The sequence below is a fragment of the Diplotaxodon limnothrissa genome, linkage group LG14 (assembly GCF_057381915.1).
Source record: "Diplotaxodon limnothrissa isolate DT_005_m linkage group LG14, D_limnothrissa_male_GT1.1, whole genome shotgun sequence".
Lineage (NCBI taxonomy): Eukaryota > Metazoa > Chordata > Actinopteri > Cichliformes > Cichlidae > Diplotaxodon > Diplotaxodon limnothrissa.
Genome location: NC_140609.1, coordinates 3,283,508 through 3,355,596, shown reverse-complemented (window position 1 = coordinate 3,355,596; position 72,089 = coordinate 3,283,508). Strand labels below are relative to the sequence as shown.

The 72,089-nt window shown below is 40.5% G+C and overlaps 3 protein-coding genes across 3 annotated transcripts; 1 reads left to right on the top strand and 2 right to left on the bottom strand.

Moving 5' to 3' along the window:
* Positions 1–23,689: 23,689 nt before the first annotated feature.
* On the top strand, positions 23,690–29,256 carry LOC146618239 (uncharacterized). Its single transcript, XM_085370598.1, has 4 exons — positions 23,690–26,202; positions 26,285–26,440; positions 27,464–27,556; positions 28,565–29,256. The coding sequence occupies exons 1-4, from the start codon at positions 25,171–25,173 to the stop codon at positions 28,880–28,882; spliced, it is 1,599 nt and encodes a 532-aa protein (XP_085226724.1). The 5' UTR covers positions 23,690–25,170; the 3' UTR covers positions 28,883–29,256.
* Positions 29,257–32,398: 3,142 nt separating this feature from the next.
* On the bottom strand, positions 32,399–34,751 carry LOC146618238 (E3 SUMO-protein ligase ZBED1-like). Its single transcript, XM_085370893.1, has 3 exons — positions 33,412–34,751; positions 32,983–33,235; positions 32,399–32,815 (listed from the first exon to the last, which is right to left on the bottom strand). Exons 1-3 carry the CDS (start codon positions 34,527–34,529, stop codon positions 32,399–32,401), a joined length of 1,788 nt encoding a protein of 595 aa, XP_085227019.1. The 5' UTR covers positions 34,530–34,751.
* Positions 34,752–35,717: 966 nt separating this feature from the next.
* On the bottom strand, positions 35,718–41,909 carry LOC146618237 (uncharacterized). The gene is made up of 5 exons (XM_085371471.1): positions 41,780–41,909; positions 41,387–41,638; positions 40,729–40,818; positions 40,382–40,557; positions 35,718–36,062 (listed from the first exon to the last, which is right to left on the bottom strand). Exons 1-5 carry the CDS (start codon positions 41,907–41,909, stop codon positions 35,718–35,720), a joined length of 993 nt encoding a protein of 330 aa, XP_085227597.1.
* Between the last annotated feature and the right edge of the window lie 30,180 nt (positions 41,910–72,089).

Here is a 72,089-nt window from a genome sequence, read left to right as displayed (position 1 = left end):
GGGATAGTAGGTGTGTGGGATTATGGAGTTTTCTTTGGATGATTTTGTTACTTCGCCTTCATGGGATAAAATAGTGAAGTGCAGGAAAGCGGATTTGCTTATTATTGCTAGTTGTTATGATATTCAAGTGTCCTATGGTGCCCACAAAGCGGAGGTTAAGGGCGCCTTGTGTGCAGGGCTGGTGGAGCGAGGCATCCTTCCTGCCCCGAAGGCAGCTGTAGAGCAGCCTGGCGGCGGGGGTGTGAAGGTGGCTCCGGAGGCTGAGCCAGAGCCGGATGCCAAAGGGCCTGTTGACGTGCTACCGGCTGAGGTGGAGTCTGATGCAGCTGAGGTGGACTCTGATGCTGCTGAGGCAGAGTCTTAAGCAGCTGGGTCTGGTACGGCCGGGGAACCCCTGGCGGGGCGGTCTACGGAGGATCTCCGTTTGACCCTCCGTATAAGGGAGGTGGAAACCCGTGCTAAAGAGCTTGAGGTACAAGCAATGCACCTCCGTGTCAGAGCTTGCAGAGCTTTGGACCTGGAGCGAAAGCCCTCCACATCTGCCTCTAGTCATCCTAGTACGTCCACCGCTGTCCCAACAGGTTTTGACATCACTAAGCACGTTAAACTGGTTCCCCCGTTTCGTGAGGCCGAAGTGGACTCCTATTTTAACGCTTTTGAGCGTATAGCGGCCGCGTTAAGCTGGCCGAAGGAATTTTGGCCACTGCTGTTGCAATGCAAACTGGTTGGCAAAGCCCAGGAGGTGTGTACCAGTTTATCAATTGAAGATAGCCTGGACTATGACATCATGAAGAAGACTGTGTTGCAGGCATATGAGCTTGTCCCAGAAGCCTACCGTCAAAAATTTAGGAAGTGTGAAAAAACTGCCAATCAGACATTTGTGGAGTTTGCTCGTGAAAAGAGTCGCCTGTTTGTCAGACTGCTTTCGAGTCTGCGAAAGCATTACTGTGCAGTTCCCCTGTTCTTACGGCACCAAATTTCATGTCCCCTTTCAAGCTTGAGGTTGACGCTAGTGCGGCTGGTGCAGGAGCTGTCCTTATGCAGGAAGTATATTGGATCCAGCTCTATCCCTGTTCAAGTGTTCACTGACCACAATCCATTGGTGTTTCTGTCCCAGATGCAAAACTCAAATCAGAAACTTATGCGTTGGTCCCTTTATTTGCAAGATTTCAACCTGCAAATCAAACATAAGAAAGGGATGGAAAATGACATCGCTGACGCCCTGTCGAGAGCAATTTCATAGTTTGGGAATTAAACAATAGGAGGGTTGTTTAATTCTTATGGAAGGGGGTGTTACGAACTTGCATGTCCATGTGTTTGTTTGTGCTTGTGTTGTGTCTTTTTATGTTAATTTAGCTGTGCCAGGGCCCTACTCCGATTGGTGCGTGGATACACTGCCCCGACGTGACTGGTTCCAGCTGGAGGACCCGCCCATTAAAAGGAGGCTGGAATGCTACAGCGGGAGAGATCCTCGCGTTTCTCCTCATGACCCAGCAGTATTCCTGTGGCAGCCGCTGGCTGCAGTGCGCTTAAAAGTTGTGGAAGTGGAGTGGGAAGGGGTGAGCTGCCGTTTCTTTTGATCACCCGTTTTCTCCTGTTTTGAGTTAGTTAAGGAGGTCAGACTCTGTCTTTATTTTTGACTTTGTTTTGGTAAGGTCAGGGGTGCGGGATTTGTGTAGATTTGTTTTGTTTATTGTTTTGGCCTTGGCTCACCCTGAAGTGTTGACACTCCCGTTTTGGTTCCTTTATTTCACATTGTAAAAAAATCACCTTGTATCTAACGGATTTGTTTCTTGTGGCTGCTTGGGTCTTGGGGGGGAAGCGAGTGCCTCACTCATGTTATGGCCTGGCCCTAGACGGGTCGTAACAATAAATACACACAAAGAAATTACAAAAAATGACACACAGCTGAACCTAATAGGCATGAAGAGACACAGACCTTCAAAGTAAAACAGGAAATGCACAACTGTTTTACAACACAAACAGACACGAACAGAGCACAGGGGGAGAACACAGGTAGGAATAATAAAGCACTAAACACAAGAACCAAAACCCTAAGAACTAACAAAGACACATCAAGAAATTAAAGATTATTGATACCAAACAGAAAACACTGGGTCACCAACCCAGGACCTTGACAATTTTTCCCTCAGTAGGTGTATCGGCTCCCAGGGAAAATCAATTTGAAATGTGCAGAGGTTGTTGGTGTATCTGGGTTACTGTTTGGGGCTATGTTTCCTCCTCAAAGACACAAGGCTGGCCTTATTTCCCAATTGCTCTGGACAATCTGCTGTTGAACAGCCAATGGTGGGTAACCTAACTTCACGTGCACCAACTACAGGGGTCTGGCTAGCTATAGGATTTTCAAAGCTGGTTAGGCAAATAGGATATATTTATCATTATTACTAAAGTATATGAAGTGTCATTGTTATTAAAGAAGGCCAAGGAATAGCTAAATATTTGACACACTAAGTATAAAAGTGCACGATGGACAGATGAAGAAGCCATGTTGCCAAGCAATTCAACTAAGAGCTAAGCTAATAGCAACGCAAGCTAGCAAGTTTCTAAAGATACAATAAGTGAATAAAATTTGCAGGTGATTCAACGGAAAGTGTACTTGATTCAGATAAAGCACATAAAGGTTACACTTTGAAATATGTGATTATATAAAGTTTTGTGATTAAACAACATTCACAGTACCTGCCGTACTGTAGTAATCCAAAAGCAAGTCATCACCAGAGGAGTTTCTGTTTTAGAATTAATTTTTTCTTTCTAAGAAATAAAATTTAGAATGAAAATTTATACGGGATAAAATTATTTTATAGTTGATAATACAAAAGTTGTGTATGCTACAAATAGGAGTATTACATTAAACAAATGCAGAATAAAAAATGAGTTTTTATTTGTTTGTTTTTCAATGTATCTAAAACAAAAACATCGTTATCTGGCGGTATCCACCTGAATGTCAGTATGTGACAAGTTAGAAGTGACAGTGTTTTGACCACAGACATTGTCCCTGTGAGGATAAATTCTGACTAAATGGAATGAACTGCAATCTAAAACCTTAGCTGACAGTGATGACCATGGTGATGCTCCATGAAATATCAAATTCAAACTTTAAATCCAAAGCTGACAAAATTCAGATAATGCCCAGTAGAAACATTTTTGTATTTTTTATTAATATTTTAGCATGCATGGGTAACCTAATCACATACTAAGTTTCACTTTCTGTATATACACCTGTAGTGCACTGATTCAGTATATTATGCAAATCCAGAGGTAACGAAGACTGCAGCAACATTAGCTTTGTGATGTTAAGCTTGGGGAGGTACGGCTCCCAGGCAACATCTGTGACTGCTCATCCCTCCTTCCAGTCTGTATCTCCGCCTCTCCAAACTTCAGATGATCCTCAGAAGTGTGGTGAGAAAGTCGGCTTTGCTTGGGTGGGGTGGGGTGGATAAGAAGTGGGACAGTGAGAGTGCGTATACAGCAAATTGGGAGCGCCATCAAATTATACTGGCATTAAGGGGGTTTCACAGGGTGTAATCCACACACCAAAGCCTGCCTGCCACTCCCTCTGTACAACACTAAACTTTTGTCAATGTAAACGCAGCATTTCATGCTCTGCCATTAATCTGTCGGATTAAAGGATGCAAGCCATTTGAGTAGGGTTTGGGTGGGGGTATAGGAAATAGGGTGAAGGGTGGATAAGTAATGAATTCTCCTGATATTAGCTTAATACTTGGTGTCAGGTGGCAGAAATAGGTGGTAGAAGGAGGTACCTGGTTATAGTCATGCATCTTTGTCACTGTCCTCTTTCTACAAACCCACAACTACTTAGACTTCAGTGAAAAAAGTCTGAAATGTTGCTCTATCTCTTTCTCTGTTCCCTGTGATGGAATGGAGGGGGAAGGGTGATGTGCAGTTTATTTCAAGAGGGTACCCCACCTGGGGACAGCACTGGAGAACAAGCTTGTCACACTGAGGGAGATTTGCCCTCTCTCATCTGGACATGGAGGAGCTCACAGTGGGAGCTGAGGAGAATCCAGGCATGGTTTCCAATAGTTGGAGTGTTCTAGGAATACGTTGACACACACAGTGGTGTATCTTTCATTCTGGGCATAAGAATAAATGTTGGGGAGGCAGGTAAGAGGCCTTTGTGTTTTTAAGAATTAAGAGATGCTTTGCTTGTTATTTTGGCCACGTTCACATTAAGTTTAATTACCTGAAAATATTATATAAAACTGTTTGGACTCTAATTACTGCTGTGGAACTGACCATGCCAAAAGTGGGGGGGGGGTCACTAGACTGGGGCATAACACCAAATGTCATATTTTACACCAATACTAACTAGGGTTCAAAAAGTAAAAGACACTAGAAAAAACATATTAATGAAAGTAATAAAGATTTGTTTTATCTTTTATAGTGTTTTTCTGTAATGAGCTGTGGTCATTGTCACAATGCTGTAGAATCATTCAACCCTGGAAAAAGAACACTTCAAAGAAATAAGAGATGTATGTAATTTTTTTCATAATTGTAACTGTAACTTCTTGTTACAATTACTTGTAGTAACTTGTAGTTCAGAAAAAAACATACATAAAAGAAAAAATAAAATGTTTCCTCCTGATGAGCTGTTGAACTACAAAAAATGAAAGTTAGAAATAAAAAACAACTGTAGAGAAGAAAATGTTAAGAGAAATAACAACATACTACACGTGTCTCATCATGTACAGTCTTATATAAAAATATTTCCCCCTTCCTAATTTCTTATTTTCTGCACATTTGCCACAAAGTATGTTGCTGAAATAACTGACTGTGTAATTGAAATAAAAATTTTAAAAGGTGCTCAGGGGATCACAAGGCAGTCCCACTTCCAAATCAACAGCAGTAAAAAGAAAAACATAATTTAGCAACTGTAAATGCAATAACCGAACGATTAGTCTCTAATCAAAGCATCATTTGCAGCCTCAGGTTTAGGAGTCAAGTCACCACTGCCTCTTGTTGGGCTCGAGCTGAGAGCCCTCTCATTCTTCAGATTCTGTAGTTACCAATCAGGTCAAGTGGAGTAACCAACCTATGACAGGTGTATAATCAGGTAAGTGGTAATTGCCATGTTTAATTTTATGAAACTCTTTTGGTCATTGTATGTAGAGATGAAAAATATTGTGTGTGTGTGTGTGTGTGTGTGTGTGTGTGTGTGTGTGTGTGTGTGTGTGTGTGTGTGTGTGTGTGTGTGTGTGTGTGTGCAGAAGGGCACTCATGCTCATACACCACCACATGCGCTGCTCTACCTTCTGGAATAAATTGAATGTCTGTCCTCACACTACACTATACATCAAGACAAATAATGATTTACCTACTGCCTTCTTCCCTCTTCCAGCCGGGTGCTGGCTCTGTGGATATGCATTGTGCTGGCTCCCCCTCTAAACATTCTGATGTCTCTATCAGCCTTTTCACTTGTCTCTGTTGTTCACTATCTGTGTTTCTGTTGGAGGCTCAGCCATCACGCTCTCCGTTGTCCTGCCAACTTGTACTGTAGAGCCTTGTGTTCAAGGAGAGGCAGTAAAGATATGTAGTCTTCTGCCAGCTCTTGTTTCTATTGCAGACATCTTAGACATTGTTTGTATACTTGCAGATAAGCAATTATCAGTTTGAACAGTTCTGACTGCCTTATTAAATGGACAAGGAAACTAGAATATCATAATAAGAAAAAAGGCAGTGTCATCACCATCTGGGGCAAAGCTTGTGTTATGACATGTGGTAGATGTTCAAAAGACATTATCTGACACAGGTCCTAAGAGATACATCTGACCCTTCAACTGATCCAGCTTCTGTTTGCCAAAGCTTCATCAGAAAACAGAAAAACAGGGACAAAATTGGCAACATTGGCAAGAAGGAACATGTGAAGCTCATGAAATACCAAAGGCTTAGAGAGGAGCTAGAGAAAATGTGGAGAGTGAAGGCAACAGTGGTCCTCCGTGGTAATCAGAGCACTTGCTGCAGTGACCCACAAACTGGGCGATTCACAGAATGACATCCTCTGTCTAGAAGAGTGGAGTCCAAGAAACAATGAAGATACTGTACAGAATCTTTGAGCTCCCATAGAGGAGCTGAGCTTGTAGGATAAAGACAGCAGGGTGAGTGGGAGAGAGTGAGAGAGTGAGACATTTAACTTGGTAGAGACATTGTTAGACTCAGAAACAGAAATTTTGGCAATCACACAGTCTCTATATTTGCCAGCTCAGTCTAAAGAATAAGAGACATGAATTTCCTTCGTAATTACAGGCTCAGCAACAGAAAACACATGCTCAATATTGTCAGGCTTAGGAATGTAAAACTCAGTCCTTTTAAAAACAGAGGTCTTAAGGTTAAAATTTGCTGGCTCAAAGAAAAAGAACAGGAGAGTAGGTCAATGTGACTCATGATAGAAGCTGGCCCATGAAGCCCACCCTTGGCAGACGCATAGTGGACAACAGCGTCCAGCTGAGGTGTGGAGCAACAATGGCAGGAGCCCAGCTTTCTTCTTGAGGGGGAGATTTCAGAGCTATTGGCTTCCAGTATACCAGCCAAGGAAGAGACTGCATCCAAAGTGGGGCTAGTTAATTCCCCTGGCAGCATTACCTCCAGTGGGCAGGACTGTGGTTGCATCAAGGCTAGAGTGCTTGGTGGTGGCCATGTCGAGGGTGGCAGGCTGAGCAGCAGTGCCTGTGAGCCCCAGAGCCCAGTCCAAAGGGGCAGATTACAGCTCCTCAGAGGTTATCTCCAGCTGGTGACCCCATGACAATAAAAACATAGGAAATAATGGTTAAAGCCTTCAACACAGTTTATAGTGGCTAGTTAGACACATTTGACAGAAATGGTGCCAAATCTCAGCAACAGTCACCTCAAGGTGCTTTATATTGCAAGGTAAAGATTCTACAATATTATAGGTAAGATCTTCACAACAGTGGGAAGGAAAAACTCCCTTTTAACAGGAGAAAACTCCTGGCAGAACCAGGCTCAGGGAGGAGCAGCTGTATATGTATAAATATCGAGACAAACAAGGTGAGTGAAGAAGAAAAATTCAGTGGATCATAGGACGCCTAGCAATCTAGGCCTATTGTAGTATCACAAAGGGACAATTCAGGGTGCCCTGATCCAGCCCTGACTATAAGCTTTATCAAAAAGTAAAGTTTTATGACTAATCTTTAAAGCAGATAGAGTGTCTGTCTCTCAAATCCAAACTGGAAGCTTGTTCCATTCCTCTCCTCTGTGGGTTTGAAAGCCAAAAACGTTGCATCCCATTCTACAGGGTGGGCCATTTATATGGATACACCGTAATAAAATGGGAATGGTTGGGATATTAAAGTCCTGTTTGTGGCACACTAGTATATGTGAGGGGGCAAACTCCTCAAGATGGGTGGCCATGAATGACCATGGTGGCCATTTAGAAGTCGGCCATCTTGGATACAACTTTTGTTTTTTCAATAGGAAGAGGGTCATGTGACACATCAAACTTATTGGTAATGTCACAAGAACAACAATGGTGTGCTTGGTTTCAATGTAACTTTATTCTTTCATGAGTTATTTACAAGTTTCTCTTTGTTCACAGCCATTGACATGTCGAAGAGGTTAACACGTGAGGAGCGGATTGAAATTGTGTTGATATCTGGTGAACACAGTAACCGGGTCATTGCAGCAGATTTCAATGCAAGACACCCTACGAGACCACCCATCTCCCATGCTACAGTTAGCAAACTGCTTGCTAAGTTTCATGAAACTGGTTCAGTGTTGGATTTGCCAAAATGTGGACGCAAGAAAACTGTCACTAATGAAGAAACATCAGTGGCTGTCCTAGCTTCATTCAGCAAGAGCCCACAGCGTAGCACTCGCCGCACGTCACTGGAGAGTGGCATTAGTCGAACATCCCTTCGGCGGATATTAGCTACTCACAAATGGCACCCTTGCAAACTCCAGCTACTGCAGCATCTCAACGAGGATGACCCAGATCGGCGCACAGAATTTGCAGAATGGGCAAAACAAAAATTGGAACAGGACCCTCAGCTCACGCAGAATATTTTGTTCAGTGATGAGGCAAACTTTTATGTGAATGGTGAAGTTAACGAACAAAACCACCTCTATTGGTCTGACACTAACCCACACTGGATGGATCCCTCCAAGACTGTTGGACCAACAAAAGTGATGGTTTGGTGTGGTATATGGGGCACAATGATAGTGGGTCCATTCTTCATCAATGGAAACCTCAAGGCCACTGGATATTTGAAATTGCTACATGATGATGTGTTTCCCTCTTTATGCACTGAAGCTGGCACATTCCCTGAGTTTTTCCAGCAAGATGGTGCACCACCACATTATGGGTGCCAGGTCCGAGCATTCCTAGATGAACAGTTTCCTGGAAAGTGGATTGGTCGTCGTGGGCCAGTTGAATGGCCCCCAAGGTCTCCTGATCTGACCCCCTTAGACTTTTATCTTTGGGGTCATCTGAAGGCAATTGTCTATTGTGTGAAGATACGAGATGTGCAGCACCTGAAACTACAGATACTGGATGCCTGTGCTGGCATTTCTCCTGCGGTGTTGCTATCGGTGTGTGAAGAGTGGGAGAAGAGGGTTGCATTGACAATCCAACACAATGGGCAGCACATTGAACACATTTTATAAGTGGTCAGAAACTTGTAAATAACTCATGAAAGAATAAAGTTACGTTGAAACCAAGCACACCATTGTTGTTCTTGTGACATTACCAATAAGTTTGATGTGTCACATGACCCTCTTCCTATTGAAAAAACAAAAGTTGTATCCAAGATGGCCGACTTCTAAATGGCCACCATGGTCATTCACCACCCATCTTGAGGAGTTTGCCCCCTCACATATACTAATGTGCCACAAACAGGACTTTAATATCACCAACCATTCCCATTTCATCACGGTGTATCCATATAAATGGCCCACCCTGTACTTTTAAATACTTTAGGAACAGCAAGTAAGCCAGCAGTCTGGGAGTGACGTGCTTTACTGCAGTGATATTGGAGTGAACTCTTTAGAAACAAATATTCAAGGATATTGAAATTTCAGTAGATGAGGTTTTGCACATAAGACAGTTCTTTGTATTTATTGAGCATAACTAAAAGTGAAGAAACTTTTGAGTATGTTTAAAAGCTTCCATTCAACAACCTTTTTTTTTTTTCCAAATTATCCATGCTTCATGTGTGATAACAGGTTAGCTTAGTCTGTGTGGTCAGCAAGTAACAGATTTAGTGCCTTAAGACAAGCCATGATTAAGATGTGGCCACAATTTAGGGTGCATTACTATCTTGTGACCTTGATTTCCCTCATTGCTGCCCAACTATTACAAATGAATTGCCACAGTATAATACCTTGGGAGAAGCAGTGTTGAAGTTGCATGTCTTATGAAACAAAACGTAAAAAAGAACAAATCTTAGAAGGGAAATGAGTGTATAGTTCCTATAAAAACATATCTGGTAAAAACGAAACAATCTTAAAACGCAGACCACTATTCATCAACTAATCCTTTCAGTTGTACACACAAACAAACCCATTTAAATGTATTTCCCCACACTGTGACAAGCAACCTCCACAAAATTCCCAGTGTTGGAGAGCATTGCTGCTCCTTAGGAACACCGGGGTTTCTGTCAAATTCTCCCGTGACTCAATTCCAGAGCTTCGTCACACCTCCAAACTGATCTTAACACAGAGAGGAAAGTATAGCTACAGGGTCGAAACTGCTGGTTGGAATTGCACGGAAGAAGTCTTGACTACTTAAATCCGCTTTGATCTGAGTTTCCTGGAGAGGGGATTGCCTGCTTGGTCTTGTGGTAACACTTTTGTACCACCACTGCTTTTTGCATCATCTCATCCTGTGTGAAGAAGTCATACTTTGCCTTTCTCTCCCCCCTTTCTCTGTCTCATGCAGACAACTGCACACAAATGCATGCAAACACACATCCACAAATCCACAGGCACATTTTCTGTCAAACATATTCTATTCCTGTCTTTCTCTCACCCTTACTCTTTTTTCTCTCTCTCCATTTTTTCTTTGACTTCCACAGACACTAATTCCCTTTCTTCAAGGGCAAGCATCTCACGGCACATCATCTGAATAAGACTTTGAGTCGCCGTGCCCTCCCAGGGCTTAAGTCCGCAGAGCCCTTCTTCCCGATCCCCTTTTTAATGTTCTAACACCAGCCTAGTGCCATCAATAAATATTAACATCCAGAGGGATGAGATATGCTGCGGTTAGGCCGTCTGTTCACTGCATGGGTCTCAGGGTGCCTGTCTCTCAGCTGATACTGAGGAAGAATTGTTGAGCCAGTGACCCAGACAAAAAAAAAAAAAAAAGCACTGGGACTGTGCAGCTCTTGTAGCTGCTATTCAGGAAATGTCTCAACCAATCATGCCATTAAATCATCTGTCAAAACTGTTGTTTCACCAAAGCAGGGTGGGGGATTTTTCATTTTTAATAGGTCTTCCAAGACAAAGACATTCTTTGGTCCTCATATCTGACATCCATGTGATTAGCTTTGCACAGTGTTACTCACAGTTATAGTAGACTTAAATCAAAAGTCTTGAACTGATGTGAAATGTTGCTGTCTTTATTTTTTATTTTAACAAAAATATTAATTTGCTCCCAGATATCTAGCTAGATAGATGTTCTTCCTTTTAAATGGTTATGCTCTTAGTCTGGCATTGATAGGGACAGTGAGGTCTGTGATGGGAGACAGCAAAGCCAATTTCTTTAATATTTTGGCTTTACTACAGCGAAGTTGTCACAATGTGTACATATACCCTGATTCTAAATCCCCAAGTTTCACATCCTCAATTCCTCTCCTCATTTTATTCCCCAGCCCTTGTTTCCCACCACCATTTTAAAGCGATATCAGATATGATGTTTGATGCAACTGCATTATAAATAGTTTTCTTGTCACCCAATTACAGCTGTAATTTCTGACCTCAGGTGCAACAATGACAATATACCAGCTGTCCAGCTGCGTATCCCGCCTCTTTTATACATCAAAGGTAAAGATACCTACGTAGATGTAGCTCCCTTAGTGAGCTTCAACTCTCCTTGGTCCTCTAGTGCAGCAGTCCCCAACCTTTTTTGCGCCAGTTTATGTCTGACAATATTTTCATGGACTGGCCTTTAAGGTGTCACGGATTAATACAACAAAATAAAAACAGTACCGGTACCAAAAAAAAGAAGATTTATTCATAACACACGGGAAAAGACCAAGGGAAACCGAGTCAAAAAAATAACGATAAAAATCGATAAAAAACCCTGAAAAACATAAATTTCACACCCGAGCCTCTCTCTGGCTAAAATCTCCAGGAAAATCTCTGGCTCTCACAGACCTGTAACGTCTTCTGTAAGAAGCTTTTCTGTCCCCCACTCGTTACCTGTATGAATGGCACCTGTTTGAACTCATCATCTGTACAAAAGACACCTGTCCACAGCCTCAAACAGTCAGACTCCAAACGCCGCCATGGCCAAGACCAAAGAGCTTTCGAAGGACACCAGGAAAAGTATTGTAGACCTGCACCAGACTGGGAAGAGTGAATCTACAATAGGCAAGCAGCTTGGTGTGAAAAAATCAACTGTGGGAGCAATCATCAGAAAATGGAAGACATACAAGACCACTGATAATCTCCCTCGATCTGGGGCTCCACGCAAGATCTCATCCCGTGGGGTCAAAATGATCATGAGAACGGTGAGCAAAGATCCCAGAACCACACGGGGGGACCTGGTGAATGACCTGCAGAGAGCTGGGACCAAAGTAACAAAGGTCACCATCAGTAACACACTACAACGGCAGGGAATCAAATCCCGCAGTGCCAGACGTGTTCCGCTGCTGAAGCCAGTGCATGTCCAGGCCCGTCTGAAGTTTGCCAGAGAGCACATGGATGATACAGCAGAGGATTGGGAGAATGTCATGTGGTCAGATGAAACCAAAGTAGAACTTTTTGGTATAAACTCAACTCGTCGTGTTTGGAGGAAGAAGAATACTGAGTTGCATCCCAAGAACACCATACCTACTGTGAAGCATGGGGGTGGAAACATCATGCTATGGGGCTGTTTTTCTGCCAAGGGGACAGGACGACTGATCCGTGTTAAGGACAGAATGAATGGGGCCATGTATCGTGAGATTTTGAGCCAAAGCCTCCTTCCATCAGTGAGAACTTTGAAGATGAAACTAGGCTGGGTCTTCCAACATGACAATGATCCAAAACACACCGCCCGGGCAACAAAGGAGTGGCTCCGTAAAAAGCATTTGAAAGTCCTGGAGTGGCCTAGCCAGTCTCCAGACCTCAACCCCATAGAAAATCTGTGGCGGGAGTTGAAAGTCCGTGTTGCTCGGCGACAGCCCCAAAACATCACTGCTCTCGAGAAGATCTGCATGGAGGAATGGGCCAAAATACCAGCTACTGTGTGTGCAAACCTGGTAAAGACCTATAGTAAACGTTTGACCTCTGTTATTGCCAACAAAGGTTATGTTACAAAGTATTGAGTTGTATTTTTGTTATTGACCAAATACTTATTTTCCACCCTGATTTACCAATAAATTCTTTACAAATCCTACCATGTGGATTCATGGATTTTTTTTCCACATTCTGTCTCTCACAGTTGAAGTGTACCTCTGGTGCAAATTACTGACCTCTGTCATCATTTTAGGTGGGGGAACTTGCACAATCGGTGGCTGACTAAATACTTTTTTGCCCCACTGTATTTCTATTTCTCACATTTTTTTTTATCTGTGCCCAAAGAGCAATGTAAAAGATCTGTGTGGAAGTGAGATGTTGGGTTATTCCCCTGAGAACTATCACAGCTGGTTCTGGAACACCAAGCTGGAGCTGGCCGACCACTTATTTTCCTATTCCCAGTAGTTGAAAGACAGTGCCACAAGATAGCTGGCGCCAGAGAATCAGAAGGGTAACAACATCTGCTGGAACTACTGGTGAAGAAGCAGTTTGCTGGAGTGGGAGTCTCAGCGGAACAGAAGATGAGGGCTGGGAACGTAGGGCTGGTGGGCTACACAACATGATATACAGAAACAGTATGCTTTTGCAACATCTCTGCAAAAGTGCAAAAGGTGTGACACCGGCACTGTTTTAGGTATTTCCCACATGAGAATACTGTAAGAGATTTTGACAGAATAGGACATGTCATTGATGTCATCCATAAGAGAACTGTATAAATTACTACATACTAAGTCTATCACCCCTAGACTGATGGTCTGGTGGAGCCCCTGAATAAGACTATAAAAATCTAGGGTCATAAGTTCATTAGTGATGATGAACACAATTAGGACCAGTGATTGGATCCTCTGTTGTTTGCAGTGCAGGTGGTTCCCCAGGCCTCCAAGCAATTTTCTCCCTTTGAACTGCTGTTTAGTAGGAAACCACGTGTGGTTCTTAGAGAAAACTGGAAGGCCCAGTAAAAATTAAAATCATTAGAATTCAGTAAAAATGAAATTCAGCTGATTACGGACCTGAAAGCCAAACTATACACACGTAGTAGATTATCACATGAAACTTTTCTTTAGGCCCAATAATTGCAACAACATTTGTTCAGCAGAGGAACCAGAAATAGACCATTTTCTTCAAAATAAAATTGTAAAAATTATTCATAATCATCTCACAGATATAGCATTATCTACAACTACTTTCAGTACCATTGATATTTATTTAGAGGTTTTTTTTCAACTGATCTTTCTGAGTTAACTGAGACCCCATTCCTACAAAACTGCTCAAAGAAGTCCTGCCATTAATTAATTCTTCGATCTTAAACATGATTAACCTATCTCTAATAATCAGCTATGTACCACAGGCCTTCAAGCTGGCTGTAGTTAAACCTTTACTTAAAAAGCCATCTCTAGACCCAGCTGTCTTAGCTAATTATAGGCCAATCTCCAACCTTCCTTTCATATCAAAAATCCTTGAAAGAGTAGTTGTCAAACAGCTAACAGATCATCTGCAGAGGAATGGCTTATTTGAAGAGTTTCAGTCAGGTTTCAGAGCTCATCACAGCACAGAAACAGCTTTAGTGAAGGTTACAAATGATCTTCTTATGGCCTCTGACAGTGGACTCATCTCTGTGCTTGTCCTGCTAGACCTCAGTGCTGCGTTCGATACTGTCGACCATAATATCCTATTAGAGCGATTAGAACATGCTGTAGGTATTACAGGTACTGCACTGCAGTGGTTTGTATCATATCTATCTAATAGACTCCAATTTGTGCATGTAAATGGGGAGTCATCTTCACACACTGAGGTTAATTATGGAGTTCCACAGGGTTCAGTGCTAGGACCAATTCTGTTTACATTATACATGCTTCCCTTAGGCAGCATCATTAGAAGACACAGCATACATTTACACTGCTATGCAGATGACACCCAGCTCTATCTGTCCATGAAGCCAGGTAACACACACCAATGAGTTAAACTGCAGGAATGTCTTAAAGACATAAAGACCTGGATGGCCGCTAACTTTCTGCTTCTTAATTCAGATCAAACTGAGGTTATTGTACTCGGCCCTGAAAATCGTAGAAATATGGTATCTAACCAGATTCTTACTCTGGATGACATTACCTTGGCTTTTGCTTGTAACAATATCTCAGGCTTCCTTTCAGATTGTTTGGTCCTCCAGCTACCTTCCAGTGCCTCATGGACAGGGTGTTGTGCCCCCATGCTGCATATCCTGCTGCCTGCCTGGATGATGTTATTATCTATAGTAACACCTGCCTGGAGTATATGCAGTGGGTGGCTGTCATACTGGAGTCTATGAGAACACAAAGAAGTGTGACGTTTGAGGGAGGTATACCATCTAGGGCGGTGGTCCCCAACCTTTTTTGCGCCACAGACCGGTTTAATATCAGAAAATATTTTCACACACCGGCCTTGAAGGTGTCCCAGATAAATACAACAAAATAAAATGACAAAAACTGTGGTATTTTGTAAATACAATAATAAAAGCGCATCCACTGTGTAATTGTGTAACTTTATTAGCAGCGTCCTCCTGAAATGCGCCAACAACATTGAGAGTAACATCCTCCTCTCTGCCCCTTAATGCTCTCTAGTCGCTATGGTAACGCGTAAAATATTTATTTCAAAATAAGACACACAACTACACCACGGGAAAAGACCCAGGGAAACAGAGTTAACGATAAAAACCCTGAAAAGCATAAATTTCACACGCGAGAATTGAAGTAGTTCCAGGTGGTGTGTTAAATGGGGGAAACAGGCCCTCTGTGCTCCTCCGCACTCCTAACTTTTCTCTCCTGTTTGTCCTAGCCCTGTAGAGAAACAATGCTTAGCGATCCAATGGGCAAGTTTCTAGAGCTCCACTGCTGGGCACATTATGTTGAGCATGATTAAGCATGTGTATATATACAGAAAGTGTGTCAAACAAAGAACTGTGTACAAACCACAGGCTGACACTCATCCTTAGTGGGAGAACTTGTAGTTGCTGCAGCTACAATCTGTTTTAATGAGGTTTAGCTATTACTGTGATGCCTTATTTGATGCCAGCAGCCCTGTAAAGAGAAAGAAAACTAAAATCTCTACTATTTAGCTATTGACAATATGGTAGTTTCATCAAAGTAATTCTGAAAAATTAACTTTAGCAAGTAACTGTCACTTCACTATGGAGGGACCAAGGCTAGCTATTTCTTTCTCTTTTGCCTCAGCAATTGTCATCATCTCTGATTCCTGTTCCATAATTCCTAATTTCATTTTACAAATGTCATGGTGAATTTTAACTGAATTAGCTTTTTTACTTGAAATTCATAATCTGTTATTACTTGGTCAAAAACAATTTATAATTTATCGTCAATTTATATACCTTTAAAAAATAGAGTCAGTTCGGCTTGATTTCCTGATTAAGAATATTGAGAATATCTATGGAATATCAAGGAACTGTTAAATTTGCCCTTTTTTAATGAAAACAATTTCTGATGTGCAAAACAAAATGTGAAAACCCTCAACATTTATAAGTTTCCACACCAATATAGTGCAAGACTTGGCTTAATGACTTTAGCTCCAGCAACTACCGCTATAGGACACTGTCACACTCACTCCTCTTCTCTTGTCCCTGACTTCCAGCTCCCACCCCCGAGCCCAGATTCATTACAAGCTGTGGCCAGGGTATTAAGATACGGCTGCATTAACAAAGTTGTCTCTGTATCTTAATTGAATCTACCCCCGCCAGAGCCGAATCTGGATTATGTTTACCTGAAATATAAGCGGCTCGGCAGACAGAACACGGCCCCACTGATAAAACACTGGGTCTCCCCCCCACCCCCTTCCCCAATCCTAATCCCCAACTGTAATTTGTTCCTCAGTGGCTGTAGCTGCAGCGATGGCAACACCTGATTGGAATTCATTCCAAGAACAGGGAAAGCATCTACAGGTAAGTTCATCTATTAAACAGTGAAGGAACATCTGAGTGCACAGGAGGTTCACATGCATGAGTACAGATCTGGCTTTATCAGCCAACTTTAAACAATATTCAATCCTCTGCTTGCCTTTTGCTGTTTTAAATATCTCTGACAGGTTGATTTGGGTGGGATTTTGGATCTGGGGACCCTACTGGCTTAATGACATGGATGAGGTGGGGACATGCCTGGATGCCAAAGTGAATTTCATAATTTTCCAAAGAACAAAGATTAGGAAGAAAGCACAGGTCATGGTCAAAAGAAATCAAAGTTCAAATTTCCATGTGACCTGTAGGTCCAAGGTTACCTGATTACTGTTACAAAGCTGATGGAGGCACTTTGCTTCAGGTTCAATAATAAAACAGGCAGTTCAGTTTAATTGAATGCTTAGCAAATACGACACGGACCCCGCCGTATTAGTCAGAGGTCCCTTTACTACAGTTCGGAGTCGCGGACCTTCAGTAATAGTAATAAATCACACAGCAATAGTACATTCACGTTGTTGTAAAAAGCATGATAATATATTAAGTAATCCAAAGTATTCAGAATACGTTACTGTCATTGAGTAACGTAACTGAATACGTTACAGAATACATTTTGGGGCATGTATTCTGTATTCTGTAATGGAATACATTTTAAAAGTAACCTTCCCAACACTGAGCAAATATCACTCATTATACTAACTGATATTTGAAAACTCCATAATTATTTAATGAAAATGTAAGTAAGTATATAACTCCTAATGTTTCATAGCAATAACGATGGAAAAAAGATACATTTCATCCTGTAGCTTTCCGTATCATTACTATACTTGACCACCAAGTGTTAAGTTTGCATGTTTTTCCCACTGGTTCCCTCCAGGTAGTGCGTCTTCCTCACACAACCAAAAGACATGCCGGGCATTAGGTTAACTGATGTTTCTAAACTGGCCATAGGTGTGAACCTCCGTGTGAATGGTTATCTTTCTCTCTGCATTAGAGAGGGTGATGTCATGCAGTATGAAACATTTCCTGTGTTTGTCCTTGTGGCAGCAGAGGTGAATCAGTTGTCAGAGAAGGTCCTCCACTGCCTGTCCAGTGAAATGTGCAGAGGATGGTTAGGATTATCCATGATGGGTAATGGTTTGTTTAGTGACTTTCTCTTTAATGCAGCTTCAGTAGTGTCTAGTTTGCTGGAACTGTCTTCCTAATCAGTTTATTCAGCCTGTTGATGTCACTCTCACTCTTCAGGAAGACTTAGCATGGGATTAGGCTTCTAAGTGATGTTGCTATCCTCTTTACATGGCCACCTCAAACCATGGCTTCCCCGAGTGTCCAAATTAGGAAAACCTTAAATATTTATTTATTTATTTAAGTATCATCAACTATCTGTTTGTTATTTATTTAATTATGTTTAGGATAAAGTGTTACCAGGTGTTCTTCAAATGATGGAGTAAGCAAATCCAGCTTTGTTTATACTGATGGCCAGCCTGTGAGATGATACAGGTATGTCAGGCATGGGAGACAAAAGAGGTTGCTTTAGGAAAATAGAACGCTTATTTAAAATGAAACCTCAGTGTTCTCAGTGTGGGTAAAGTTCACCCTCTGGCATTTTTAGGTATAAATAATATTTTCTTTTTTAAAGTTTGGATTTATCTGGGCAGTTTTTTTTAACAACACTTTTAAGGAATTCTCAAAGACGTGAAACGATGATCAAATTATTATTTTCAATTTTTACCCAATTCATATTTTATATGAAAAAAGACACTTTTGAAATTTTGGAACTCAATAATTATGTTAACAACAAAACTGAGAAATAGCATGTCGAGACCAGACAAGGGTACATTTTATTCTGGGATTGGCACTCCACACCCCAGTTCAACACACACATACATAATCTGGCTGGAGACCAAAAGGCTACAGTGACTAATTTTCTATGTGTGTCTGTGAAGGATAGACAGGCCAACACTAGGGGAGGTCCCACATGAGGGATGGGCCTAGATGGAGTTTGTAGGTAGAAGGGTTAGATCTGTTTCCTTTTTGTCCTTCACATCGCACTCTCTCCACCCGACCCTTTTACTTTTACTTTCCTTAGTTCCTCCCACCATACACTTGATCCTTTCTACCTTAGGTGAAGAGCAGGGCACTGCCAACACTCTAGCCCTCAGCAACCCATGTAACATCACAAACTATGGTAAATGGTAAATGGTGCTCTGCCAGAGTACTCAAAGTGCTCTATAGCGCAGTAGGTGACCTGAGCTACAGCCACCCCTTAACACATCAGTGGGATCGGTATGCATTTTGTTATGCTTGTTCAATACAGTATATTAGTTTTGCTGCGATTCTACTTTTGCATTTGTACTCTGCCTGTTGTCATCTGCAAATACACTTCGGCAGGGAGAAAGGCCAAGAAAATTTACTCCAACATGTGTACACACAATAGTGAGCTGTAGGGGCCACTTCGACAGATGCCTCACTCTAGACCTTCCACGGACAAGAAAACAGGTGCTGGAGGCTACACACACACACACACACACACACAAACAGTACTTTAGCCACACTCTCTTATCTCCTGCAGAAGGGCTTAAGATGGAAAGCTTGCTGTACAGTAATTACCACCTACCCCCACCCCCTGCTTACCGCTTCCAAACTTTGCCATCTTTCCTTTTGGTGGCTGTCCCCCGATGGAATATTATCATCCTCTCCCATGTTTGGGTTCATCCCTCTACCTATCTCCTCCCACCTCTTGCTGGCCAGGAAGGAGACAACTGTACTGCTATGTCATAGACTGAGAGCAAGAAGCCCCCCACCCCTCCGGGGTTTTCATGGTGAGTCGGGCTCAGTCGGCATGCACTCGACAGGATGCAGCCTCTCCTTGGGTGACAACACAACATTCTCTGTGAACCCGCCCACCCCTCCACTTTGCTGCTATGGCTCCCATTCCCCCCATCCCAAAACAGATGCTCAGGACGAAGGCGGGCGCCATTCAGGGGGGACATGGGTTAATTGGGGTAGTAGTGGGGGTTAATTTCAATTAAAACTTCAACTAATGGAGGTCAAGGAAGCGTCTGCAAACACCTGATTAAAACAAATGGTCCTGCCAGTCAAAACTTTATCTTGGTCAGCCTCCGGCAGAGTGTCCTAAAGAGAGAAAGAAAGAACAAAAAAGGGGGAGCAGGCAGAAGGAGAGAGAATGACTAATTGGGGGGCACTGCTTATGCAGACACATACACATAGACACACAGCCTCTCTGCAGATATCACGCGTTTTTCTCTATGTCTGGCTAAATGTGTTTATTACAGTTCAAATATAGGAATTTTTGAAATCTGATGATGATATTTTTCTAATAAAGTCTGCTGATATGATACCTGGTAAAACCTCTTTATGTCAATTTATTTAGTGATGAAACCTGTGATAAAAAACACGGAACTGTCAACTGCTGCATTAAACAAAGGATTTACACATCTCATAATGATATTGTTAACATTTTGGTTTGTGGAAAAAGTTTACAAATAGCATAATGTCTCATGACACTTGTGGTTGAGAATTGGTAAAGGATCATATAAATCCAGTGGGCTGAGTGGACGTGGTCAAGAAATTTCATGAGTGTAAATCTGACATTCAAAGTTAAGACTAAGCCAGACAGTGTCTGAAGTATTGCACATCATTTGAAATTGAAGGAGAGTGTTGATAACATTTAAAAAAAAGTTTCATTTCCATTCCTGGGAATTTTGGGGGATTCAGTATCTTCTACACTTCAACATGGCAGTAATGCTGCAGCTGCTGGAAGTCCAAATAACCAACCTCCTGGAAAGCAGAGTGTGGTCTGCTCTACCACTATAGAAACTGCCACCCTGTATATATCTTAAAAATCACGTATATATCAAGAGTAAATGAGAACTCTAGCTTAGGGAAGTAACAGAAGGAAAACCTGGGTGTCAGCAGATATGTTGAAGTTAATTTTGGCTTCATTTAATTTATAGTCTAGATTGGTCTAGTTGAACTTGGTTGAAGTTAACTCGAAACAGTTTGGACTCTTTGTGTACAACCTGTGAATGTCTTACTTTCTGGTTTTTGTCACAGTATTGTTCTTTTTTCCCCTCTAGTCTCTACATTGATGTAACAGAACGAGTGTTCGAAAATGAGCAACATTTTTGCTCAAACTGAAACAACTGGGATTCATGCAGAGTTTTCTTTGCTTCACATCTCCAGTGCACATGTGTTTCTCACAACTTCACAGCATAGGGACGACCACTGTTTCAACCAATTAATCAAACTTATTATGAGAAGCTCATATCAGAAGTGAACTATATCAATATGTAACTAAATCTAACAGCCCTATCAATGCGTCCATCCAAAATGTGGATTGTATTTCATTCTAAGAGTGAATGAACAGCAATTGGCAGTTTTCAGTGGGGCGGGTTGAGTCGTGGTCCTCACTGTAGCAAGGCTTGCTGTGCCACCCTGCTGCCAACCTGCTCTGCCAGCAGCTTTTGACATCTGGCTCTGGGCCTCAGGGAGAATGCAGGGGATGCGGCCCCCTGCTGCGGTTAAATATGGTGCAGGGTTACACCACACATCCCTTATCACTTAGCCGCTGTCTGGCAGCTAACACCACCACTTTCCCCAGATGATTCATATTAACACTTCTTCATATTTATACAGTAGCCACAAGCTTCTTTTAGTGACAAGTTAGTTTCTTTTTGTGTTATTAGTTTTAGAAATTGGAGACCGTGCTTTATAGCCAGGAAACTGTGAAAAAAAAATACACATATATATATAGATATATGTATATGTATGTATATATATGTCCTGCTGGTTGTAAGATACCAACACTCAAAAAAATGAACTCAGCCTATCTCTGCTTTTACTAAAGTAGATTTTGTTGTTTGTTCTTAATAAACTCGATTTTGCAAAAATCCTTAAAGTGTTTGTGCAAATTTAATGAAATGTTGTTACTTTTTGTTGTTACACAAAGTCATTGAACTGTGTCAACGTAACATTGTTGAGTAAATTCACAGGTTTGTCCCTCTGCACATACTGCTGCGTGCAGAGCCCGCCTAAATAAGGGCCAATGCGCATGCGCACCACCCTCTTTCTCAAGCTTGCTATTTCTTCGCCATGTGGACTGGTTCAGCCGCATTTTTGTCCAAAAATCAGGTAAGAAGTCATTTTTCTTGTAAAGCCCGTCTACATATATATGTTCACACGTCAGTTAATGTCGCAAGTGCTACTAAGAAAAGAGTACAGGCAGGGTTTTGCCCGGTAAAGGTTTGCTAACGTGGACTTGCTGCACGTGAGTTTCCAAATGATTTTGGAGGGGACTCCATTGCAATAGCAAAGCTCTGTTTTCAGCCCAAATGTAGTGTAGCGCTAGCGTCGGTATGCGTCGGTACAGGCAGCGCATTCGGTCCGGCACGCACTTTCGCGCCAAGTTTATACTCGGACGCCTGACTGCGTTGCACTTTAGCCAACAACAGTGGAGAAGCGCTCCTCGCTAGCAGACAGGTTAGGGTGTATTTTCTGTCTAATATTTCAGCTTACGTTTTGATGTAGCTTGCAGAAAGCATTTAGTAAGCTGGTGTAAGATGAACTGCATTAATGTTGTACAATGTCCATGGGATTTCTCACTCGACTTTTAATGTCAGATTACACACACATTTACACAATATGCAGTGGTGATGATGTAGATCAATAAATTCATTGTTGTAGCATACAATATTAAAAATAAAACTGATTAATATGAAACATTAACAATGTGCAAATTATTTAGTTTTTTCAGGGACAGTGTAATGAAAATGTCTTTTGTGCTTCTCCCCCAGATACGTTGATGTGGCAGTGCAAATTGTGCAAAAAAAGTGGTGTCATCACGAGCTCTGTTATTAAAACACTACAGGTTAGTTCATAGTAGACAGCAGTATCCATGTGCCTATTCTGATTGTGTCTGTGTTTTCAAAACATGGAATGCTCTACATAGCCACTTAAGCAGATCACATACCCAAAGAACTCTAGACAAGTCTGTGAGTTTGGCAACATTTAACTGCCATTTGTGTTCCTGCTGCAACATAGCTTCGGAGCAGGAGTATTTTTCTCACATTAACAACCATCTAAAATGTAACGAGACTGTGCATTGCATGTTTGAGGGTTGTTCTTTCAAAACAAATATCTATGGTACATTCAAGTCTCATCGAAATAGGAAACACAATCCTTATACCTTAAAAGACTTTAAAATCGGTATTGCTAACACTATTGTAGGCCAAACATCAGCTGATGACAGTACAGACACTATTGTAGAAGAGGACATAAGTGCAAATATTGATCACGATAAAACTACAAGTGAGACTGAAGATTTGGCAAATGTAATAGAACTTAATTTTGCATCTCTTTTACTTAAGTTGGAAAACTATTTTCATGTTCCCAGCATAGCAATTGACGAGTTGCTTTCAGAATTGCACTACCTGATAAGCTGTGCATCAGTGCCTTTGACAAATCAAGTAATTGTAGACATACTCAAGAATCATAACCTTTGTCTAGACCAGCCTGTTATTGAAGAACTGACAAAGGCAGTTTCTTTTAACCCTTTGTTAAAAGCCATAGAAAAGGACGGCACACTTGCCACTGCCTTCAAACGCAGACAGTATTACAGAAAACATTTTGAAGTAATTGATCCAATTGAATACATTCTCGACTCCCAAAGCAAGAGGACCTTTCAGTATATTCCTATTCTAAAATCATTACAGCAGATATTTAAACAAGAAAACATACTGAACAAATTTGTCACTAGCCACAATCAGAATCCTTTTGTAAATAAGGAAAAGTATACATCATATAAAGATGGTCTACATTTTCAAAATAATGAGTTTTTCTCAGGCGGTGAACTAAGAATCTCTATTTGTCTTTATGTTGATGATTTCGAAATTTGCAATCCATTGGGGACATCACGGAAAAAGCATAAACTTTGCTCAGTTTACTGGATTTTAGGTAACTTGCCACCAGGTAGTCATTCATCCCTCTCTTCTATTTATTTGGCTCTCTTGTGCAAAAGTGAGGACCTTAGGACCTTTGGCTATTCAAAAATATTTGAGCCACTTTTGCAAGACCTTGTCATTTTAGAGCAGCAGGGAGTGTTCATTGACAATTTAGGGGTCAACTTTAAAGGCACTGTCCAATATGTAGTGGCAGACAGCCTCGGAGCTCATGGATTGGCCGGTTTTGTGGAAAGTTTTTCTGGAGATTACTTTTGCAGGTTTTGTACTGCTGCACGCTCAGAAATTGAATCAAAAGCTACAAATAGTGACTTTTCTCTGAGAACTGAGGAGCTCCATCGTGTACACATAGCAACTGCACGTGAGACAGGGGTAGCTTGTTGTGGTGTGAAAAGCTCGTGTGTCTTAGCAGACAGTCTGTCTTTCTTCAAGGTCACTACAGGATTCCCCCCTGATCTTGCACATGACCTTTTTGAAGGTATTGTGCCTTTTGAGATAGCTGAGTGCCTTCGAATACTAATAGGCAAGAAGTACATCACTTTTGAAAATCTAAATAGACTTGTTCAGTCATTTCCCTACAAAGGAGGGGATCAGACTAATCGCCCTCAGAAATTGCCTCACAATTTTCTTAGTAAAAAAACTGTTGGTGGCAATGCACATGAAAATTGGTGTTTACTAAGACTTCTGCCACTTATTATTGGACAACACATACCTGAAAACGAACCAGCTTGGGAACTTCTACTAGATTTGAAGGATATTGTTGAGCTTGTTGTGTGTCCTGTTCATAACAGTGACTCAGTTGCATACCTGGAGAGTAAGATTTTAGACCACCATCAAAGGTACAAAGAAGTATGCCCAGATAGAAGACCATTGCCAAAACATCACTTTCTGGCTCATTATCCCTCAATAATTCGCCATTTTGGTCCACTTGCCTTATTATGGACAATCAGATTCGAGGCAAAGCACACATTTTTTAAAAAAGTTGCTAGACACACAAACTGCTTCAAAAACATAACCCTGTCTTTGTCAACCAAACACCAGCTCATGATTGGCCATTACATGCATTCATCAGGCTGTAGCAAAGCCACTTTTGAGGTTTCACGAGTCTCGGCAGTCCCAGTAGAACTTCTCAAACGTGAAATTGCACATTGTCTTGCTGAAAAGTACCCTGACACAGCTGTAGTTAGCCTTGCCCAGAGTGTGTCTGTTGCAGGCATCTACTACAGGAAGGGCATGTTAATAGTACATGGATCACTGGGGGGTCTGCCAGAGTTTGCTGAAATCCTGCAGATGTGTATTTTGGCAGATTCGTTGGTGTTTATAGTAAAAAAACTGAGCTCGTGGTACACTGAACACTATGGATCCTTCAAAATTGACCCATCTCCAAAGGAAATTTCTCTTGTTGCACATGAGGATCTGGTGGATTGTTATCCACTTTGTGACTACCAAGTCGGAGCTTCTCGCATGGTTACATTAAAGAGATACATACACTGTTCAGGTAATTTTAATGTCCATGTTGCCGATTTAATTTTTGTGCTGTATAGCAGTTCTTCTCAAAGTTTGGTTCTTAAAAATAGTTGGACCAGAACTTAAATCTACTCGGATATGTTTCAAGCCTTGTAAAAATACTAGAAAAAAAATTGTGCTGCAAAATTCTGAATACCACTAAAAAAATGTAACATGTACTGAAGTTTGGGAACCACCTGCTCATGTTCTTGCACTTATTTTTTAGAGTAACAGTTGGAGATTGGGACATCAGAAATGACAGCCCCAACAAAGCTTCTGATAATCCTGGGGGAGAACAACGCACTCAAGTTAACCCTTCCTTTGGGGATACCAAAGAATGTTAACGAGCTCAAAGCGGAGATTGAAAATCAGTGCGGAGTTTCTGAACAGTTCAGATTGCAGTACATGGACACAGATTTTAATCAGTTCCTTAACATGACATCCACATTTGATCTAAAAGACATGGACAAAATAAAAGTGATTAAAACAGGTGTTCCAGAAACATCCACTGGTAGTAATGAAAGCAGTGTGTCCTCATTTAACTTGGGTAGCCCCTGCTCTGGCCACAACCCTGATTATGACACAGATATACTGTCATCGCCAGAATCCAGGTCATCAAGCTCCTCGAGCTCAGCAAACTCCACGCTGCGATCAGAAGCCTGGCCACTGGACTTTCGCATACCTGAGTTTAGCTTCGATGTAGAGCTGCAATTGACAAAAGGCAACCAGGAATTCCAAGCCAATGGAACACTTTTAACCCTAAAACCAAAGCTCAAGTCTGACATTTTAGAGAGCTTGTCTTCAGAAATTATGAAGTACAAAGCTTACCCTTCAGACAGCAATCTTAGTGATGTTTGCCAAGCTTTGGTTGTAAAGCATCCATGCTTGAAAGAGAAGGGTTCAGAAACTGGATTTTCTGCATGGAAGATCAGTTTGAAGTATAAAATGTCAAACTATCGTGGAAAACTGAAGAACTTAGGGTGTAGTGAGTTGGTCATCAATTCTCTCAAAAGAAGAGGGAACAGTAATGTGCATCCCAACCAAGTCAAGAAACCCAGGAGAGCAGAGGTGAATTTCTGCCCTGATTATCCAGCTGGAGAAACCCGAGAGAGTCAGGAAGAAGAAAGGTTGGTGCTGCTTTCAGAGTTCAAGAAGAAGAACAACAATGAAACCATCAAAGCAAAAATGGCCCAAACCTTTCCTCACCGGAGGCAAGAAATTCTTCAGGACATGCCCTTCGTAGCTGACTTTAAAAGCCGATGGCCAGCTCTTTTTTCTCCATGTGAGGTAACTGAATCAGTTGATCTGCAAATGCACTCCACATGCAATATTTTAAACCCATCACGCTAAACATTTGTTTATTTTACAGATAAATGCTGAATTCCAGCGCATCACTACGATCCCGCTAACATCCACATTTATGGCACAGCTGGACAACAACACAACCAAACTGACCAAAGTCTTCAGAAACAAGGGAGGAACATCTGGACGCAAGATCACAGAAATCATGGCTGCAATTGATGAGGTTTGGAATTAATTTTTTTCAATGCTTCATTCCCTCTTTTAATACATATGATTTTGTTGTCTCCTTCTATTGTAAGGTAAAGTTTAATGTTGGTATTATGGGATTGTTTATTCTTTGTCCTTTTCATGATAGTGTTGTCACAGTAATAAAGTTTTAAGTTGATTTGGATACTTTATAAAAAAAATTGCCAGAATTAAAAGCTGTTTTTACAGGACAGTAGCGTTTCCAAAACGGGATTTGCCGCGGCTCCCTGGGGAGAATTTTGGCATTTACAGTAGAAAAGCTGAAGCTAGAATAAACTGCCATCAGGCACCTTTCAAACCAAGACGGGATAAAGGGAGGTCTCTGAGCTTAGTACTACAACTGTTTTTTCATTTGTCCTTGCAAAACCTCCTGTTCAAGTCCTCCAAACACACCCACGTCACCCCGCTTCTCTTCCAGCGTCACTGGCTGCTGGTCAACTTCAAGGTTCATTTCAAGATCCTGGTTCTGGTCCTTAGGGCCTTACATGGACAAGCACCATCATACAATGGAGATCTTCTCAGTCCCAACACCCCCAGCAGGTCCCTGAGGTCCAGTGATCAAAGCCTGGTAGTGCACAACAGTCTAAAGACCAAAAGTGACAGATCATTGCTGCTGTGGCCCCCAAACTCTGGAACTCTCCTCCTAAGCCTTAGATCAGTGGACTCAGTGGTTTACTTTAAAAAAAAAAAATCCTCTGTTCAGGCTGGCTTTGGTGTGACCTCTTGTTCATCCTCTTCCTCACTGGATTCTTCATGCTGCTGTTTTTGGTCGGGTTTCTGTTTTTTTTGGGATCCTGTGGTTACCTTTTTTTGCTCGTCACATTTTTTCAAATGATAATGTTCCTTCTTTCCTTAATTTTTTTTATTTTAAATTTTGTTGTTCTTCTGTAGTGTGTCATGGACTTTTTTTCTCAAAGCATTATATACATTTATTTTGCTGAAGTTAACTGAAAATGTCTTTAAAGTTTAGCTAAGTAAAATTTGCTTTTATGTTTTACAGAACGACACAGTTGCAATGAGAAGAGTGTGTACGCTGAAAGGACTTGCAGTCTACCTCAATGAAGATCCGAACAGCTTGATCAAAGAATATCAGGCAAGTAATCAAATAGAAACAATTTCCAGTAATAAAAATTTAACTGACGGTAATTTTTCCTCACACACATTCATTAGATTATAACAAAAAGTTAAAATTAGAACATTATTGGAGATATAAAAGCACAAGCTTATGCGGGAGTGACCCTTGCCATTACAGTTGGGGTGTAATGTGGGCTGAGTGTACTGTCTTTCTGCTTTGTTGTTCTGCCGTGTAATCTAGATGATGGACCAACACCTCTCATCTCGCTCTGAGCTGTCTACTGTTTTGCAGCTTAAAGGGATATTCCACCCCAAAGTGAAAATTGGTCTATTACCATATTACCCAGAGTAAGATAAGTGAGAAAAAATAATTTTGTAACCAGTGCAATAATTCTCCTGATCCGGCAGCAGTCTATTTGCTTTTGCCTAGCATTTAAAAAATGGAGTGAATGGGAACTATAAGCATTTTGGTTGCAAATGACTCTTTAATGGTACGAATTATTCCTGGTGAGCTCAATAATCATGTCGACTTTAAATGAAAAGTAATAAGTAACTTGAAGGATTTGGAGGAGTAGATTTAGACTTGGGAATACATTATGGTTACCACATACAACACTGTAAGCCGCCGCTGCATGGTGCATGGATATTCGAATATGTGTTTATTTATGGAAACCAGAGGCTTTTTCAACCACTGTTGTTGTATCCAAGTGCTATGCCATGGCGGGTTACAGGGTGCTTTGGCGTAACCGTAATGTAGGCCCAAGTCTAAATCGCCTCCTCCTGCAAATCCGTCGTGTTACTTTTTACTTTTCATTTGCAGTCGACATGATTATTGAGCTCACCAGGAACAATGGGTATAAGATCAGAAATGTACTGTGCTGGTTACAAAATGCTTTTTTCTCACTTATCTAACTCTTGGCAATTTATGGTAATAGACAAATTTCCACTTTGGGTGGAATATCCCTTTAATTGATATGAAACCCTGCAACTTGTATTATTATGTTTATTTACTTATTAATTTTTTTAGGATGTGGACTTCCATGAGGCCGAAAGTGAAATGGAGAAGATGCTCATTGGCATCTACGTCATCAAACCAGAAGGAGAGCGTGACCTTGACCCGGCAGAAGACATTGGTATCATAATTGAGGGTGTCGCTGTGCTCAGAGATCTTCCTGATGTTGCCACTGCTGTTGTGTTGTTGTTCGGCCTGATCTACACTTTAAACATGAGCTACCCATCCAACCTCAGGTACACTTTTGAGTTTTTTCAGAAAGTACTGATGGGACTTGATGCTAAGAAGCTATCAAACAAAGTTCAAGTGCTCAGAAACAAACTCCTTGAATAAAGAGGAGGAAGCGGGAGGCCCTTATTGCTTAACTTAGTTTGAATGCTTTACGTTCAGGTATAGTTAAGTTGTTCATAAACACTTTTTTTCATTGTCAGTACTGTTTCTTGGGAACATTCACCAGTTTTAGAGAACAATAATGTTCATTTGCATTTTAGCAAAATACTGTTACTTAAAAAATTGGTGTTGCACTTCTTCTACTGCTACTTGACAACATACAGAAAATGACAGACATTTTAAAAAGTTCTAGCGGTTAGGCCGCTGTGATTTGATATTTCAAAGAATGTGACATTTGGCAGCTGTCTGCAACTTGGGATGTAACCATAACTTGAAAAACTGAGTAGCACTGTTTTACAGTACAGTTTTTGAACAAAACAGCCAATTTTCACTGTTTTAAATGAGTTTAGTTTGCTCTTTCATGCTTATCAGTGTTTGAAAATAATTCCTGAAACGTCCTGTAAAATGTAGGATTTTTTTTGATAATTTGGATGCTTTCTGGACCAGTTGAAAGACAAGTTGGTTAGCACTTCACTGATCTTTGAAGTAAAATATTGTTTTATGCACAAAGTATTTAGTTAAAGTTGTAACAAGTTGTCTGCATTGATTGCACTTTGTGTTAAGCTACGGCTCTACAGTCTTTTCGGTCTGTCAACAAGTATTTAATATGCACTGAATGTGCTTAGTAAAGACAGGACTTTGTTGGATCATTTTTTTTAATCATTTTAGTTTGACGACAAGTTGGTTAGCACTTTATACTGATCTACATTTTCTGCACAAAATATTCACTTGGAATTTGTAACAAGTTGCATTGATTGCACTTTGTGTTAAGCTGTTGTGCTTGGAAAAAAGTATTTTATATGCACTGAATGTGCTTATTAAAGGCAGGATTGTGTTTGATAATTTGGGTGCTGTCTTCATTTCTTCCTAAAAGATCTCCCTAAGATTTACTTAAAAATGTTATGTCAAGTGGTTCCACATAACTGCTTTAAGTAACTTTTAAGAAACTTTGCTATTTTGTATGGAAGTAACCAGTGTAAATGATTTATTTGTAATTGTATTGAATAGAAATTACTTAACAATTTTATATAATTCAAAAGTAACAAAGTTATGTAGCAGCTACATAACAGTTTTACAAAGATACTACCTAACCAGGTTATGTCCTTCTAAAGCAGAAAAGTTATGTACCAGCTAAGTAACGGTATTACAAAGATATTGCCTAAACAAGTTATGTAGGCTTAAAGCAACAAAGATAAGTATCAGCTAAGCATTGCAATTAAGTTACATTTAGCCAATACACTTACGTAAATCTAACTTAACAGTATTGAGTTCAAACTAAGTAACAACATTTCTTAAAAGTTACTTAAAGCAGTTGTGTGGAACCACTTGACATAACTTTTTTAAGTAAATCTAATGTTTTATTTTTTTGAGTGAACCGGGCATAAGAGGATAATAAGACAGCCAAAGGAGGAGATAGGAGAGAGGAGCCAATGACATCAAATAAAGGAAGCTCTTTACCATGCATGGAGGGTTTTATGGATCAAGCTTAGCAATTGAAAAGCATAGCAATACCATTTTGGTTGGCAAAAGTAAATATATAAGAATGCTCATTCAATTTAAATAATGCAACCAAATTATACAACAAAGGAATTTTAGAGAATGTACAATATAAAGAAGTATCCGAGATGAAAAGATGATAAATGGGACTAACGTGTCTGCAGGGTCACAAGCGTTCTACTGACTATTACACAGCCTTCAGTACTTGTTCAATTTTTTATATCACACTGACATCAGAGCAGTGTTTTGTCACCATCTCTGCCCCTCTATGTTTGTGTTACTGCTTTCCAGTTGTGACTGGGGGTAATGATTGGTGAGCCATAGATCCGGGATCCCATCAGTTAAAACTACTCACAGTGACAGATCTCCTAAGAGAAACAGAGAGAAAGAAGAGCTGCTGTTTCCATCTTTAGCATCCCTCTAATAGTCTCATAGTTACCACACCCCCTATCCCTTTTTTCCTGCTTTCTGTCACTTGCACCTAATTCCTGTCGTTTTCCTGTATTCTGTGATTTTCTACCTTGTTTCTGTCTCCCTGCATTATCCCCAGCTCTGGAGTTTAATACTAGCAAGAGACAACTACAAGTTTATTATCAGGAAAGCACAAGCCAGCCCTCTTTGTAGCTGTGGGTATCTGACACATCACAACGCCCTGCTATTGAATCACAGTCACTTCTGGTGGTAAACACACATAAAAAAAGAACTTTCAAAATATATTTTTTTAGTTTATAAGATTTGGATAAAAAATTTTAAAAAGTCAAATAATACATAAGCTTCTCTTTTAATGTCTAATATATTAAACTCATATCACAATGAAGGGCTTAGACTGAAATTAAACGACCAATGTTTAACAATAGATGCAATTTGTCACTGAAAATCTGACAAGTGATATTCCTCAGAGTATAAAACTAATGCAATGAATGTACTCATGTATATATTCTCTAGTTCATTGATCAAAATGCTGAACTATAGTTTCTCTAAAGACTCAAAGGAGGGGAGCAGAAACTGTGCTGAAAGGGGAAAATAGAGGTAAGCAGACTAAGTTGATGTCTCACCATGACACTTAGAGCCATCCTCTGTCAACGACAGTGGGGAAATAATTATTTGATCTCCTGCTGAATTTGTCAGTTGAGTCACTTACAAAGAAATCAGCAGTCTCTACTTTTCATGGTAGTTACATTTTAATGGAGAGACCAAATATCAATCCAGACAATTATCTCACATAGCATCCCAACTGTTCAGATAACGCCAAACTTTGAAAAAGGAAATAGTATTTATACCTAAAACTGTCATAGCGTAAACTTTTCCCACACTGAGAACATCTGGGCTTCAGGTGCTATCATTTAAATAAACATTCTGTTTTTCTAAAGCAACCACTTTTGTCTACTCCCGTGCCTGACATGCCTATATCACCTCATAGCACTTTATCATAAACATAATTAATTAAACAGATACAATTTTGGGGGATATTACTTAGTGCTGTCAAGAGATTAAAAAAAAATAGAGATGAATTAATTATGATTTTTAATTAATTGATCTAATTAATCTCTTTTTTAATCTCACCTAAAAATAGCTGAGGAAAGCCCTCAACTTATTGTGGCAGACCAAAAGACTGATATAACAAAGAAAGTGACTTTATAAAGTCATTTATTGTTTAACAAACGTTAAACAGATGCAACCATTTACATACTGTTGTATTCTTTTGTAAAATAAGTGGAAAAATAAATACAAATAAAATCAAATAAATTAAGTGCTGCAAGTTAGCACATCAGAGTTGCTCTTTTCTGAGCAATACAGCACTGAAATTCCTCTGCTTCAGATAATGAAAAATAAAACTGACATTGCAGTGCTGCAAGTTAGCACATCAAAGTATTCTTCCATCACAAAAAAAAGTGCTGAACATCAAGCAATCTATTCTAGTAGGCTACAAATGACACTTCAGCTATGCTGACCACATGTGTCTCATTTGTTCTTCCTCAGCCAGTCGCTAAGACACACCAGCCTGGTAACATTTTCTGGAAGCAAGGCTGCCCTTTTCTTTTGCACTATGTGACCTGCAAGGCTAAAGAGTCTCTCACAGGGTACAGAGGTAGCTGGGGAGGCCAGGTACTTTTGTGCTAGGACTGACAGCTTTTCATAGACTCCTGAGTGAGCATACCACCACTGCAGGGGACAGTCATCAATACTGATGCTGGGTTCTGCTCTGTAGCGCTGCAGCTCTCCAGACTCAATTCCATCTTCTGAGTCAGAGTCAGACCCCAGAAGGAGTTCGCTCCTCCTCTTCTTCTGAGCTGGTCCATCATCCTCTGTGGAGGGCTGGAGACTATCTGCTCTTCTGGGCTCTGCTGCCTGGAGCATATTCTCCAGAATGGTCCACACCTGAATGAATGAATGAATGAATGAATGAATGATTGTGATTAAAACTAAGTGCTTTTTTTTTAAATTTTATTTAATCTTGTAAAGAACTTTGTGTTCCATATAATAAATAAAAGTTTGATTTGATAATGAATTGGACTCATTAGTCCAGCTTAACCTTATTGTCCTACCTGTTCCCTCTTTTCTCTTGGAAGACATTTCAAATCCTTAAACCGTGGATCCAATGCTGTGGCCACCTCGAACCATATCTCGTTGCCATTAGCTCGTCGTGCTGCCAGATCCTTCTGGAAGGCATTCTTGAACTTCACCACGTAGGCAGGATCATCATCAGTAATGTCCATGACACGGTACAGATGGCGAAAAGCAGGCAGCACTACAGAGCAAGAGACGTAGGCCTCACCACCCAGCAGCTCTGTCACATACCTGCAGAGGTGGAGAGGTTTGCTAAATAAACCTAGCTGGATTCATTTAAATCAAAGTGTAACTGATTTCCAATTTAATTGTCCTTAAAAGTTCCTTGTTATGTTCATTAATTTTGATTTTACACATGTAACAGTAGTTTATATAATTAAAATGGGAAGGGGTTTATTTGAACTTACTTGCATGGTTCAAGCAGGAGCTCCAGCCTCTGCAGTTTCGCCCACTCAGCTTCGGTTGGCAAGACCAACCTGTGGTTCTGTTGGTCCAACGTAGCCTGGACAGCCTCTCGGTTACATAGGAGGCGTGAGACCATTGCGAGAGTCGAGTTCCACCTGGTGGGTACATCCTGTATAAGTTGATCGCTCTTCTTTCCGAGTGCTACTTGTTGTTGGTTAAGTTCTGTGGTACTCGCAGGGCTTTGTTTAAAATGACCAACAATCTTGCGGCACTTTGCCAGTACACCGACAAAACCACTGCTATCGAGACATACCGTGATGGTCCTCTGGAGAATGTGAGCATTGCAGGCGATGTGCTCATATGGAAGTGCTCTCATAGCAGCCAGCATGTTTGCTGCGCTGTCTGTGCCAATGGTGGATATCTTGTTTTCAATACCCCAGTCATTTGCTACCTTGAGGAACTGTTCGGCGCATTTATCAGCAAAGTGCCTGGTTTCTGTTCTCATGACGGTCAGTGCAAATGAGTTGAGGTTCCACTCACTATCAATAAAGTGTCCAGTCACCCCAAAATAGCTGTGGTTGCCAGCTGAGGTCCAGTGATCTCCGGTTATAGCAACACAGTTGGGAGAATCCTCCGCCAAAATCTCAAGTTTGTTTTTCTTTTCGCCGTCGTACATTTTGCTGATTTTGGTCGTTACTGTAGTCCTGCACGGCGGCTTGTATGACGGGTCATTGGACGCAATTTGCAACACCTCTGTCAATCCTTCGTCCTCTACTATATTTATCGGCCTACAGTTCATCGCTATCCACTTGGCAATAACATTAGTCAGCCTGTCGGTCGCAGACTTGCTCATACGAGGGGTATTCTCTAGTTTTGTTTGGCGAAAAGCTTTGCTCTGGCTTGCTATATTGCTAACGTCTTCACTGCTAGCTGTTGCTGCACTCGCGGCTGGGTGCTTTGCATTGAGGTGATAGGCCAAACTTGAGCTGCTTCGGTGGTAAGCAAACTCCTTCTTACACTCTAGGCAGACCACTTTACCTTTGTCAATGGTGCCGTCGGGGCGTTTATGAAATACAAATTTCCCGTTCATTGGGCCAACAACTCTCAGATGCGCCTCCATATCCACACTGTAAGCTAATCACCACTTCTCACCTTGACCTCACGACGTGACTCCACCCCCAACAAGTCAAGCACAAGGAGCCCAGCACATAAAAACGGATTTTATAACATAGCAACTCTCATACAAAATCAATGACGTCAAGAGATTAAAAATTAGATTAACGAGATTAAAAAACATAACGCGCTAAATAGCATTGTAATTAATTAATCGCAATTAACGCGATAATTTGACACCCCTAATATTACTATCAAGCAAGCATGAAATAATACATTCTAATAAGAACGTGTGTAAAGTAATAATGTGTGCTATTTTAGTTTTTGGTGTAAAATAACTGCTTTAGCATTTACATATTTTTATCATACTGTAATTGTCATGGGTCTTTGACCCATCATTTTGATTTGCGATCTTTTATTCTTAGTTAGTTATAATTGTTTGTTTGCTGTGTCTTCCTTGTCTGTTCCCTAATCATGTCTCTGTTTATTCTCCCTTTGTCTTTGTCAAGTCTGTATTTCTCAGTCTCAGTGTTAGTTTTGCTTCCCCTGCCGGTTGCCTGACTGTGTTCCATCTCCCTAAATAGGTCATGTGTGTATTTAAGTCCTCAGTTCCCTCTCTTCTTTTTCATGTTGTGATCATTGCAGCTCTCTACCTGGTCAATGCCCCATAATTCCCCCTTGTCAACATAGCCCGGCCCACCAGTCACTCAGCCGTCTGGCATTCTGGAGGCATCTGCTGCCTGAACCTGCCAATGTGGGATTTCCAGAGTCTGCATCACCTGTGACTAGCACTGCCTCATCTCAGTTTGCTTTTTCTGCATCAGCCAGTTCAAAGACTATGACTTCTACTTGTAAGTCAGTGGAGATAGATATTAAGACTGGGAAGTTTATGTAAAGACTGACTTAAAAAAGCCTGAGAGTGGTGTTTCTGAGCTGAAGAATAAAAATGATGGATTTTCTTGTTGTGCATCAGAGTCGGCGGCTGATCGTGCTTCATATTGTGTTTCTGAGTTGTTGGGGACTGGATCTTTGTGTGGTTTTTCTGAACTGGCTGATTTGAGAGCCGTTTTTTGTGGGCCAGCTTTCCCTGAGACAGCTTGTGTTTCTCTGCCAGTTCAGTCACAAGCTATGAACTATGCTTCTGAGCTGGACACTGCAAGAACTGTTTACTTGTCACAGCCAGTGTGTTTAAAAACTACACCCATGCCTGTTCCTCGGGTATGGGTGGCTGGCATCTATAGGTCCCTGCACCTTTCCTGGCTTCCAGGTTGAGGACGGCTGAGGCCAAGTTTATCCCTGCACATGTACTTGTTCCTCGGGTGTGGATGGTGTTCGGTTGAACCCTGCGCCCATCATAGTTCTCAGAGTGAAGGCAGATAGGATCCAACCTGTCCCTGCCTGTGCCAGTTCCAAGGGTGGGGGTGGTTAGGGTCAAGCCTGTTCCTTCACCAGTTCCTGTTCCCAGGGAGAGAGTGGCCGGCGTATCAGTCATTAGTGAAGCCCTCTGTGTGCCGTGCATGGTCCGGTGCAGCTGTTTGGCCTGATCAGCCAGTCTCCAGAAAAAAAAACATTGAAAATATACCATTCATAGCTGATATTAAACCAAAACTCTGAACAAAATCTACTCCAAGCCATGTTATGTGTTCAGTGTAAGTTGCCATGATAGGCTGTATGGCAGGCAGGCAGGAATGGTGGACCCAAAATGCAGGACTCTTGGAGACGGGACTTAAAGTCAAAATGCAGCTTTTATTGCTGGAAAAACTCTTCATGAAAATAAACGCTTACAAAAACCTCAAAGGTGAAACTAACACGAGACAAACACACAGCAAGAAGAGGGTAGCAAACATTAACGACATGACAGAGAGCAAAGGCAAAGACAGGGCTGAAATACACAGTGGAGTAATCAGGGAATAGGAAACAGGAGGGAGACATAGCTGGGAGAAACTAGGGCTAATGAGACAGGGGGAAGTAAAACTAAATACACTGACATAAGACATGGACCTTCAAAGTAAAACAGGAAACAAGAAACAAATCACAGAGACGCAGACTGAAGTAAACCTACACTAAACATGAGGGCACAAAAAACAAACCTAAGAACTAAACTCATAACCAGGACCAAACTGAAACCTAGAATAATAATCAGAACAGCACAACTAAAGAATCAGAACATAAAGCAAAGTACAGAAGAATACCAAAACACAAGAAACTGAACATGTTGGGTCAAAATGACCCAGAACCGTGACAATTATAATGAATTGGAAAGCAAAAGGGAAGGTGTCTTTGTGATACTGAAAACTTTGACGTCAAGCTCAACATACCTCACTAATCCATAAAACTTCATGGTTACACCCATAGGCTTGAACCAAAACAGCATTTTGCGACAGGAAGTTATTTACACTGTTACAGTGAGATATGACACTGACACCAATGTTATCCAAAAGCATTGTAGTGATGATTATGAGTTTTTGTTTTTTTTATGTGTCATGAATTTTATTTTACTACAATTTGTCAATCCCTTTGTAAGACTCCACTGGAAATGAAACTGGCATTAATAAAATCAAAGTATTTATAATACCTAGCCATTTACAGTATCAAGAGCAACAATGTGCCCTCTAATAAGCACAGATAATATATTTTAGCTTTTAGCCTTGCATGTATGTTTTGAATGTAATTCGAAGCTCATAATGAGTATTTGTCACTCTATTCTCTGTATCGGTGTTCTTTGTCTACTGCCACATTTTAATCTTTGCCTCACTCCTTGGTTTACAATCTTCAGTCTCCTCTACCCTCGCTCACCTTTACCTTTCCTCCTTGTCAAACCCAACACCCATGCAACACAGCTTAGACTCCTATTCTACACTGATTCCCACCCACGATAGTGTTGCTAATCCTGACTGGGACTGCTCCAGTACACCCACCATCGTTTCACGTCTCCAACCTGACAGAATGGAGACGATGAGCCTGAAATCTGCTCTGTGGTGGAGGTTTTATCTGGTTCTCTGTGTGTGTGTGTGTGTGTGTGTGTGTGTGTGTGTGTGTGTGTGTGTGTGTGTGTGTGTGTGGGACGGCATGTATTTATAAACCTATCTGCCCATCCAAGTTTAATCTGTTAGATGCCAGCTGATACAGTAGGACAGGGTGGGCTCACCTCCTTTCATGCCTACCTGCTCACACAGTGCCAGACTGTCCTCCCTGCAGAGATTTTGCCCTTCGATCTCTCCATGCCTGAGCACAGGTAACACTCAGTGTGCATTGACACCCCTCTCTCCCTGCATTTCTCAGAGCTCAGACTAACGGTGTGTTCACACCGAACGCGATGGACGCGAATAAAACGCCCCTAATTTGACGCGTGTACATTCGCGTCTCAACGCGTGTCCAAGAAAAATCCATCGCGCGTCAAAATATGATATTTTGACGCGCGTGAACCGGAAATGTGGGAGGAATGTGGGAGGGAGTTGTGCCAGACCTGGTTTTGCAAGATGGCAGCTATCGAGCTAGCGCTTGAAGAGAGAGTCTCCCTTCTCTATGTACTGTGGAGAGCAGAGCAGCAGCGTAAAAGACGTCCTCGCCGTACCTGGGTCCATCAAGTCCTCCAGGCGCGTGAGCAGTTTGGTGAGTTTCACCATTTGCTCCAGGAGCTGCGCCTGGATGACAGCAGATTCCAGCGATATCATCGTCTGTCACCCGGCCAGTTTGAGGACCTGCTTTCCCGCGTCGGTCCCAGAATCGCCCGCCTAGACACCAATTACAGGCGCTCAATCCCACCTGCAGAGCGCCTGTCCGTCTGCCTGAGGTTAGTAAAAGTGGTCAATACGGTAGTCCTTTATTGATACCTGTGCTAATATATGCTAAACCATCCATTTATACACTGCTAACATGGATGTGCTATGCTAACAGTGAATGCTGTCGGCGTTTACTGATGGCATAGCACATCCATGTTAGCAGTGTATCGTGTATACACTGCTAACATGGATGTGCTATAACAGTGAATGCTGTCGGCGTGTATAAACTATCGTTTATACACTGCTAACATGGATGTGCTATGCTAACAGTGAATGCTGTCGGCGTTTACTGATGGCATAGCACATCCATGTTAGCAGTGTATCGTGTATACACTGCTAACATGGATGTGCTATAACAGTGAATGCTGTCGGCGTGTATAAACTATCGTTTATACACTGCTAACATGGATGTGCTATGCTAACAGTGAATGCTGTCGGCGTTTACTGATGGCATAGCACATCCATGTTAGCAGTGTATCGTTTATACACTGCTAACATGGATGTGCTATGCTAACAGTGAATGCTCTCGGTGTTTACCGATAGCAAACTGGTACTGTTTATAATATTTCTAGTGATACTCAGATGGTCTCATCAAGTCCCGATTTAATTCGATTTATGCTGTTATCAGTGGTTGAATGATAGCATGGCTGTGGTGTCATAGGTATGCTCTCGGTGTTTGCTGATATCAAACTGGTATTAGGACCACTGTGGGTTAATCTTTGTAGTGATACACACTCCTTTTGTTTATTTATACCTGGTTTAATTTCTGGGATAGTTGAATATTTGTATATAATCACTGCAGACTGTTTTAGATTATATCAAATATATATCATGTAATTATCCTTATAATTACAAAATGTTTTATGTAAGATTTATGTTTTGGAATTTGTAATTTTGGAATTTCAATAATGTATTTTGTAACTGCAGTACACATAATACACATTTTAAACAATTTTGTCCAGGTTCCTTGCCACCGGGGACTCCTTCAGGACCATCGCGTTCAGTTTTCGAGTCGGTGTGTCCACGGTGAGCCAGATCATCCCCCAGGTAGCGACGGCCATCTGGGACTGTCTAGTGGACGATTTCACGGCTGTGCCTTCAACTGAAGACTGGCGGTCCATCGCAGAGGGATTCCAGGAGCGCTGGAACTTCCCCCTCTGTTGTGGAGCTCTGGATGGGAAGCACGTCCAGATGAAGGCACCCCCCAACTCAGGATCCATGTTCCACAACTACAAGGGAACTTTCTCCTTTTTAAAATTTTCTTAATAAATGGATCTCTACTCCAAAATAACCTAACCTCTCTTTATTCTCTTAAGTAACTTGTCTTCACTATGTTCCTATAACCAGTGTGATGCAAAAGTTTGAGCAACCTTATTAATAGTCATTATTTTCCTGTATGAATCGGTTACAGTAAAAAATGTCAATTACATATATCATATAGGAGACACACACATTGATATACACTACATATTTATGTTATTTCTCTTTTTATGTGTTGCCAATATATGCACCTGCTTTATTTAGTGTAAAGTTATTGCACACTTTCTGTAAATCCAGTGAACTGCATTTCACTTCTCAAATATCACTGTGTGTGTCTCCTATATGATGTATTTAACTGACAATTTAAATTGTGACAAATAACGATTTGTACAGGACAATGATGGCTATTAACAAGGTTGCCCAAACTTTTGCATCCCACTGTATCAGTATATTTTGTCATTAGTATAATATGAAATAAATTCTACTTGTGTCAAGTCAGGTGCCAATATTTGCTGTGTAGTAGAACTGAGACATTTGTCATTATAAATGTTTATTTGATAAAATATATAAATTCAGTAATAAAAAGATTCAACATAAATATATGAAATTTAACTATTTACAGAGAGAAAGGAATAAAAAGGACCCAGCTTGGAGTGGAAGAGCCTCAGGGGAGAAGGAGGAGAAGAATAAGAACATTGTTTCTGCCCTGGAGAGCTGCTGCCTCATCAGAAAACTACTGATCATTAGGGTCCAATGTTTCCAAATTTAGCACAGCTGTGCTGTTGTCAAAAACTAATTTATGAATTTGGAATTTCACGAATTCTCGTGTCTGAGGCGGCATGCTCTCCAGAGCAGGAACAAGGCCGAGGAGGAAATACTCTGTTGCAGACGGGCGTGGCCTCTTTAGGGACTCCAGGATAGCCAGCTCCACCGCCGATGGACCATCCTGGGACCCTTCCCTCGACCGCCTTCGAGCTCTCCTCCTCTGTGGGCCTGTAAAAAACAGAACAAAACACCACAAAGAAATGAGAAGGCTGCTACTAGATTGTCATTTTCAAAATTGAAAAAAACCAGGATATGAACAGATTGGTTGTAGATATTTAGTAAAGGTGATCACAAGGGAATCCAAGCAAGTAAAAAGCTATCAGTGCTTGATGTTCATACCTGTGGGTGCAGCAGCAGGAGTGGAGGGACCAGGGACTGGGGAGTCAGGAGAAGCAACAGGGGAGGACTCTGCTGCATGATAACTTGACTCTATCAAGACAATATTAAATGTTAACAGGTTGAAGACAATAGTCATAGAGAATATTATATTATTATATACTTATTATTATATACAGTGGTCTCCCATTTATTGCAGCACATGAACAGTAGTCACAGTTCTCACAAGTTGATTCTCAAAGTGCAAACCTTTGTCGATTTTAAAACGTAAAAGTATTATGCCGCGCTTTTTCTCCGTCTGCGGCGCCACTTTTGTGCGCCTTTTTTGCTCCCGGTGCAGGTGTCTATTTCCGAATGAGGGTCATAGTTATGAGTGTTTTTGTGCTGTTTTTTTCTATTTGAAGTGATGGTTATCAAAACCAAACATGATAAGTTTGGCAAGCGCAGGAGACACGACACGGAGGAGATTTGTCATTTGGGCTGCAGAATGCAATGCGCATCGTTGAAAGCTGTACGGTGCAATAAAAAAAATCAGCGAAAAGGCGAGGCAGTGACGGATGAACAGCGGGACTACTTTATACTGTTTATTAATAAACAAAATATATTCCTGTATGACAACACGCATAAATTAACTGCCTACATTAATTAATTGTAAACATACCTTCTGACTGACACTCCCCTGCTGCCTCTTCGGGCTGTCCCTGGTCCTCGGGGGAGAAGTTCTCCACGGTCCGCACCATATTACCGCTGGTCTCCCGCGGGGTGAGGAAGGGGTCCAGAAACCCCATGACCGCGAAGAACTTCCATCTCCTCCCCGATCCTGCTGCAGACCCACTCCTCTTCTCCTTCTCTGACCTCTTCTCCTTATTATAGGTGTCCCTGAGGCTCTTCCACTTTCTCCTGCAGATGTCCTCTGAATAAACGCATTATCTGGTTAGCGGAAAGGTATTTGTACAACAGTGGGAAAATCGCGGGACAGTAGGCGCGCTTGCTAGCTTTTGCACGGCTTCATCGGGTCAGTCTGAAAATTAAAAAGAAGAAGGAATGAACTTACCAGGTTTCCCGATCTCCTCACTTATGTGCCTCCAAGCTAGGTCCTTTTTATTCCTGTCTCGGTAGAAATAGGAGCTGGCATCGTATAGCTCGGGGTGGTTAGCCACGGCGCTGATCAGCTTTTCCTCCATACTGAATGAAGAATGAAGGGCTTTGGCTGGATCTGCCCCTTTGACCTAGGTCAGAGCCACGTCACCAGGCTCCTGATTGGTTGTCGCGGCGCGATTTGACGCTGGAGTTCAGATTTTTCCAACTCGAGCGGTAGACGCGAAACGCGCGTATGCACAAAGTGCAACACAAAAACTCACGCGCGTGGTTTTATTCGCGCGTCAAACGCGCCAGACGCGCTACACTGACGCGCGTTTCACGCGTTTTGGCGTTTTCGCGACGCAAATCTGCTTCCGAATTTTCGCGGGACCCGCAATCGCGCGTCATCGCGCCTTTCCATTGACTTTATATGTAAACCTGACGCTCTATTCGCGTCCATCGCGTTCGGTGTGAACACACCGTAAGTGTGGCTACGTATGTCTGAGTGTGTGTGTGTTACCGGCAACTTTGTTTCAAGGAGGAATATCTCCCATTTCTTCTCGCAAGTGGTTATGTTGTCATGTTTGTGTGCTCTGATCAGACAGTGCATCATTTAAATATTATATTAAGAACTTATTTGCCCTATGTCTCATAAGCAGGACTAAAAACAGCTTTCTTGATATCACCCACTTTTGTACATGCCAGATGTGCAGGGGCTTGTGCTTCCATGATGGCTTCTCTTCTTGCTCTTCTTGTTTGTTGGATTTCTGCTGCTTGAGGTATTCACTAAGCACATGGTCAGTTGTGTCCATCTTCCGGACAAACTCACGCATCCTTATTTTTTCATCCTTAATAGTGGTCCTGACACTCACTAGTCCTCAGCCTCCTTCCTTGGGTTTACCATATAGTCTCAGGGTGTTGGCAATTTTAACATGTTTGAATTTGAAAATGTGCACTCCCCCCACCACAGCTTCCATGTATGTATTACTTTCAACAATATGCATCTAAAATCCATTTTTTCATGAATGATATTTATCGCTGTATTTACAAAATGGTATGAGTCATTTGAACATAAGAACTTTCAGTATTAATTATTCACTATTAATCCGCCCAAGTTGGTCAGTCAGCTATCTGGTCTTTAAGTCTGACGTCACTAGCCGTGTCTGGGCTCAAACTCCGCTGCAGGTCCGTAAATCAAACGATCACTGTGGCATCACTGAGAGTTGAAAAACTATCTAAATTCTTTCATCTGTAATAAAATGATCAGCGTTCTGCTCTACTAGGTGTAACAATTGAGTTTATCATCCAGGCATCCATGAAAACGGAATTTATGACATTTAACGGAGTTAGAAATTAGCAGCAAGTTAGCTCGCTAGCTCCCATCTAAATACAATATAGCATGTCCTGACTGCGGGGTTTTGGAAACAAATTCAAACGTACAGCTCTGTTATCACTTCCAACATAAATGAAGACAGAAAACTAAACAGCAGTGACGTTTGTAGGGTTACTGAAGTTTGACTAGCTGGTATATAATGATGTGCTACATGACCGCTAGCGACACAGCTATGTGAACACAATATAAACACGCTAACTTTTTTCCACTTGATAAAAGTTAACGTGAGGATTCTCGGTGGTCAGGAACAAATTTAATCTCATGTAAAACCAAACTTCGGCCAGGAGAACAATAATTCATCCACAAGGATGAATAGGGTTAGTCATTCATATAGTGCTGCATGGGCTGGGCTGTACCTACATCGTAAGGTGTTAAAAACTGAGCTTTAAAATATTAGTAGTAATAAAAGCAGAGGGAGGTCAACAGTGATCACTGACTGTTTTTAGGAGCTTTTTGAGATTAAATAGAAGAAAATACAAAGCATTTAACATGTTAACAACATAAAACCCATATTAAACGCAGACTACTTTAGGCCCGGAAGCAGGATTCGTCACGTCATCACTTAAAGACCGGATAGGGAAAAAAGAAAAATAAGCAATTCGTTCATATCTGCTTTTCCAGTTTGGCCAAAATGACTTCACAACTTGCAATATCCCAAATGAAAAAAGAAAAATATCCCTCATTACACTTCACTCCATAGTGCTTCAGGCTGATAAAGTTAACTGACCATGACACGTAGCTGCTAAACGATACCACTGATGCATTCACTTATTGGGGCATCTCTTTTTTTCATCATGATTCAAATTCTCTTTTGCATCCCCCTCTCCTCACCTGTTGAATGATTCTCTCCTTATTGATCATCTACTTGATATTTCATGCTCATTTCACTCCAAATTTGAAACCATGTCTCTCAGGTATCCCCCTCTCAGATGAGAAATCAGTCAGCCAGAGGGGATGGAGTTTCTATGCACTACTCATGTATGTATTTTCACTGAAGTCTCATTGCAGTATAGTTTATTACCCAAATCTGTATTTTAGTAAATAATGTTCACTTCCAGGGCATCACGGTGACATGGTGGTTAGCACTGTCGCCTCATAGCAAGAAGATCCTGAGTTTGACTCCAGGGCCTTTTTGTGTGGAGTGTACATCTTCTCCCCGTGTTTCCGTGACTTCTCTCTGGGTACTCTGGCTTCCTCCCACAGTCCAAAGACTTGTAATTAGTGGGGTTAGGTTAATTGGTGATTCTAAATTGCCCACAGGTGTGAATGTGAGTGTGAATGGTTGTCTGCCTCTGTGTTAGAGACAGATTGGCGACCTGTCCAGGGTGTACCCTGCCTCTCCTGTGGTAGCTGGGATAGACTCCAGCCCACCCACAACCATGATAAGGATAAGTGGAAGAGAATGGATGGATGGGTGTTCACTTCCTTTACATGATCTATCCATTTTGAAATGAAACTTAAGACCCATCCAAGTGTAACAGTTGAACTTGTCAGACAAGACATTTTTTCACTCTTCTATTGTCAATTGCAATTGTAACCTCAGTTTCCTGGTATGGTTTTTCTGCTGCTATAGCCCATCTGTTTCAACGTCATATGACTGTTTGATTAAAAAGATCAGCAGCAACCTAATTAAGTGGCGTTACATGATAGTAACCCAAAACATACCTCCAAAGCAAGAAAACAGTGTTTAAAGTTGATACACATTGAGGTCATGGAATGGCCTAGCCGGTCTCCACACTTCAATCCTTTAGGTTGGAGTGACCAAGTGGCAGCCAATCTAAAGGATTCAGAGGGTTTCTCTACACAGGAGAGGGTCAAAATCCCTCATGAGATGTGTGCAAACCTGATGACCAACTACAAGAGATGTCTTACCACTGTGCCTGCAAACAAGGGGTTTTCCCACCAAGTACACCACGTCATGTTTTACTTGGGGATTAAATACTTATTTCACTCACTTATCAGGATTTCAATTCAGTCAAAGTCTATTCCCCGTTTCAATCAAACCACAGCTAAGGATGGTTTCTGAAAAAAATTCATTGTTGACAGTTCCATGCCAAAACCACCATATAATTAAGTGATTGTGGCCTACTGAGTGAGCACTATCACACCTGATAACAACTGATAATTCAATAAGGGGAGATAAGGTACAGGATGAATAACTATTCCCTCTTAACATCTAGATCGAAGTGGTGCACAAATGACATAATCACAGTGATTTAAAGAACAGGGAACAGAGACTGGCTTTGAAAACATGAGGATATGTGTTACTGTGTTACCATTATAATAATAATGGATTGCATTTATATAGCACTTCTCGAGACCCTCAAAGCGCATTACAATTACACTATTCATCTCTCACATTCACACACTAGTGGAGGCAGCTACAGTTGTAGCCACAGCTGCCCTGGGGCAGACTGACAGAAGCGAGGCTGCTATATCGCGCCATCGGCCCCTCTGGCCAAGACCAGTAGGCGGTAGGTGAAGTGTCTTGCCCAAGGACACAACGACCGAGACTGTCCGAGCCAGGGCTCAAACCAGCAACCTTTCAATTACAAGACGAACTGCCAACTCTTGGGCCACGATCGTCCCCATTATGACAACAGAACTGAGCCACAGACATGGAAAATGTAGTTGACAAAAAGAAAAACACAAAAAGATTACCTCCAATACAGGACTGCTGCCAGATATTAGAACACAGACCTACTGTGTTTAATTTACAATAAACCATAATCCATCTATTGGGCCAATATAATTTAAAGCTCATGTACTACTTTTAGCTCTCAAATTAGTGCTCAGGTCTTTCAAAAGTGTTTGTGAGGTGATGATTTTAATAAAAAAATAATATAAATCTATTTTATTTAAATGTTTTTATATTTGTATATCATTCTGCATTTCAGACTATCATTCAACCACCACCTCCCCATCTCTGCCACTACCAGCTATTTTTATTTTATTTGTATTTTATTTTATTTGTATTTTATTGCTGTTTTTGCAGCTCTTATATTGGATTGCAACATGTTGAATTTGACAGACTTTTTCAAACCCAAAGGAATTTGTCTTTTCATGGGATCAAATTGAGGATCTTTTGTTTAATAGGTGAGTATGTACACCACTATCCTATTGAGTCACTAGTATAAGCCGCATGTCACTGGAGAGTGGCATTAGTCGAACATCCCTTCGGCAGATATTAGCTACTCACAAATGGCACCCTTGCAAACTCCAGCTACTGCAGCATCTCAACGAGGATGACCCAGATCGGCGCACAGAATTTGCAGAATGGGCAAATCAAAAATTGGAACAGGACCCTCAGCTCACGCAGAATATTTTGTTCAGTGATGAGGCAAACTTTTATGTGAATGGTGAAGTTAACAAACAAAACCACCGCTAATGGTCTGACACTAACCCACATTGGATGGATCCCTCCAAGACTGTTGGAACAACAAAAGTGATGGTTTGGTGTGGTATATGGGGTACAACGATAGTGGGTCCATTCTTCATCAATGGAAACCTCAAGGCCACTGGATATTTGAAATTGCTAGATGATGATGTGTTTCCCTCTTTATGCACTGAAGCTGGCACGTTCCCTGAGTTTTTCCAGCAAGATGGTGCACCACCGCATTATGGGTGCCAGGTCCAAGCATTCCTAGATGAACAGTTTCCTGGAAAGTGGATTGGTCGTCGTGGGCCAGTTGAATGGCCCCCAAGGTCTCCCGATCTGACCCCCTTAGACTTTTATCTTTGGGGTCATCTGAAGGCAATTGTCTGTGGTGTGAAGATGCAAGATGTGCAGCACCTGAAACTACGGATACTGGATGCCTGTGCTGGCATTTCTCCTGTGGTGTTGCTATTAGTGTGTGAAGAGTGGGAGAAGAGGGTTGCATTGGCAATCCAACACAATGGGCAGCACATTGAACACATTTTATAAGTGGTCAGAAACTTGTAAATAACTCATGAAATAATAAAGTTACGTTGAAACCAAGCACACCATTGTTGTTCTTGTGACATTACCAATAAGTTTGATGACCCTCTTCCTATTGAAAAAACAGAAGTTGTATCCAAGATGGCCGACTTCTAAATGGCCACCATGGTCACCACCTATCTTGAGAAGTTTGCCCCCTCACATATACTAATGTGCCACAAACAGGACTTTAATATCACCAACCATTCCCATGTTATTACACTGTATCCATATAAATGGCCCACCCTGTAGATAGTTACTCCACTTTGAAAAACATCAGTTCCAGTATTGGGAGTTTTTAGCTGTTGCTTTAAATGCAGAAAATGTCAGACACTTTGGAATTTCAGTCTAACTATGTTGGTGTCACCAGCTTACACGAACACAGGTATCTGCATGTGTGTGTTTTTGTGTGCAGCTCAGCTTCCTATGGAGCTTCTCTCCATTCCCACAGTGCCTTGCTCAGTGTAGTCTGTCCTGGCCATCTGCCACACAGGGCAGCAAGCTGGGTGTTGTTGCACCTATGAAACACTGCTGGTGGGATGGTACACAGAGAACAGCGGGGCTGGATATTGTGCTTCACTGAATGAAGACCACCTTGACGCTGTAGATTCTCAGGTTATTCCCTACAATGTATTTCAGTCACAAATATTTTTAAATGCTAAGCACCTCTTTATTAAGCAATAAGTGTAGATTATAGGCTAGATACTTATATAATAATTTGAATCCTCTAAAACTCTCTTAAGCATTTTAAACATAATAAATGGGTTTAAATGGTTTGTAATGTAGTTGGAAGTCTTTATCTCGACATTTTGAGTGATTGTTGATGTAATTTTCAACAACTATAATTTATTATTCGAAAGTGTTAATAGCATAACTGGCATTTAATTAATGAAAACTATGTGTGTGTGTGTGAAAAATCTAATATTTCATTAGATTCACAATCATTGGTTTAGCAAAATCATTACACAGTGTTTTAAAGCTTGAATTAAATGTGTTTAGAAGATTCAAGGGTAGCTTTAGAACATTTTATGAATGATTTGTCATGTTGGTGATTTAAAAGAACATGAACCAAATACCGAGCACAGCAGGCCATGTGGACTAAACAAAGAAACATCTCTAACCATATTTATTAGTGTGTAAATGGTTGTGGTTATATATAACTTGGCTCTCAGTGCAATATTGGATCACTTCCTGTTCCTGTTACAAGTTGTGTGTTGTGTAGCATAATCTGTGTAACTCAATTAATTACAAACTTTCAAGTATTTACTGTAAGCTACATGTGCTGAGCTGTGTCCACAAAAGGACGTGAGCTTGGTACAAAATCTGAGGTGCTCTCATTTTTAGAAATTTGGTCAAATTTATTAAACACCTCAAAATCTAGAGTTGAGGCAAGGAAGCAGAGTTGCAGTCATGTGCACCTCTCTGCAGTTTCTCTCCTCCTGTCATCTCCTTGAAACCCACTCCCCACAGAGACTGTATCTGCTCCCACACCACCAAAAGACAAACCCAAAACCAGCAAAAACATTTAGGTATAAAAATCCACAGTGAAAAAAATAACATACTCAACTGCACGAATAAGTAAATCAATAAAATGTGGACTATTAGACAAAAAAAAAGCTCTCTTTGAAATGAAATTATTTAACAATTGATTAAGGTATTGATTTATTCTGCTTCACAGAAACCTGGCTACAGCACGATGAATATGTTAGTTTAAATGAATCAACATACAGAGTACCCAACTGCTTCCATCTAAATGTATATGATCCCACAGGTTTAGTCACACTCTGCTCTGACTAATGAAATAAAAACTGGACATTTAACAGTTTTCCTGAAAATCCTCTTGTCAGAACATTTTTACAATAATGGATAAGACAGTAGTACACAATAAATTTAATTAAAGTAATAGTACTATAGTTAGGTTTAGGGAAGTGATTCCTCCATCGTCATTTTCTAATATGAGTCATTCCATGTCCAATAAACCAAGTTAACCGCTCCAATTTCAACTTGCATAAAAATGTCATGGCAGAATATTTGAACATTTATAATGCTTGTGAAATTTTATCTATGATCGATGAGTTTCTTAAAATGAAAAAGATCTGACAACCCACTTTCAGAATTTTTTTTCACAAACTGAAATCTAAGGTAATCTGAGTCAGCTTTGTGGAGAGCTTTCACAAAATGTCTTCAACACTTGTGAGAGAAATAGATAAACAGATAAATCTCTAATGGGATTCAGTGTAATCTGAATACATGATTATACGATTTGCTGTACTGATGGCTGTTGGGAGTTTCTCTAGAGCTAGTAGGGGGTCTACTTGGAGAACCTGAAAAACTTCAGAAAACATTCTCAATCCATTTGAATGATGTTGGCCGATCCAGTTTCAACTCCTCTGAGAAAGCTGTCCACCAACTATCCAGAAGAATGTTAATTAATTTTTCACTGTTTTTTTCAGAAGCAAATTTGTGAGGTCAGACACTGATCCTGCACGAGAAGGCCTGTATCGCTGTCTCTGCTCTAATTCACCACAAAGATGTTCTGTCGGGTTGAGGTCAGGATTGTGTGCACACCAGGTAAGTCCTTCCACATCAAACAATTCAGAGATGAGTTACTCCTCTTAACTCGGTAACCCTGGTACGCTGAATCATTAGGAGTTCCCTTCACTGGAACTAAGGAAACATCTGAAACTGAACTCCTGAAAACGACCCCACACTATAATCTCCCCTCCACCAAACCCAGACTGGATTTCCAGACAGAGAAGTATAATTCATCGCTCCAGAGAACTTGTCTTCACTGCTCTAGAATCCAGTGGCAGCCTGCTTTACACTACTGCGTTCCAAAACTTTATATTGTGCTTAGTGGTGTACGCCTTGGAACCAGCTGCTCAGGCATGCAAACCCATTCCATGAAGCTCTCCATTTACTGCTGCTGAACTAATCTGGGTAATACTTACCCTAATTTGAAGCCACGTGATGTCTGAAGGTCTGTAGCTACTGACTTTGCAGAAAGTTGGTAACTTCTGTGCACCTCAGCATCCACGGATCTATAGTGGCTTGCAAAAGTATTCGTCACCCTGGAACTTTTCCACATTTTGTCACATTACAGCCACAAACATGAATCAATTTTATTGGAATTCCACATGAAAGACCAACACAAAGTGGTGTACACGTGAGAAGTGGAACGAAAATCATACATGATTCCAAACATTTTTTACAAATAAATAACTGCAAAGTGGGGTGTGCGTAATTATTCAGCCTCCTGAGTCAATACTTTGTAGAACCACTTTTTGCTGCAATTACAGCTGCCAGTCTTTTATGGTCTGTCTCTACCAGTTTTGCACATCTACAGACTGAAATCTTTGCCCATTCTTCTTTGCAAAACAGCTCCAGCTCAGTCAGATTAGATGGGCAGCGTTTGTGAACAGCAGTTTTCAGATCTTGCCACAGATTCTGGATTGGATTTAGATCTGGACTTTGACTGGGCCGTTCTAACACATGGATATATTTTGTTTTAAACCGTTCCATTGTTGCCCTGGCTTTATGTTTAGGGTCGTTGTCCTGCTGGAAGGTGAAGCTCCGCCCCAGTCTCAAGTCTTTTGCAGACTCCAAGAGATTTTCTTCCAAGATTGCCCTGTATTTGGCTCCATCCATCTTCCCATCAACTCTGACCAGCTTCCCTGTCCCTGCTGAAGAGAAGCACCCCCAGAGCATGATGCTGCCACCACCATGTTTGACAGTGGGGATGGTGTGTTCAGAGTGATGTGTAGTGTTAGTTTTCCGACACACATAGCGTTTTGCATTTTGGCCAAAAAGTTCCATTTTGGTCTCATCTGACCAGAGCAGCTTCTTCCACATGTTTGCAGTGTTCCCCACATGGCTTGTGGCAAACTGCAAACGGGACTTCTTATGGTTTTCTGTTTGATAGGTTTGTAGCTTGAACCTATTCGCTGGAACGTTGAAGGCAATACAATTACACAGCAAGCAAGACACGAAGTAGGCAAAGTTCTTCATGTTTCTCGTGCACGGGAGAGAACCGGACAAACGCCGTTCCTTCACTTGACCCCAGTTGCTCTCGTCCGTTCTCCCGTAACACTGCTCTTTTATTGAGGTTACATGAATATGCATAGGTTCATTAACATATGACGTCTACATACACACAAAGAGTACCTTGCCTGTGTGTGTGTGTGTGTGTGTGTGTGTGTGTGTGTGTGTGTGTGTGTGTGTGTGTGTGTGTGTGTGTGTGTGTGTGTGTGTGTGTGTGTGTGGTCAAGATGTGACCCTGTGAAGACTCCCCAAAGGCTGGTGCCAGGAGTCTAGCAGGTCGTTCTGAACAAAAGATACGACCTCTCCAAGGTGGTGTGTGATCTATGCCAGAACACTCTGTAGAGGAGTGAACGCACTCCCCTCTTCATGCTACACAGAGTTGTTACAGACCTCCTAGGATAAGACATTCTTTCAATCTACAAATGATTATATACTTCTAAGCATATATGAGTAAATATTTCTAAGCATAAATGGCAATCAACAATACAAAACCTAACACTGTTAACAATGCTTTCTTCTTGCCACTCTTCCATAAAGGCCAACTTTGTGCAGTGCACGACTAATAGTTGTCCTATGGACAGATTCCCCCACCTGAGCTGTAGATCTCTGCAGCTCGTCCAGAGTCACCACAGGCCTCTTGGCTGCATTTCTGATCAGCGCTCTCCTTGTTCGGCCTGTGAGTTTAGGTGGACGGCCTTGTCTTGGTAGGTTTACAGTTGTGCCACACTCCTTCCATTTCTGAATGATCGCTTGAACAGTGCTCCGTGGGATGTTCAAGGCTGGGGAAATATTTTTGTAGCCTAAGCCTGCTTTAAATTTCTCAGTAACTTTATCCCTGACCTGTCTGGTGTGTTCTTTGGACTTCATGGTGTTGTTGCTCCCAATGTTCTCTGAGACAACCTCTGAGGCCGTCACAGAGCAGCTGTATTTGTACTGACATTAGATTGCACACAGGTGCACTCTATTTAGTCATTAGCACTCATCAGGCAACATCTATGGGCAACTGACTGCACTCAGACCAAAGGGGGCTGAATAATTACGCACACCCCACTTTGCAGTTATTTATTTGTAAAAAATGTTTGGAATCATGTATGATTTTCGTTTCACTTCTCACGTGTGCACCACTTTGTGTTGATCTTTCCTGTGGAATTCCAATAAAATGGATTCATGTTTGTGGCTGTAGTGTGACAAAATGTGGAAAAGTTCAAGGGGGCCGAATACTTTTGCAAGCCACTGTAGCTCTGAATTTTGTGTGACCTGACACCGCTGATCAGCTGCTGTCACTCCCAATTACTTCCACTTTTTCTTTATATCACTAACAGGATTCATATACAATTTAAAAAACTAAATACCATTACTTTTTTCTTAGCATAAAATTAAAACATCTAAGAGGAAATAAAATTCCCATCTTATGAAGAATTGGAAGTAAATCATTTGGGATTAACATATGCAGCGTATCAGAAAACAAGTCAGCTCCAATCAATGTAAATTAATTTATAATAAAAGTCGACAAGAATGCCCATAATATATGTTACAAACTAAAAACATTGTTAAGAGAGGAGTAAAGACTGTTTGTGTAATTAATAGATATGACAGCTAGTTTAGCATTTTATCCCAAGAGTTAAAAATTCCTAATGTGTGGTATGAGTGAGAGTCAGAAGATTTACACCTGTGTCATCCTGGAAGATGGCAAAAGACAAATAATAAACATGAGTGATAACAGAAAGATAAGCAAGTAATTGTTAATATTAATCAACATCATTTGCATTATTAGAAACTTAAGTATTTTTACTACATGTGCATTTCACCAGGTGGCTTCAATGTACCTCTACCCCTCTGATTTAACTGTCAACAAAACTGTACTTGGTATTGATGGTTCATCAAAAATACATTAGTCTGGCCATGCCCAGTGATGCACACTTAAGAACTGACCAGACTTAAGGCTTCAGTCAATTTTCATCTAGTACAGTAAAGCAAGTAAACCGTGACCTGCCTTCAAACAACCAGCCCTGTAAATGTCATCTATAAGGCCGACTCATTCGTTTCCTACAAAATAAATTCCCACAAAAGACTGACTGTAAGTATATTTAAAAGGCAAATTCAGCCAGAAAGAACCCTCTTATCCACTCCTCTTTTTTTTCCCAAGAGCTGGAGGTGCTCTTTTAATTTCCCTCTCTGAAAGGTCATTCACAATGTTCTCCATCTTCACCTTAATTGATTCTTTAAATGCAGCTCATCCTGCACAGGGAGAGGCAGGGAAAGAAACCAAAGGGGTGTTTACCTTTAGTTATGGTTAAAGGCTTTAAAATTGTTACCTATCTAGTCCTAATTGCATTGTTCATGTATAGCTTAAAGACTTGATATGTACACCTCTGGCATGACAAAATCTTGGACATAATAAATAAGTAAGTGGAAAGAAAATGGCCTTGTTATTCAGAAAGGCCTGGTAAGCCTGTCTTTTGACAAATGCATTGAAAGTGAACTGGACCTTGGTTGTACTAAATGCCAACATTTTTACAATAACTGTTCTCTTTCAATTGGAGGCATTAATAGTTACAAAGTTGTGGTCTGCTCTTCATCTAAGTCACAATTATAGATTAAACAACACAATCAAACCAAACTAATAAAAGACAAGCATGTCCTTAGAGGAGAAATCAAATAATCATTTAAAGTCCAAGCATGGAAACTTCTGTGCTTGTGACAAAATCTACAGTAGATGCTGCTAGGCGGAGGAGATAAGATTGGAAATGTGTGCCCTAAAGGTGCCTGACCTTTTAAATTCAGGCATTTAAAGTTTAGTTACTGACAAAGCTTGCTCCTCCCAAGGAAGACTGGTCAGTGTGAATCAAGCCTCAATCACAGCAACTTTCATAGGACCTTAGAAGAAGTATTGAGGAGATGAAAAAACTGAAAAAGCACTGTGACCCTTGAGACAACTGCCACACATGTATTCACCAACTCACAGTTTCTGTGGGTCCACCACCAAAAACCATCATGTGTTAGAGCAAACCTCATGTGATCTCAATGAGCTCATGGTGCCCATGGTGTCCTCATCACTGTCCATTGCCCTGAGACTATAACGGTTCATTTGAGTGCAATAAATCTTTAAGAAAAAAATGTGTTTTAAAGTTTATTAACGTAAATCAGAACAAAAACATACAAAGCCTTCAAACTATTAAACCAATTCACAGCATCAAAATGAAAAAATACTTTCTTCCCACCAAAACCCAGTCTGTTTATCGTGGCTAAACACTAACAGAGAAAGATCAACATTTTTCACCACTTGGCAATGTGAAAAAAAAATCCGACCTTTACCATGAAATAAACCAATATTTATATTAAACAATTAAACAATGAACATCGTGAGTAAAAAAAAAATGTGACCATGAAATATAGTAACAAAGTCATAAATGATCAACTAAGTAGAGAGTAAGTATTACACCTTTTATTAAAAAGCAATACACAAAACACACTAAATGTAAACTAACTTAATAAGAAAACTGTAAATTATATTATTTGGATTAGAATGAATTAAATTGTATTTACTAAACATTTGACGTGAACTGAGTCACATGCAATTCATTACTGGAAGAAACTGGCTTATATTTTCTCAACATCTTTACAACAATTATTCAGATTTGCTGAACAGATCAAACACTATCAACAAAGAAAAAATGGGGATCAATAGCTTTACATGCTTAAAAAGAATACCAGGTAAACACTGATTTATGTAACTCTTCAATTTTTATCTACAGTTTTTCAAGTTTTCAGAGTAAAAAATGGACATTTTCAAAATAATGAGTGTCTTCTCTTTCAGGGACAGTCTTCAACAGTCCGCTCCATTACAGTAGGAATTTACAAGACTTGCTACAGGTATCTGAGATCCCGCTTAAAGACTTCCACACTCTTGGAAAGTCAGCCACACAAGTCAGAAGTTTCATGGCCTTTGCCGTGGCTCCATGATTATTTATCTGTCTTGATTTTAATCATTTATGAAGTCAATTATTTGTGAAGCAAGATCATCACACATCATCCTGAAAAAGTAACAATTGCAAAAAAGTAAATAATATAAATGTTGATTTGTTCGTCATCACATTTGCAAGAAAGTTTTGATCAAAAACTATCACAACACAAATACCAAATCCAATACCAATACCAAGGCATAATCCAGTAAAACACTACTACACAAAGTGAGTAATGAGTCACAGTGTATACTGGGAGGCAATTTAATTAGGTTCTTCTATAATTCTGTAATGTTCAGTTTTTTCTTGATGCTGTCATAGGAATTCAAATGAAGTGGCACTTATACACTATATTCCATTTCTAGTCTAATTGACCTCTCAAAGGATGTTAGACTACAAGCCACATTAACTATGCATTCACTTTAAGCACTTTATCCATCTCACATAAATGACCAATTTAGAATCGCTAAAACCTTACATGCACTTGTTTGGAATGTGGGAGGAAGTCAGAGAGAGCCCAGGCAGGCCCAGGTTTGAACCATATAGTGACAGTATTTTACTTAACAAAAACACATAATTAGTGGAGGTGTTGCACTGCACTACTGCATTAGCTGCTCTAAAGGTCAGCTGGTTAGTAGGAAACAGAAAACATACAAAAAAAAATATGAGAAAAAAAATTCATCCGCTAACCTGATAGTTCTGCCCTTGAAATGGAAGAGAGCAAGAAGCCAGGAAACTATTCCCCCTGAAACTTATTCAGGTCACTGCAGTTTCAAAATGCACATTAACATTTTTATTATGTAGAAATTACTATTTTTTTATCTACTAAATATTAATTGACCTCTAGCCCACTTTTTATATGATAAAGTCAACTAAACTAAACTATAACTACAAACCAGATTCCAAAAAAGTTGGGACACTAAACAAATTGTGAATAAAAACTGAATGCAACGATGTGCAACATAAATCACGGAACAAAAGTTGAAACTGAGAAAATCATTTTAAGGGAAAAATATGGTGATTCAAAATGTCATGGTGTCAACAAATCCCAAAAAAGTTGGGACAAGGCCATTTTCACCACTGTGTGGCATCGCCCCTTCTTCTTACAACACTCAACAGACATCTGGGGACCGAGGAGACCAGTTTCTCAAGTTTAGAAATAGGAATGCTCTCCCATTCTTGTCTGATACAGGCCTCTAACTGTTCAATCGTCTTGGGCCTTCTTTGTCGCACCTTCCTCTTTATGATGCGCCAAATGTTCTCTACAGGTGAAAGATCTGGACTGCAGACTGGCCATTTCAGTACCCGGATCCTTCTCCTACACAGCCATGATGTTGTGATTGATGCAGAATGTGGTCTGGCATTATCTTGTTGAAAAATGCAGGGTCTTTCCTGGAAGAGATGACGTCTGGATGGGAGCATATAACAACAACAATCTTTATTTATAGAGCACATTTAAAAGCCTTGGGCATACCAAAGTGCTTTACATAAAACAATAAAAGGTTCAAACATTGATAACGGATAAAAAAAAATAAAAAAAAAAATAAGGAGTTATGTTCATAGATAAAAGCTACCAATAAGAATGACTACAGCACATGGGTAATAGCAAGATAAAAGCTGTACCACCATAATAAAAAACACCAATAGAAAGATAGGAGGGAATTAATACAAGAGGTCAATAGGTCACAGCAACCAAACAAACAAACAAACAAACCAGCAATTAAAAGGTGGAGAAGGCAAGTTTAAAAAGATATGTTTTAAGCTGTGATTTAAAAGAATGAATAGAATCAGATGCCCGGATGCCAATCGGGAGATTGTTCCAAAGCACAGGTGCAACAAGAGCAAACGATCGATCACCTCTAGTCTTAAGTCGAGATCTGGGCTGAGCCAGCAGTAACTGTGACGATGACCTTAAAGCCCTGGCAGGAGCATAAGGGTTTAAAAGGTCCTTAAGGTAGCTGGGTGCAGTGTTGTTAGTAATTTTAAAAGTAAACAACAAAATTTTAAATTGAATACGATATTTGACAGGCAACCAGTGCAGATCGGCAAGGACAGGAGTAATGTGGGCAAACTTGCTGGTTTTAGTTAGAATGCGAGCTGCAGCATTCTGAACTGTCTGTAATCTCTGTAAAAGGGAAGAGTGGAGACCACAATAAAGTGAATTACAATAGTCTAGCCTCGACGTTACAAAGGCGTGGATGAGCTTTTCGAGATCTTTATGCGGGATATAGCGCCTAGCCTTAGAGATAAGACGAAGCTGGTAAAAACTAGATCTGACAACAGCAGACACTTGTTTGTCAAATGAAAAGGAGCTGTCAAATAAGACACCCAGATTCCTGACAGTATCAGAGAGAGAACAACTAAGAAAACCAAAGGCATCCCGGAGTTTGGCACGAAGGGCATTACTACCAAAAATCATAATCTCGGTTTTCTTCTCATTAAGGATAAGAGAATTCGACAACAACCACTTCTTGGCCTCAGACATGCATTCTCGGAGGCTATTCAGAGACAGAGCAAGATCGTCGTTTAGCTCAAAATAGAGCTGGATATCATCTGCATAATAGTGATAAGCAATATGGTATTTCTCAAAGATGGCACTTAAAGGAAGCAAGTATAATGAGAAAAGGGTAGGGCCCAGCACAGATCCCTGGGGGACACCACAGCAAACAGGTACAGCCGAGGAAGAGGATGTAGCCAGATGTACCGTAGAGAGCCGATTGGAGAGATAGGATTTAAACCAATCCAGGGCAGCGCCCTTGATGCCTACAGTGTGCTCAAGTCTCGCTAATAAGATATTATGGTCAACCATGTCAAATGCCGATGATAGATCCAAAAGCACTAAGACTGAGGGGCGTCCGTTGTCAGCCATTAGTAGGAGATCATTGAAAACACGAAGCAATGCTGATTCTGTGCTGTGATGTTGTTTGAAGGCCGATTGAAATTTATCATTTATATTATTCTCATCAAGGTAGGTCTGCAGTTGGAGCAGAACCACCTTCTCAAGTATTTTAGCCAGAAAGGGAAGCTTAGAAATTGGCCTAAAATTGGCAAAATCACTAAGCTCAAGGTTCCTTTTTTTTAGAACAGGTTCTAGACCCTGAATATATTTTTCTGCATTGATGGTGCCTTTCCAGACATGCAAGCTGCCCATGCCACATGCACTCATGCAACCCCATACCATCAGAGATGCAGGCCTCTGAACTGAGCGTTGATAAAAACTTGGGTTGTCCTTGTCCTCTTTGGTCTGGATGACATGGCGTCCCACATTTCCAAAAAGAATTTCGAATCGTGACTCGTCTGACCACAGAACAGTCTTCCATTTTGCCACACTCCAGTTTAAATGATCCCTGGCCCAGTGAAAACGCCTGAGCTTGTGGATCTTGCTTAGAAATTGCTTCTTCTTTGCACTGTAGAGTTTCAACTGGCAACGGCGGATGGCACGGTGGATTGTGTTCACTGACAATGGTTTCTGGAAGTATTCCTGAGCCCATTCTGTGATTTCCTTTACAGTAGCATTCCTGTTTGTGGTGCAGTGTCGTTTAAGGGCCTGGAGATCACGGGCATCCAGTATGGGTTTACGCCCTTGACCCTTACGCACAGAGATTGTTCCAGATTCTCTGAATCTTCGGATGATGTTATGCACAGTTGATGATGATAACTGCAAAGTCTGGGTAACACCTTTCTGATATTGCTCCACTATCTTTCTGCGCAACATTGTGGGAATTGGTGATCCTCTACCCATCTTGGTTTCTGAGAGACACTGCCACTCTGAGAAGCTCTTTTTATACCCAATCATGTTGCCAATTAACCTAATTAGTGTTAATTGGTCTTCCAGCTCTTCGTTATGCTCAAATTTACTTTTTCCAGCCTCTTATTGCTACTTGTCCCAACTTTTTTGGGATTTGTTGATACCGTGTCATTTTGAATCAACATATTTTTCCTTTGAAATTATACATTTTCTTGGATTAAACTTTTGATCTGTCATCTACATTCTATTCTGAATAAAACATTGCCATTTGCCATCTCCACATCGTTGCATTCAGTTTTTATTCACAATTTGTTTAGTGTCCCAACTTTTTTTGCAATCCGGTTTGTAGAAACAGGGGGGTTAAACGGGTTAATACGAGCTTTCATACCTGTAAAACAGAATTGCTCTAGATGTTTCTGTAATGTGTGGTGTTTTCATAATGCAATCAAAAGTGTGATGAAACTGATTGTGCTGTTACAATTCTGGTACAGAAATAGATGTCACATAGAAATACAATACTGTATTTCTCTAGCTGGGCCCACGTCCTCATTTTAGGATTGACAGTGTTTTAGTAGGTAAAGGCGAATGCTTGGACATGAACTAAGCTGCAGTTTGGGGAAGGCCTCGAAGGGGACTGGCCACAGCTCCTGGGCCTGGCTGATCCCCATGCACTAAATAGAAGTGAAGAAGTTAAAGACTTGAGAACAAGGAGGGAGGGAGGATGGGGCACGTAAATGAGAATGAACAGTTTGCAGAACTGGAGGGAACCTATATAGATGACAACCGAAAGGAGCGTGTTTGGAGGCGTGGTCCCGCTCCTGAAATTCAGATACATAATCTCCAATTCACTGCACTTAGATGTAAAATGTGACTTTCTGATTTGGCTTTAAAAAGACAGCTCCTTTTCAAGTGAATCTGGTTTAAAGCACAAAAATTAACAGAATAATCCTCAGGGTTAGTTTTTTTTTCTCTCTTAATCTATAGTGTCACACCGATTTACCTTCCCTATCCACTTATCACTTATGTATTGCCAATACCAAGCAGTTTAGTTCATCAAGGAAAATATTTTATCTTTGAAATGTTCAGCAGCAGCAACAGCAGCCTTCTCCATCTGTTTGCAGCCTGCCAAATGTTTGTGAATGATAATGGCTATTAATTTAGTTTTTACTGCATCACTGTGTGTGAGAAGAGCATCTGGAGCATTTAGTCACACCAATAAAATGTATGTACAGACAATGAGGCACTCCAATATGACCATAAAGCTCCATTTTCTTAGTTTTACTCTGCCATCCAGTGCAGCTACACAGGCAAGTCATCATAAAACTGGCTACGGGCTTCTGGTTTGACTTCAGTTGCTCTTTCTTCTTATCTTTTGGACAATTTATTCTAGTAAAAATCTTGTATGGCAGATTTTAGAGCCTATTTAAAAGTAGGACATAGCCAAACCAGGAACCTAGTTCCAAATTAGAGTCATAAATGTAGCTCAGTTCATATTCCCTTTTCACTGATGTTATTCTATATAGTACAAATATATTTTTCCATAGGCGGTTTAAGCATCTTTCTACATTATTTGCTGCATTCTGACTCTACATGAAATTTTCTAAATAGAATAAATGCACCTAGATAATATGGAGGACCACAAGAGCCACGTGCATCGAACTAAAGACTTCTGTGCTTAAATAACGAATTGTACAATAAATTATGCATTTGTAAATTCATTTTTTAAAGATATTTATTCAAACATTACTAAAGTAATTTATCAAGCTAAAGAATTAAAATCTCAATAAAAACCTCATTTCACAAACCATTTTGGAATTCCAAATTAAAAAGTCAATTTTCAAAATTGTTTTTAAAACACAATTTAAAAAACAGAAATAAGTAAATGGACTCAAAACTCAAAGATTTATTTCTGACATTTAAAATGGCGATTTCACTATTCATTTGAAAATCCATTTCCCTTTCCTGTTAGCTCACAAATGAGCTATCATATTAGCTATTGGATTAGCTCTGGGATTGGCTATCTCATTTCTGAAATCCCGGAGCAATGCAAATTAACCGCGCGGGAGCTCTCTGATTGGTTGGACAGACACAGGCTGGCTACCTGGATTTTTCTACACTTCTGTTTGTGCTCATAGCTTTGCACTGCTGAAAAGAGCGTGTGCTTGTACAAAGTTAATTCAGCCTCGGGATTTAAACTCTGCCCGATACAGCTAGGTGAAGAGTGAAGGAGCTCTGCTGAACCTCCAAGTGTTCACCTGTGGACTCAGTCTGACTCAGTCCACGTGTTGAAGGTAACGTGCTAACATGCCTAACACTAGCACCACCAAATGTAGCGCTGTAATTTTAAGTCCATCTTAGCTTATGAAAATATTACCCAGCTGTACTAGCTAGCTGTTTTTTGTCATCTAATGTGCTCTTCACAAATAGAGCTTGAAGCTTTGCTTCAAAGGATTGCCTTTCATGTGTTAATGTTTCGGTTCAAATCGGTTTGATGTTTGAAGAAATAATAACTTCCCTCAAATGACTTAAACCAAAAATATTGAGCCTGTTTTGAAAATGTAAGGATTATAAGGAACAGGTATTTGTTTAAAAATGTAAAAAGTAAAAAGTAGTCAGAAAGAAAAACTACTCAAGGAAAGCAAAGATACCTGAAAATTCTACTTAAGTATAGTAACAAAGTATTTGTACTTTGTTACTTCCCACCTCAACAAGTCACTCAGTAATCATGCCACACAGACAGCACACTGTTAAATGTTTAGTCTGATTCACCACGCTGACCACGGTGGTAGAACTTAGGTGTCCTCATTCATTTTCGTCATGCTCATCAGATCCCAGTGGCTTGTTGATGATTGAGGCACCTACTGACCAATCTGTGAGCAATGATTCATGCCAACCAGCAGATTAATGATGTTCATCAGCTCCTCCCCACACACCAGCACTGACCCAGGTTACAAACCTTCCTTTCGTGCTCCATCACTTTTATCAGATCACCATTTGTAATAGTGTTGTAATGCAGGCCGTTCCAGCAGGCCTGGGACAAGTTTCTGCCCAGGTACAAACTCTCACTCACCAATGTAATTACTGCCTTTCTGACACGCTAAGAATCTCTAACCTGTAAGCTAGTGTTTTATCTGTTTTTTTTTCTTCTCTGTTTTAACAGAAAAATGAATTATTGTTTATAGCAATGTTTTAAAAATTAAAATATAGCTGTTTTCCCTTTTTTTTCTTTCTTTCACAAGAGGAGTTTGCATCACTGTTCAGGTATCTGTAATTTACTTGACAATTAATTATTTTCATAACTTTTTACTTTTATTCCCTATCATTTGTTTACTTTCTGGTCTCAAAATAGCTTCAGTACTTGAGGTTTAAACACGAATTCAAGCAAATTTCTTCCCACCAATGTGTACCTTCAAACATCAAACCAATTTGTGTATAAATGGAGGGAACATGTATCCATCACCTTGGCTTATCCAATCCAATGTTAATTATATACCACTTTTTAAAAAACCACACGGTTTTAGAACATTGTGACAGTGTGACTACTTGACAGAAAATGACGATGAATCCATATTTTTGCACAGATTTGGCCTTTTAAAGGTTCAAAAACTTGTTTTGCCTCCCTCCCATTTCTTCTTGTCGCTTGAAATAAATAGATCAAAATAGAACAGAGAGTGATGGCTCTTATAAGAGCATTTGGGTTCACAGAGGATTCATACATTAGAATGTACATATAGGCATGTGTATTTGTAAGATTTGTGCATTTAGTATGCACAGACACACACACAAACACACAGCATAGGAATAAGTTGACAATAAAGTTAGCACAGCACAGTAAAAAGGTTGGCTAGATAGCACTGATATTATTGCCACAATGCATGTGCAGTTTGTGATTTTATTGTAAATTCTCTTTGTGTGAGGGATCTTTGATATAATACATCGGAGGCTGAGACACACCTGGGAGCTGTTAGTTGACTAAGTCATCTGTGGTTCATACTGTCATCAGCAGCCTTCTAAAGGTTGAAGATTTTTCTCAGTCCTTGCCAGATTGTTGTGTCGACAGTGGTGACATGTTTGATTGCCAGAAACAGTCTCTGGTGAGTTGGCTCAAGCCCAAGCTTCCTGGCCTAATGTTCATCTTGTGTATAAACAGGTCAGTCAGACTTATTTTTCGACTATTCACAAATTGTTTTCCTGGTTAGTTCGATGAGATGTAGAGCGCTCAGGTTTGCCCAAGTGTTGCTTAGTTTCAATTAAATTACTTCCTATGTTGAGTTTATTATTAACTTTAAATGCTGCAGCTCACTGAATGTTTATTCTTCGACAGGGAAGGAAGAGTGTGGTGGATTTTCTGATACTGGCCGAGGAGACTTGCTAGGCAAAAAGACTACACAAATGAGTCTCTCATTTGTTTCTATGTGCGTTAGAATGGATGATCACATTCATGAAAGTTGTTGCCTGAGGGCCTAGAGTTGCTGGTTGGTTCAACACAGAGAGGTTCTGCTTCCAGAAAGGAAGCCACACCAAAACAATGGGAAAAGGGACATGTGATAGGAGGCACTGATTCAACCTGATGCAAATTTGAAGGGTTCACTAACACCCGAGGGAAAGAGCAGGAGAATTGCAGCAGGTGAGTGTACTGTGGGGAGATGGGACACTGCTGTCAGCGACCAAAAGACGATCCTCACTCATAAAAGTAGAAACCTGGCAGGCAAAATTTTCCAGTGCTTCCCCCCGATCTCATTTCCCCTCCATTTAACCCATACCACAATGCCTGTGGTGAAAATTATTCAATTTCCAAGCTTCACCTGACACTGAGAATACACAAAACTTTTGGACACTAAATTAGTAAAATGTCTTTGAATGGACCCTCTTCCCAAACCTCCTGACATATCTGCGCTAAATGGTCACCATCTACGCCTGAAAACCAGGCGTAGATGTACCAGGTCCACGTCATTTCTGCTCTCTGGCAATGACCAAAACTACACATTTTTGAATCACCACATGACTTGTCTCCCAATACTGTATTTTTTGGTCATAAATGTTTTTTGCAGTAGGCAATCTTTGCTAAACAGAATCATACTTTCTGTTGACCCACAGTTACTACAACAGATGAGAACATTCAAATTTACATAGTTCTTCAGAATTTGTCAGAGAAGTATGTTGTTCACACGCCCTTTCATGCACAATGGCAGGGCCTCCAACTCTGCTTTCAGTTGCTTTTACCAGAAAATTTGTTGCCAGATCAAATGGGATCACTGAGATGGTGTAACCATGATTCTCTCCAGCCTGTACCACTCTGATGTGTGAACCCGGGAAAACTCTCAAACAGAAGTTGCTGTAATAATTCCAAATGATGTCTTTTACCATGACTGGTACAGGGTGCCTCTCCGAAGTTTCTACCACTGGATTTTGAGGCATTGCACCATAGGGACCAGCCAGATTTAACCACAGCACAATGCTCCTCAATTTATCCAGAACCACGTGGAGTCTTTTTCCACTGCCTCTGTGCTGTTAATGATGGCCCTTCTTTCTTTCACCTGTGATCCAGAGTGGAGAAAAGGCCATGCAGAGACTCACCTGCAAAGTTTCTAGACTCTCGCCACAGGCAAGCACCTCACACCCCGGCCATGTCTGTGGTAGTCACTGACTACTGTAGGTCTTGGTACCTCTCTTTCTCTTCCCACAGCATGGCGAGCTTAAGCGTGCCTCTGACACAAGGATGATGTCAGGTGTCGTCTTGAAAATGTGTTGGAAAACTTGAGTTGTCTGCCAAAGACCGGTGACAGCTGCCAGTCTTGTGTTGTGTTAAAAAGACTTGAAGAGGCCTCAGTATAATGTTATTAGGGGCTTCTCTCCTGCTCTAAGCACACTAATGACTTTCTTTGTGTGGTTTGGCTTTTGGCAGATGGTGATGGGCACTACAGATGCTCTCGGCAATGGTCGTGCCGCCAGGGGTAGTGACCTTCTGATCAAAGGTCCCTTTCCTCTGGCACGTTCCATTTTTAGAGGATATTAAGGTGCATAACCTTAATACACATTACTTCGTTTCCCTAAATTATTGCTCCTGATGAACTAAACATTATTAAGTCCAAATCCTTAAGCAACATCAGTAAAATAATATTTTTGATGATGGTTAATTTTGCATGCACAAAATAAAGACCATTAAATATCAAATGATAAGACTCTGGTGTTTGTACTTCCTCAATCTCCTAAACCACAAAAATTCAGCGAATCTGAGGAACAAGAAAAAGACAGGAAGTAAAATCACCAAGAATACTAAAGGGATCAGGTACTTTCAAAACATTTTTTCTTGGCCATCCTGAGTGGATAATTTGTGTGTTGGAAAACAAAACAATTTGTTGTTCTTAAAATCACATCTAACCTTTATTTGCACGAGTTCATAGACAAAAGAGAACTGAAAAAAGCTCATCTCTCTCCTCTCTCATATTTACCAGTTTGCACCACAATCTCACCTCTCAATCACCTTGTTATGTAGTATGTGCCCTTAGCTGAAATTTTGCCTAACTGTTTCCTGGCTCCACAGGGGTGAATGTGCCCAACAAATGTGATCTATGGCATACAAATGAGCCCTGTAATTTATTCATAAATCATCATGGCTGCTTTTGCTGGCAGGGCCCTTTTTAATTGTCTTTGATTAACAGTGGCATGTGCTGGAGATAGACCGTTGGCTGTGTCCAGGTCCCCCTTTGTTCTCAGGTAACATCGCAGGTTTCCCAGGGAAATCATGTGTCAGAATGGAAGGAAACCAGCGTTTCAGCTTCATATCAGTACTTTAGTTCTGTGTGTGTGCATAGAGCCACATATAGTATAAATGTAAAGACTGAAACTGAAGCAGCATACATATACACACATAAGCTGCGTACAGTTTTGTAGATGTTGCCAAAACAGGCATATGTGCATGCAAGTAAAAAACATATATAATTTTTGATTTTTTTTAAACTATTATTATTGATATATGGTGATTGGCAATTCCATAAGCTACTTGTAAGTTATAGTTACAGCATAAAATCAACACATTTTTTAAATGAAGCACCTTCAAGGCTCCTATCTCTGTTAAATAGACTATTAAAATTTGATTTTATTAGTTTATATTTGATTTAACCTCTCTATAATGGTTGTCTGTGACTTAGTGTTTAATTGCAAAATAATTAAGGTTTGTTAATGTAATAAATACAAAAGAATCACATCCACTTATGAACAGCATAGGGAATAGTGTCATCGCAACAAAAGCCACTACGCAAAACTGCATTTGCTCTCTTAAGCACACTTCTGACCCTCAAGCACAGTATTCTTTCAGCTCTATTCAATAGGCAGCTTACAATGCCACTCCATCATGTCAAAGCCAATAAACAAGTGTGCTGAAATTGAGTAGCCAGATAGAATGCGCACTATTGATTGTGTTTTTGTTTGCTGTGTGGAAATGCTCATTATCAGTGGGAAAGTCATACTGGATGCAGCTTCAGCCTAGGCACTGACAAGGTGTGTTTCCTTCAGCTGATAGAAGGCTTCAAAACAAATATTGATCTAATGGGCAAATATTCATAGATAATGTGCAACAGCATTTTATATGCAAAATCATGTGTTTTGCCCATTTCTGTCTTTTAGTGGCAGTGCACTCGGTGCAAGGAAAGCACATTAAACAACATGTGTTACAATATTTATTGTTTTTAGAACTTCTTAAAGGATTATATGTCTAACACGAGGACATAAGGAAAGCATGAGTCTATATGTTCTTCACATGTACACACATTTTTTAAATTTAAATTTAGCTGAGCTTGAGCTTTAAAAAAAAGCTGTTTTAAAGTGCAGATTTTCAGCTTTTATTCAAGTGATTAATAAAACTATAGCATTCACTGTTACAGAATTAACACTATTTTTATACACTGTCCCATTTAAAAACAAAATTGTACAAATTAAGCTCATTTTAAATGTTAGGATTGTGTTCAGTACATTTCAAGAGCAAGGCTTTTTGAAGAGCAAGGATGATGTGCAGAGCTGCAGTAACTGTAAAGGTATAAAGCTGATTAGCCATACCATCAATATGGGCAAGAGCTACTGTAAAGAAGAAAAGTGTCAGACAGCGGCAAAATGTCTTTATATTGAGAAAGAATAATATAGATGTAAAAAATGTGTGTTTGCTTCTTGATTGTTGATGGCTAAGTATAGGTAGCATCAGAAGAAGTTGCACAGTGTCTTTGTGGAGCTAGAAAACACTGCTCAAAAAATTAAAGGAGCACTTGCAATCAGAGTATAGCATCATGATTATTAAACTTCTGGGATATTGATCCGATCGGTTAAGTAGCAGAGAGGTTTGTTCGTCAGTTTCAGCTGCTTTGATGTTAATGAAACTAACAACAGACAGAAATGATTTTGCAGGTCGAGATCACTGACATTGTTTCCCTCCTCATCATTTCTGATTGTTTTTTCACTAGTTTTGCACTTTTTTTTTTTTTTCACTCTAATCAGTGTCACTACTGGTACCATGAGGCAATACCTGGACTCTAAAGAGGTAGAGTCCAGGTAGTCGAAGTCCTCCAAGATGGCACATTGCCAGAAGGAGCACATATGCTCTCAAGACCATAGAGGGGACTACAGAAGAGACGCAGTTACTCCGGAGAGTTGGACAGAGCAGTAGAAGGTCCTTAACAATCAGCAGGATCAGTATTTGCTCCGTCCTGCAAGGAGGAACAGGTTGAGCACAGAAAGAGCTCTACAAAATGACTTCCTGCAGACCACTGGGGTGAATTCCTCTGACCAAAGAATCTAAAACAGACTTCATAAGAGTGGACGACACCCAACATCTTCTAGCGACCCCTGTGCATACTGCCCATCACCATGGAGCCTGACTGGCATTTGCTATAGAATATCAGAATTAGCAGGTTCATCCATGGCACCCTGTAGTTTTTACAGATGAGAGTAGGTTCACCCTAAGAATATGTCACTGATGTAAAAGGGTCTGTAGAAACCTTGGAGAATGTTATGCTGCTTGTGAGCGTTTAGTATGGGCAGTCACCAACTTGTACAGCTAGGCAACGGCATCCTGACTGCCATTACGTACTGAGATTAAATCCTTGGACCCATTGTCAGACCCAACACGGGTGCAGTGGGTCCTGGGTTTGTCCTGGTGCACAATAATGCCTGGCCTTATGTAGCAAAAGTTCCTGGAAGGAATTAATACCACTGACTGGCCTCTACACTCACCTGACCTAAATCCAGTAGAACACCTCTGGAACATTATGTTTCAGTTCATCTGATGTCACCAGGCTGTACATCCGAGTGTCCAGGAGCTCGGCGCTGTGCGTAACCAGAAGGGACATGGTAGGATAGAGAGCAGAGACTATCTAACCATTTGGAGACAAAACTAGAGAGTAAAGCTTGTGGTAGTTTGAAATGTGCAGAGGAGGGATAATGGATACATTAGACAAAGGATATTGAATATGTAGCTGCCAAGCAGGGGGAAAAGTCTTCATGGATGTAGTGGATATAGTGAAGGAGGATATACAGGAAGTTGGTGTGACAGAAGAAGAGTCTAGCAGTAGATGAGATGAGCACACATGATCAGCTATGGTGACCCCATAACCAGGCAAAACAAGAAGACTGAAGAAGATCTGAAGTCTAGAACAGATGGACATCAACAAATGCTGAGTTTCCTCCCGTGAGATGCTCTGCAAGCTGCTTTCAGCAGCTGCAAACAGGGCTTACAGTGGTTGACAGATGAGGTCAGATGACAGATGAGGTTTGTAGAGCTCTCTAAGCATAGTCTCTTCGGAAGTCTAAATCTTGAGTGTAGCCAGTTGTTTGCATTTTGTTGTAAGCCCTATGCATTTACATTCAATAAGGCATTGTAGACTTTGATATGCCTAACCACTCAATACTGTTTTTGACTTGACTAGATATTGTGAGGTGAGCTTTTTTAAGAAAATAATTACTTGATCGTCCACCTTTGTCAGGGGTTAAAGTTTTCTTTGACAGGTGAGGAACCCTAAGGTTAAGTAGCGATGTAGTGTGGGTGAAAGGAATCACTTAGAAATAAGTCAAAATCATTTGTATTATGAGCTCCAAATTCAAGGGAACATGCCTCACCTGACTATGAAGTGTCTTGTTAGTCAATTGACTAATAAAGCAAACAGGGAACTGAAAATATCTCTCTCTCGCCCTATGACAGCTGGGATATGCTCCAGCGCCCCCCGCGACCCTGAAAAGGATAAGCGGAAGCGAATGGATGGATGGAACTGAAAATAGGGGACTAAAGTAAAAAAAAAAACAACTTGCCCAGTTTTTTTATTTTGATGATTTAATTTAAATATTAAAAAATAGTGCTTCCCATGTGATGATTATATAAGCTGTTCGGTATATTTATAGAAAATGCACTATATTGAGATACATTGTTATCAGGATAAAAAAAATGACTTATGTCAGGATACAAGAATTTGGCAGAGTTGGCAAAAGTCCAGAGATTCTGTTTTCAAGTAGGAGTACAAACACTATTGTTAAAAGCTGAAGTACTGATTCAACTTCTTTACTCAAGTAAAAGTAAAAAAGTACAGGCTCTGAACTCAGGAAAAAACAGTAAGAAATATCTCTTTGGAGGAGGTTTCTATTTTTGTGCAAAGTTAACTGAACCTTGTGTTATATTAGCAAAATGATAATATCAGCAGATGGGAATACAAACTTTAGTCTAGCTTTGTTTCCTAATTATACTCAGCTTGAATCAGAAGAAAAAGAAGGAAAATAATGTTCCCTTTATCGTAGAGGATGACTTTGCCTCTAAACAGGAAAATTTGTACAGTCGGGGGTTAAAGTGGGAGATTTAGCAGGCGGGGGAACCCTAAAATTGGTTGTAATGGTTCAGTGTGGGGAAAATAACCCAAACTCACAATAATTTCTGTTGAGAGCGCCAGTAAATTTTCTCACAGCTGCCTTTTTTGCTCTTTGTGGATTTACACCACTTAATTCAGCCAGATGTCAGCAGATGTTTCATGTTTCATGTCCTGGCTGATTTCCTTTACACTCAAAATATGTAATATAATTAATCCAAAGTAACTATTTTGTTTTGAAAATGTAAGAAGTAGGAAGTACAGATATTTGTTTAAAAATGTAGGGAGTAAAAGTAGTCCTGAAAATTGTACTTAAGTACAGTAACAAAGAATACTTTGTTACTTTGTTACCTCCCACCTCTGGATTTTGGTCATATTGCACAGCCCTAATTAGCACCAAACACAGAATCCAAATGTAGCAAAAGAGAATATTTCTCAGCTCCTTGGTCAAACTCGTGTACTAGAGCCTGCTAAAGCTGGAGATACTCTTTTTCTAAAAGATAAGAATGCTTATTTTTTTCACCACTTGATTTCTTTGTGTGTCCACTCTCTTTTCTGCTCTTTCAGTTTGTCATAAAAGGACAAAGAAGGCTCTTTCAAGTGCCAACCGCCTGACTATCTTTGCAACACTAACCTGTACAAGGTTATGTTGCTGAGAGGGGGTTGAGGGTTATTCAGAGCAGATTGGCTAAGGCTACAAATGAGGAGGGAGCATTAGTAAAGGTGGAAAAGGTTGCCATCTTAGAGTGAGCATGATTGATGTGAGCACAGCAGCACTCATGCTAGGCCCTTGCTGACTGTCGCTGCAGCAACAGGCAGGAAGAGGAAGTGGGTTGACCTGGGGGTCATTGTGACAAAATGCTTAACAACAGTAGCAAAGCACTTTGGGTTGTGGGTCAGGGTCATATGCATGAACATAGACACAGGTTGCTGCTGTATCTTTTGGATTCAGGGCCTGGAAGTATAAAACACTTCCACGTCGTAATGACTTTAAAGTGCTTCAGAAACACAATAAAACCTTGCAGAGTTGGTAAGTGTACTGGATCACATAACTCATATTTTCATTTCTTTGCTGTAATCATAATGTAGTGTCTGGTATGAATGTGTTTCCCCCCCAAAATGGAATCATGGTCATTTTTAGGTTAAAAATTCCAAGAATGCAGAATTCTTGTTGTTTTTGCCTAAAGGCTAAACGTTGGAAATATTTAAAGCTTTTAAATCTCAGCACAAAAACATGTATAAAATGTATTTGAGCATCTTCAGTTCAGTATATGAGCATAGAAACTCCACAGAATTGCAGTCTACTTGAGTACTTGTAGCTACAGTGTATGTTCATTCTATTTCATGTGTATGTGTATTCATGCCTCTTTTATATATGTACCTGTGTGTCCTTCAGACAAGCTCAGCATGCTGAGCAATAGGTAGCAGTTAGCTGGATTTTATATTCTGAAGCAGAGGCAGAGGAGGCAGACCCTGACCTCAGCTTCAGTCACCCAGAACCACAACTCCAGGTCTCATCTCCATAGGAATCAATAGACTACAGTAATAATGGTGATCTATGGGGCCAACATCAAAGAAGGCACTGACCTTTCCAGGCTGGAGGTTGGGGGATGACCACCAAGCTCCACATGCATGCATGTGTGTGCAGAATAAATGTTTTGTCAAAGAACAAAGCTCACTGATGTGTATGCAAGGTACACACTTGTATGTATACACATCCAGTAGCCCAGGTGAATATATAGAAAAAAGTGTGCATATTCGAAGGCTACCACAGACAGATTTTTATTTGCACATGAAAAAGAAACGTTTATTAAGTATCATAGTTTGCTTGATTTGCTGTTTAAAATGATTTATTTCATGAATTTGGTTTCATGTCTTGCATGTTCCCAATGTTAATATTGTGAATATTGTTTTTAATGGGAGTCCCCCAATATTGCAGTGGGTTCTAATGATAAGCATATTGAAATGCTTCAGTTTCTCTGTTAGACATTTTTGGCACAATTGTTTCATAATAGTTACAATTCTTGAATTATAGGTGTCATATGTTTGTTGAGGCTTTTCTCAGTTTTCCTTGTATTAAATTGAATATGCATGTCTATATTACCATCTTTGACTTTTGACCAAAACTCTCTTACACAGTTTGCCCTTAAGTCCAAGTAAATGGACAAAACACACATACATACACAGACCTGTTCTATTTTATAACAATTCAATAATACGTTAAAAAAAGAAAAGAGAGACCAAACTATATATACAATATAACAAATATATAAACTACATATACAGTGGTGTGAAAAAGTCTTTGCCTCCTTCCTGACTGTTTTCTATTTTTGTCCCCTGTGTC

Coding starts and splice junctions, on each gene's coding strand:
- LOC146618239 (XM_085370598.1), top strand. CDS start 25,171: ATGACAGCCCCAACAAAGCTTCTGATAATCCTGGGGGAGAACAACGCA. Junction 26,203..26,284: donor CTCTTTTTTCTCCATGTGAG/GTAACTGAATCA, acceptor TTTATTTTACAG/ATAAATGCTGAATTCCAGCG. Junction 27,557..28,564: donor GCTTGATCAAAGAATATCAG/GCAAGTAATCAA, acceptor TAATTTTTTTAG/GATGTGGACTTCCATGAGGC.
- LOC146618238 (XM_085370893.1), bottom strand. CDS start 34,529: ATGGAGGCGCATCTGAGAGTTGTTGGCCCAATGAACGGGAAATTTGTA. Junction 33,236..33,411: donor CTCCTGCTTGAACCATGCAA/GTAAGTTCAAAT, acceptor CCACCTCTGCAG/GTATGTGACAGAGCTGCTGG. Junction 32,816..32,982: donor CAAGAGAAAAGAGGGAACAG/GTAGGACAATAA, acceptor TCATTCATTCAG/GTGTGGACCATTCTGGAGAA.
- LOC146618237 (XM_085371471.1), bottom strand. CDS start 41,909: ATGGAGGAAAAGCTGATCAGCGCCGTGGCTAACCACCCCGAGCTATAC. Junction 41,639..41,779: donor TGAGGAGATCGGGAAACCTG/GTAAGTTCATTC, acceptor GCGTTTATTCAG/AGGACATCTGCAGGAGAAAG. Junction 36,063..40,381: donor CGCCTCAGACACGAGAATTC/GTGAAATTCCAA, acceptor CTGGCTGATCAG/GCCAAACAGCTGCACCGGAC.